We start from the raw sequence: 72,089 nt of genomic DNA on the forward strand, positions 1-72,089 counted from the left end.
GTTACCCCTAATAAGCACAGCTACTGCACCTCCTCGTTTTCACTCCCTACCTTTTACAAACATGTTATACCCTGCAATGTTTAGGTACCCATCCTGATGTTTTTCTAGCCATGCCTCAGTAATCGCTACTTTGTCTGGTTCCTTGCAATGTATGATTGCCTGCAGCTCCTCTGTTTTATTACAAACACTGTGTGCATTGATGTACAGACGGTTTAATTTGTTTTTAATAAGTTTCCCACTCACTTTATATTTAACCATTTTGTTAGATTTCTGTACTTTAAATCTATTTATTCCCTTGACATCAATATCCTCCCTTATTTGATTCTTTCCCATGCTCTCTTTTCCTGTTTTGTTTATATTTAGGCTGGTTATATTTCTTGTAGATCTCTCCCCCCATCTTACGAGATGAAAGCCTTTGCCACCTCCCTATTTTCCCTTTCTGCTAGGATACGTGTCCCAGCCCCGTTCAGGTGGAGCCTGTCCCATCGGTAGAGCTACTTCCTGTCCCAGAGCTGGTGCCAGTGTCCAGAAAAAAGAACCCCTCTTTCCCACACCAGCACTTTAGCCACGTGGTAATTCTCCTGATCTGTCTGCTTTACTGCCAATTTGCACATGGCTCGGGCAATAATACAGAGTTTATTCATCTCGAGGACCTGCTTTTTAATTTAGATCCTATCTCCTGATACTATTTCAGCAGTACCTCCTCCCTGTTCCCACTTATGTTGTGTGTTCCAACATGGACCACAACAACTGGATTTAACCCCTCCCTATCCAAGTTCCTTGCCAACCGTATGAGATATCGCTTACTCTGGCAACACACAATTCTGGATTCTCACTGTGATGAAATATTCCATTCATCACTGCCTGTGACTGTGGTTGGTTTCAGTTTCATTTCCCTTACCTCTGTTCCGTTTCCTCACCATTGTATTGTACTATGTGTAGGGCTCCGCCCATACCTGGCCCCTATGTAAGCTGGCCCAGCCTGCAGCACATCCAGTACGGCAGAGCTCTGGATGGAAGATACCTCTCTCCTGTGTGTTACCTTCTAAGTCAATAAAAGCCTTGTTTTGTTTCGCTAACATCGAGTCTCGGATTTAAAGAGGCACATCAATTTTATTGACTTAATTTTCAACACAATGGATCAACTCTTCAAACCTGAACGTTTGGATTTGGACCAGCATGCTTCGGACGCATCGGCACGCTTCGGACACTGGTTTATGTGTATGGAATTCTTCCTGGACAATTCCGCAGCCGTCAAAGGTGCTACGGACGCTGCGAGTATGAAACTCGGAATTCTGCGGAATTGGGTAAGCCACCGGGTTTACCCCCTCATCCAAGACGCCGACACGTACCCGGCCGCCTGCGACATCTTAAAGGCGCATTACCAGCAGCCTACGAATGAGGTGTATGCTAGGCATCTGCTCGCTACTCGCGCACAGCGACCTGGGGAAATCGGTGGAGGAGTTCCTAGGCACCCTGAAAACGCTTGGCAAAGACTGCAAGTGCCAAGATGGAAAAGCTGCAGTGTACACTGACGAGCTTGTTCGAAATGCCTTTATCACAGGCCTCAGCTCCACTTACATCCGGCAGAGACTGCTGGAAAAAACGGGATTGGACCTGAAACAGGCTGCGGACACAACGCGATCCCTGGATGTGGCCCAGAGAAACTCGAACGCCTAATCTTCAGCCCGCGCCATCCACACCGCCACGTGCGCACCAAGGGCGCCGCCATCTTGGAAGGAATCTTCCCCGCCCGGCAGCCCGACACCGTCGGGGCCCCGCTCTCCCCCCAGAAGCCCTACGACAGCCGCGACGCGTCGGGGACCCAACTGCTACTTCTGCGGGCAGCCGAAGCACACCAGAAACCTGTGCCCGCCGAAAGGCACCACCTGCTTTAAGTGCGGTAAGAAGGGGCACTTCGGGAAGGTGTGCAGAGGGAACCCCGTCGGAAAACCCGCCACCGCCGCGTGTGCGCCGTGGGAGCGGCCATCTTGGATGCCATCTTGCCCGACCTCGTGGGGTCCGCCATCTTATGAGCAGACAGCGTGTACGCCATCTTGTCTCGATCAGGGCCCTACAGTGGCATCGGTCACAGTGGACCAGACCAGGCTGCACCCGCTATCCAAATCAATGGTGGACATCGAGGTAAACGGGTGCGGGTTTAAATGTTTAATTGACAGTGGAAGCACGGAGAGTTTTATCCACCCTGAACTGGCACAACAACTCTCCCTAAAGGTGGTTCCTTCTCGGGGTACCATCTCTATGGCTGTTACAACCCAGACATCGACCATCATGGGTTACTGCACGGTACAATTGTCCGTTAACGGAATTGTATACGATAATTTTAAAGTATTAATCATGAAGAATCTATGTGCGAGCGTGATCTTGGGCCTAGATTTCCAGTGCAACCACCAAAGCATCACGCTCAAGTACGGTGGGTCCCAGCCACCCCTCACAGTGTGCGGTCTGGCTACCCTGAAGGTAAAGCCGCCTTCGCGATTCACGAACCTTACCCCTAACTTCCGGCCAATAGCGACCAAAAGCAGGAGGTACAGCTGGGAGGACAGGCGGTTTATCACGACCGAGGTAGACAGGCTCCTGAAAGAGCGCATTATTGAACGCAGCAACAGCCCGTGGCACGCCCAAGTGGTAGTGGTAAGGGGTAGTGAGAAGAAACGGATGGTGATCGACTATAGACAAACGATCAACAGGTACACCCAACTAGACGCCTACCCGCTACCCCGCATATCAGAAATGGTGAACCAAATCGTCCAATACCGGGTGTTCTCCACCATCGACCTCAAGTCAGCGTACCACCAGCTCCCTATCAGACCAGAGGACCACCCGTACACCGCCTTCGAGGCGAACGGACGCCTCTACCAATTCCTCAGAGTCCCCTTTGGGGTGACGAATGGGGTCTCGGTCTTCCAGAGGGAGATGGACCGCATGGTCGATGACCACCACTTGCAGGCAACCTTCCCCTATCTCGACAACGTCACCATCTGCGGTCACAACCAGCAGGATCACGACTAGAACCTCGAGAGGTTCCTGAAAACCGCACAAAAACTCAACCTCACCTACAACGAGGACAAGTGCGTTTTCAACACCACGCGCCTCTGCATACTAGGCAGCGTGGTGGAGAATGGGGAAATCGGACCAGACCCCGAGCGATTGCGCCCCCTACGGGAGCTGCCCCTGCCCAACACTCCCAAAGCCCTGAAAGGTGCCTGGGGTTATTTTCTTATTATTCCCAATGGGTCCCCAACTACTCCAACAAAGCCCGCCCCTCTTGAAAGCATCCTCTTTTCCGCTCTCTGCTGAGGCCCACGCCGCCTTCAAAAGCATTAAGCAGGATATTGAGCGGGCCACGCTACAGGCAGTGGATGAGAACACTCCATTTCAAGTGGAAAGTGATGCGTCTGACTTTGCCTTGGCGGCCACCCTCAACCAGGCGGGGCGGCCCGTAGCTTTCTTCTCGAGGACCCTCCAAGGGCCCGAGATCAGACACTCCTCCATGGAAAATGAGGCCCAAGCCATCGTGGAGGCAGTGCACCACTGGCGCCACTACCTAGCCGGCAAACGCTTCACACTACTTACCGACCAGCGGTCGGTAGCGTTTATGTTTAATAATAAACAGAGGGGGAAGATCAAAAATGATAAGATTCTTAGGTGGCGGATCGAGCTCTCCACCTTCGAGTATGACATCATTTACCGGCCAGGGGCCCTTAACGAATCCCCTGACGCCCTCTCACGAGGGATGTGTGCCAGCGCCACCGGGGATCGGCTACAGACCCTCCACAACGACCTCTGCCACCCAGGGGTCACGCGGCTGTTCCACTTCATAAAGTCCCGCAACTTACCCTACTCGATTGAGGAAGTTCGGTCTCTGACCAGGAACTGCCGCACTTGCGCTGAGTGCAAGCCTCAGTTCTACCGCCCAGATAGAGCCCACTTAATCAAAGCTACATGGCCCTTTGATCGGCTCAGCTTAGATTTCAAGGGCTCCCTCCCGTCCGTCGACCACAATGTTTACTTCCTGAACATTGTGGACGAATACTCCCGGTTCCCATTCGCCTTCCCCTGCCCAGACATGACCAGCGCCACGGTCATTAAATGCCTCAACAGCCTGTTCTGCCTGTTCGGTATGCCGAGCTACATCCATACGGATAGGGGGGCGTCCTTCATGAGTGAAGAGCTACGCCAGTACATGCTGTCCAGGGGGATCGCCACGAGCCGTACCACCAGCTACAACCCCCGGGGTAACGGTCAAGTGGAGCGAGAGAACGGGACAGTATGGAAAGCAGTCACTCTAGCTCTAAGGACCAAGGGCCTCCCTATCTCCCGCTGGCAGGAAGTCCTCCCAGATGTGCTCCATTCGATACGGTCGCTATTGTGTACTGCCACTAATGCCATGCCTCATGAACGAATGTTTGTCTTTCCCCAGAAATCCACCTCAGGCGTATCCATGCCGTCATGGCTCTCCACCCCAGGTCGTGCGAAGGCATGTGAGGGGCCACAAGACGGACCCTCTCGTGGAGCCAGTGCACCTACTCCACGCCAACCCCCAATATGTGTATGTCCGGCACGCCGATGGAAGGGAGGACACCGTGTCCATAAAAGACGTTGCCCCAGCTGGTAATGACAACAACCACGACAATAGCAGCAACAACGATCACAGCAACTTTTACCCACCCACTACTCTTTCATCACCCCCGGAAGAACATCGACCAACGGCACCCCCACCAACTACCCCTTCAACAACCCTGGCGGCACCCCCGGCAGAGACCCAGGAGGCCACCGGGGACACCCAGCCAACACCCGCGGCACCACAACAGCCACGTCGGTCGCAGAGGACTATCAAACCCCCGAACAGACTAAATCTATAGAAGGGGTGAATGTGATGAAATATTCCATTCATCACTGCCTGTGACTGTGGTTGGTTGCAGTTTCATTTCCCTTACCTCTGTTCCGTTTCCTCACCATTGTATTGTACTATGTGTAGGGCTCCGCCCATACCTGGCCCATTGTATTGTACTATGTGCAGTGCTCCGCCCATACCTGGCCCCTATGTAAGCTGGCCCAGCCTGCAGCACATCCAGTACGGCAGAGCTCTGGATGGAAGATACCTCTCTCCTGTGTGTTACCTTCTAAGTCAATAAAAGCCTTGTTTTGTTTCGCTAACATCGAGTCTCGGATTTATTGAGGCACATCACTCACTCTTGGATTCAGAGGACGCTACCTACCCTCCTAATTATAGAATCCCCGATCACTGCCACATTTCTATTCTGCTAGGCGCCCCCCCTCGCTTAGACAGCATTCTAAACCACAGTGCCTTGACGTGCATTGTGGCTGTCCTGCCTGCAGTATTTCTCCTTGTCCTCGCAGGTAGTGAGTGCATCATATCTGTTGGACAGGAGCTCAACCTGTACTAAATCCCCGTTATCTGTCTCCCGAACAGGCACATTCTTCCTTTACTGAACCTGTGGTTTCCTCTGAGGGGTGACTTTATTTTGGATAAACCTATCCAGTAATTCCTCCCCCTCCCTTGTGTTTTGAAGTGTCTCCAACTTGCTCTCCAACTCAATGGCTCTGAGCCAGATTGTGTTGCTGATAAGGGAGGGATTTATCTTGACGATCTTTTATCTCCAGCAGTGCCAATTAAAATTCCAGCTTACGTAATCATTGCCTAATACTGACACATTACTTAAATGGAAGAGATTAAACCCGTAATTTCTTTCTATATCACTCTTTACCCACATTCACCTTCCACCTACTGAATCCATTTATCTTCGTACCCGCCCCGCAAATAATCTCTCCCTCAATCCCTTATCACAGCACTTTCTAATTCCCAGCTACCTCACCTTTGGCCTACTATTCTCCACGCCATCTCTGCACCTACTGGCTTATTAAATCACACTCGCTACACCCACGTAATGCCCTTGTCCTGACTAATATCATTACACTCTCTCCCTAGCCGTTCCCCCGGTATACCATTCATTTCAGCACCCATAAGTCCACGGGACGCAGACTTGAGCATCTTTGATGGACAACTGGTCTAATCATCCATCATCAGATTTGACTGGATTGTATAAAGCCTTATTGGGTCATGCTGTCCATCATTAAAATCGTCCACTAATCTAAGATCATCATGGATGGCAAACATAACACCAGTCTTCCCTTCTCCACCACTTACCATCTTCTCAAACCACCCTCCCCTGCCTCCTCCCTCCTCACCTCCAACAATAATTGTGAGGAGCTGATGGACATCTTTGTTAAAATAATCAACATCATCAGTGAGACTGCTTCTGCTGTTAAGTCCTTTTCTTCCCCTATCCAACTGGATCCTACTTCCTCTCCGTTTTCTCCCTACCCTAATCCTAAAATTGCATATTTCTCTAACTTCTCTCTTATCTCCCATCATGCCCTCTCCGAGCTCATCTTGTCAATGAGACCCACCTCCTGCTCCCTCGATCCCACTCCTAACAAATTGCTGACACGCCATATTTCCTTTCTGGCTCCCACGTTAGCGGATATTGTTAACTGTTCTCTCGCCTCTGTTATTGCCGCCCTTTCCCTGAAATCTGCTGTCATCACGCGTCACATCAACAACAAACCCTTGACCCCTCTGTCCTTGCAAACTATCGCCTCATCTCAAACCTCACTTTCGTCTACCAAATTTGTTTGAATCCCTCCAATCTTGCTTCCACCACTGCCACATTACTGAAGCTGCTCTTACCAATGTCACAAGTGACATCCAAATTGTCTCTAACAATGGGAATCTCTCCCTTCTCGTTTGCAGCCATTGACACAGTTGACAACAACATTCTGCTCCAAGGTCTCTCCACCACCGTCCAGCTGGATCGGACTGCACTCACATTGGGTTCATTACAATCTTTCTAGCCATAACCATAGATTCACCTGCAATGGCATCAGTGCCCGAACCAGCACGGTCACTTCTGGTGTCCCAAAGGATCTATCCTTGGCAACCTCCTATTTCTCATCTAGACGCTGCCCCACGGTGACATCATCCAATAACACAAACGTGAGTTTCCACATTTACTCTGATGATACCCAGCTCTACCCCGTCACCACCTCGCTTGAACCCTCCACCACCTCTATACTATCAGACTACTAGTCTGACATCCAGCACTGGAAGATTAGAAATTTCGTCCAATTAAATGTTTGCAACAGCGAAGCCATTGACTTCGGTTCACACCATAATCTCTGTTCCCTTTACACTGATTCGATCTCGCTCACTGGCAACGGTCTAAAGCTGAACAAGTCTGTTGGCAACCTTGGTATCATATTTGATTTCGAATTGAGCTTCCTACTTCCTCAAAAGCAAAATACTGCAGCTGCTGGACCTCTGAAATAAAAACACAAAATCCCAGAAGCACTCAGCAAGTCCCTGGCGAGAGAAACAGAGTTAACGTTTCCGGTCGATGAACCTTCATAAGAACTGGAAAAAGCTGAAGATGGAATACATTTTTAAGCCAGTGTATGGGCAGGGAAAGGGGAGAGGGGAGTAAAGCACAAAAGGCAAAGTCTGTGATAGGAAGGCAGGAGAGATAAGGAGACAAAAGGGATGATGGTGCAAAGCAAAAGGAGATGGATATGGGACAGGTTAAGAAACAAAAGATAGCTCTAGATGAATTGTAAAAGGTGATGGAAGAAAGAAATACAGCTGCCATGTGAGAGAGAGAAAATGTTATGTAAAAAATGATAGGGGCAGCGGTTATGATCTGAAATTGTTGAACTCAATATTGAGTCCAGAGGGCTGTAAAGTGCCTAATCGAAAGATGAGGTGCTGTAACTCGAGCTTACGTTGAACTTCATTGGAACAATGTAAGAGGCCGAGGAGGGTGAGGTCTGAGTTGGGGTGAAGGGGAGAATTAAAGTGACAAGTGACCGGAAGCTCGGGGTCACCCTACGGACTGAACGTACGTGTTCCACAAAGTGATCACCCAGTCTGCGTTTGGTCTCCACAATGTAGAGGAAAGCGAATCGTGAGCAGCGAATACAGTATACTAAAATTGCAAGAAGTACAAGTAAATCGCTGTTTCACCTGGAAGGAGTGTTTGGAGACCTGGACAGTGGGAAGGGAGGAGGTAAACGAGCATGTGTTGCATCTCTTGCGCTTGCACAGGAAGTTGCCAAGTGAAGGTGATGGCATGTTGGGAGTGATGGAGAAGATATCATGGGAGATAGGCCATGGTTTCGTGGACCAAGATTCCTACTTCCTATCCGTTCTATCACTAAGAGTGCACATTTGCACCTTCGTAATATCGCCCATTTATGCCCTTGCCTCAACTTAACTGCTGCCAAATCTCTCGTCAACGCCCCTCTCACCTCTAGACTTGCCTATTCCAACACACTCCTGGCTGGCCTCCCTGGTTATGCGCTCCATAAATTTGATTTTATCCAATACCCTGCCACCCGTGTCCAAACTCGGACCAAGTACCTATCGGCAATCTCCTTTGTGCTTGCTGAACTGCATTGGCTCCCAGTTAAGGAATGCCTCGATTTTAAAATTCTCATCCTTGTTTTCAAATCCCTCCATGGCCTCAGCTCTCCTTATCTCTGCAATCTCCACCAGCCCTTTAATCCACCTCGAGCTCTGCACTCCACCGAAGCTGGTCCGTTGAACATCCCAATTTTATTTGGATCCAGCATTGGCGGTCTTACCTTCAGCTCCAGAAAACCTTCGCTACATCTCTCCATTTCTATTTTCCTCCACTACACTCTTCTAAAAACCTACATATTTGAAAAGCTATTGTTCACCTGCCCTAACATCTATATACACGGCTCGGTGTCAAATGTTGTTTTATTGATAACACTTCTCCGAAGCGTCTTTGGACTTTTTACTACGTAAAAGACACGACATAAATGTAAGTTGTTGTTCTTTTGGATTGATGGAACAGTTGAGATGGAGTTATCTCTGCATATAACGCGGGCTGCACCTGACCTTATCTCATCTACGTTAACTGTCATTTACTGGTTATTACTCTCTCATCTTTAGAAATACATTCTGTATTCTTCTCTTGTTTGTGGGGACATTGTACCAGGAGCTATATCCATTATTTCACATGATGTACCCCTCCAATTATTGCTCCGATGGTCACACCACTTGATCCCCCTGATTATCCCTTCACTTATTTCCTCTGATATCCTTCCTATTGCAGGGAATAGAATGTTTCCAGAACACAGGTGAGGTTTTAATATCCATGCCTCATCCAAACGCCAATACCTGAAGCTGGGCCTCACTGCCAAAACAGGGGGAAAATAAACTGCCTTTTATAAAAAAAGGGAGATGTCAGGGTGTATAACGCAAGGGATTTTTATTGGGAGGGGGTGACCATTGAATAATCAGATTTGACATTTGGAAAATTGGAGGGAGTATTCATGAGGGTTAATTTTGGAAGTCTGTGCTCCCTGCCTGGACTCTCAGAACATGGGAGCTGTGTTGGAGATGGGGCTCATTGTACAACCTGTGTTCATGCCCAGTGAGACTGCACACTGGGTGCAGAGCCTGGTCAATGTGCACCTGTGGCACCTCTGCTGAGGGGGGGGTGGTGGGCTCCAGCCTCTTTGTGATATCGGTCCTGGCTGCTGTGCGATTGGCTCCCGGCTCCTGTGTGATCTCACCTGGTGACACGTCCCCGCCCCTGGTTACGGCCAATAATGGGATGTCAGTGGAGTGACAGATGACACTGTGAGCGAGTTGAGCCCAAATAAACAGGTCAAAGGCAGAAAAGTACAATGTAATATTGAAGTAAGTAATTTAAACATATTCATTTATTATAAATATTTTCAAATTATATATTATAACAGTGACAAATAGAGCTCAATTTATTCCAGATCCACATTCTGGGATGACAATGAATCATTTTCCTATTGACAGTTTCAGGGAGTGAGCAATATCTCAGGAAACTGGAAAGAGAGAAGTCGAATCATCACCACACTCACTGGGACTGGAGAAATGTCGCTGGCTCACAGAGCAGATCATGCGGAACCGAGGCCCTCCATGTCAGAGACGTGACAAAACACGACACTTCAACAATGATTGCAAAGGTGAGGAACTTTACTGAGAATCCAATTAGTAGAGGGTTTTGCCGAGTTGAGAATCTAACCAGGCGGCGGGAGCTGATCTACATCTGCCGTCAGGCTCAGCCTTTGATGTTGAAAGTTGGGCGGGGCTTAACTCGTAGATAAACCTTGCCAATACCTCAACTGGGAGTGTTTGACATTTAAAGGTAGAGAGACTTGCATTCTTTATTCAGCCCATGCTGTACCTGAGGTGGTTTTGCTTTATTGGATAGTGTCAAGGTAGTTGACACTATCCAATAAAGCATTGAACACACGCTGTACCTACAGAGCCTGTATTTGATGGGACAGTGTAGAGGGAGCTTAAATCTGTATCTAACCCGTGCTGTACACACCCTGAAAGTGTTCGATGAGACAGTGTAGTGTGAGATTTACTCTGAATCTAACCCGTGCTGTGCCTGCACCGAGAGTGTTTGATGGGACAATGTAGAGGTACTTTTACTCTGTATATAATGTGTGATCTACCTGCCCTGCGATGTTTCTGATGGTAGAGTGACAAGTGAAATTTACTCTGTATCTAACCCGTGCTGTTCTTGCCCAGTGAATGTTTGATGGGACAGTTTAGAGCGAGCTTTTCTTCAGATTTAACCCGTGCTGCAGCTGACTTGGGTGTTTTGATGTAAAGATGTAAAAGCAGATCCACTCCCTTAAAAATCCTGTTCTGTAACTCTAATTATTCCCTGGCCAAATTGAACATGATAAAAAATACACAGGGGAATAAAATATAGTTGATTATTAAATTAGATATGATAAGCAAAACATAGGGGAAGAAGGTTAGTTAATTTTTCAATTGGGCATGATAAGAACACAGCAGTATTTCGTGGAACTGGGAGGTGGCAGTAAATGATACAATTTTGGAGGGCAGATATATATCGTGAGTTGGTCGGCGGCACCAGTAACCGTTACAAATGGGGAGGGCAGCAGTACATTGTGGAATTGGGAGGCGGGAGCAGTAAATAGAACAATTATAGTGACAGCAGTACATTGTGGATTGTGAGGCAAGACTAATTATTACAGTTGTAGAGGGCAGCAGTACATTTTGGAATTGGGATGCAGCAGTAAATTGTACAATGTGGTGAGGGCAGCTATACATTGTGTAAATGGGATGTGGCATCAGTAAATGGTACATTTGGAAAGGGCAGCAGAATATTGGGGAATTGGGATGCAGCAGTAAATTGTAAAATTAGAGAGGGCAGCAGTATATTGTGGAATTGGGAGATGGCAACATTAAATAGTAAAATTGAGGAGGGAGGCTGTATATTGTAGAATTGTGAGACAGCAGTAAGTGTTACATTTGGTGAGGGCCACAGTGGAGGAGCTCTTCGGCCACTGGGAGAAGGCGATTGAGGAGGATTCTTGCGATGACTTTCCCTCTGTCAGACAGCAGGTACGCTCCTCTGTAATTACCGCAATCGGACTTGTCACTTTTCTTGAAGATGGTCACAATTATGGCATCTCTGAGATCCCCTGGCATGCTCTCCTCCTCCCAGATAGAGAAATTAGTTCATGAATTCACGCCAGAATTTCTTCTCCGCCATGGTTTAGTGCATCGGCGGGGATTCCATCTGCTCCTGAGGCCTTGTTGTTCTTCAGTTGTTGGATGCCCTTTTCAACTTCATGCTGGGCTGGGGATGTGCTGAGATGGTGGTGGGTAGCATGCTGCGGAAGGAGTTGAGGACACTCGTGTCGAAGTCAGAGTCACGGTTAAGGAGAACTTCAAAGTGTTCCTTCCAGCTGGAGCTGACTGCCGCTCTGTCCTTGATGAGCAGCTCTCCTTTCTTGGCCCGCTTTGGTTTAAGCCTTGTGTGCTTGGGCCGTAGATGGTCTTGACTGCTCTAAAGAATCCACACACGTCGTGGTTGTCGACTAGCTGCTGGATCTCCTGCACTTTCTCCACCAACCATCTGTTCTTTAGGCCGCAAGTTTTTTGTTGGTCCTCGGCCTTCAGTCGCCTGTAGAACTGCTTTCTTGCTCTCGAGTTCTGTTGCTGTTTACAGTCCAGGAATGCCTTGTGCTTGTGGCTTCTTAGCTCCTGGATCTCCTGGTCATTCTCGTCGAACCAGTCTTGGTGTTTTCTGGTCGAGTGCCCGAGCATCTCTTCACAGGTGCTGATTATGGAGGCCTTGAGTGCAGACCAGACGCTGTGGGCACTCTGTGTCTCTGCATCACTGGGAGTCGTCAGATTATTTGTGAGGCGCAGGCTGAATAGGGCTTTCTTAGCCGAGTCTTTGAGTGCTCCAGCGTTAATTTTCCTGCGGCACTGTTTCTGTTGCCGCAGCTGTTTTAGGGCTACATTAATGGAGATGACAGAGCAGAGTGGTCTGTCCAACACTCCTCTGCTCCTGCCATGGCGCGGGTGAGGATGATGACATAGTCCAGCAGTTGCCAGTGTTTGGAGCGACGGTGCTGCCATTAAACCTTGTACTTGTCTATCCGACGGAACAATATGTTGGTTATGACAAGGCCATGTTCTAAGCATTTCGACAGGAGGAGGTTACTGTTGGAGTTGGCTTTTCCTACCCCCTCTCTGACGATCACACCTCCCCAGAGTTCTGTGTCCTTTCCATCTCTGGCGTTAATGTCGCAAAGGAGGATCAGCTTGTCGCCCGTTCGGACTCGGGTCAGGGATTGTTTGAGGCTGGTGTAGAAGTCCTATTTGGTCTCGTGTGTGGCTTCCAGTGTTGGGGCATATGCACTGATGACCGTACAGCACTGGTTCCGGGCTAGGGTAGGCCGAAGAGTCATGAGGCACTCGTTTATACCGCTACGGCAGAATCGGAGACGCCCAACTAGTTCATTTTTAATGGCGAAACCTACCTCATGGAGGCAGTGTTCATCTTCAGGTTTGCCAGATGAACGTGTAGCCACCACCTTGCTCCTTGAGCTGGCCTTCCCCTGTCTGCTGGGTCTCACTTAGGGCGGCGATGTAAGTGTCAAAACGTCTGAGCTCCTGGGCAATGATAGCAGTACGGCATTCCATTCTGTCACTGTTGGGGTTGTCCATGAGGGTCCTGACGTTCCATGCCCCGAACCTCATTTTAAAGGGTGGAAGGTGCCTGTGCGTGAAATCTTTTAATGTGGGGTGAACTCGCTGCTGGCCCATGCCGCACATTCCCTGGGCCCCGACCCCACGGTGGTGGTCCACGCTGCGCCACTCCTGGGCCTTGTCATCGCTGCTGGGCTCGTACTCGCTCCTGTGTCCCGGCCTTGTACATGAATGATGTTGCCTCTCACAGGAGCAAATTAGCACTGATATTCTCGTGATCCCTGGCACCAAGCTCCACTCGCGATCCACCAGTCAGTAGATCACTAGTCCAGTGCTCCTAGTCCAAGCATCGTGTTGATGGCAGAGAGCTTTGGGAATTTGGGAGCTAAATTTAAGTGAAGAGCCAGTTCTCACTGAGAACAAAGAACAAGCATAGTCACGGAATGGGTAGTGGGCTCAGGTAACTTTAACATTGCAGCTTGAACTTGCAGTTAAGGATGAAATGCACCCAATATTAGTGCCGGGGCAAGTAAACAGCAGTAGAGAGGAGACTGGGGAGGAAAGAGCAAAGAATGACAACGGATGGCCAAAGATGGCAAATGAGCTCTCTAGGGGGATGACAGTCCAGGAGCCATCTTGTTCACATACTATGTGTTTATTATGAGGCACTTGATCAAATGCCATTTGAAAGGTTAGGGAAATTGGTTAAATATAGGCAGTAGCAATCATAGAGTCACAGAATTGGTGACCCAAGTTGTATTGACAATGTGTTTAGCGTGCTTGACGCCCCACTTTTATCACAGGCCTTGTATGGTTTTAATCAATGTATTATAAAATAATTTATATTAATCCTGTTTTATTATTTCTATCTATAGGTTTTCAGGATATGGGTGACACTGACGAGGCCGGTATCACTTGCCCATCCCTCATAACCCATGAGAAAACGGTGGGCCTTCATCTTGAGCCTTTGCAGTCCATGTAGTGAAGGTGCTCCCACAATACTGGTCCTGAAGGAATTTCAGGCTTTTGACTCAGTGACGATTAAGGAACGGCAATATATTTGAAGGGTACAGTAGCATAGTGGTTATGTTGCAGGACTAATATACCAGATGACTGGACAAATGATCCAGAGCTCAAATCCCACCAGCTGGGGAATTTAAAATCAATTAATTAACCAAATCAGGAATAAAATCTAGTGTCAGTAATGGTGACCATGAAAGTACTGGATTGTCGTAAAACACATCTGCTTCAATAATGGCCTTTAGGTATGGAAATCTACTGTCCTCAGTCATTCTGGCCGAAATGTGACTCCAGACACGTTGCAATGTGGTGGACTCTTAACTGCCCTCTGAAATGGCCTACAAGCCACTCAGTTGTATAAGACGGCTCCCTACCACCGTCTCAAGGGCTATTAGCGTTGGGCAATAAATGCTAGCCTTGCTGGTGACGCCCTCATCTCAAGAATTATTTTTTTAAAGAAGGCCAAGACTGGATGGTGTGTGACTTGAAGTGCGAAATTGGAGGTGATGGTATTTTGTCCTACAATCCGAATCGAATTGTAACCCCTCCCTGTGCCTCGTCCCCTTGATGCAGATTGTAGGAATCCAGCTGCTGCCCAGCGAGTTAAAATTACTTACTGTTAAATACTAAACATAAATAACCTAACGTTTGGCATTTTCGGGATGCAATCCTTTACTGGACACTTGGCAATCAATCTTGGCTGAACATGAGGATGAGAAGTTTAAAATCGAGGCGTTGCCTGACCGTGAGCCAATGGATATCAGCGAGCACAGTGGTGATGCTTGAACAGGAGTTGCGAGTTCTGACACGGACAGCAGCGTTTTGGATGAGACAGAAATGCTTGTAATTAATTTTACATAAAATTCTTACATCTCCCCAACCCTCGAGCAATCTGTCTCAGAAGATAATAAATGACTTTGTATGGAACCAGACCAGTCACACAAGAATTTTAAAGCGACAAAACACTGCGAACAAAATGGTCCAGAAATTCCTCGCGGGTGGTGGCAGAAACGGGCGGTATCAGATCGGAAATTCCGATCGGATATTCTCGACCATCATATCTGTTCTTACAGATTATAATCCATTAATCTTCCTTGAAAGTTTCTAATCTTGTCCTGAATATGATCCCTTCGAAACTCTTTATTTTGCAGATATATAGTTTTAATTTTTGCACGTGTCATTAACATTGAGAAATGTTTAATAATGTTATTAGAATTAATAGGGTCTTGCCACATGTCATCACTCTGCCTACAGACAGTAATCCATAAAAGTCTTGACTTGTGCCTTTAAGGAGTTGGCGAAGCTTTGGTGAGTCAGGAGGTGGGTTACACGCCGCAGAATACCCAGCCTCTGACCTGCTGTAGTAGCCACGGCATTTATGTTGCTGGTCCAGCTGAGTTATTGATCAATGGCGACCCCTAGGGTTTTGATGGTGGAGGCTTCAGTGATGGAAATGCCATTAACAGTCAAGTGGAAGAGGTTGGACTTCCTCTTGCTGGAGGAGGTCATCGTCTACCAGTTGTTGGGGAGAATTTACTATATTGACACCAGGGAATGGTGGATTTTAGTTGTGTGGGGAGACGAGAGAAGCTGGGATTGTTCTCCTTGCAGCAGCGAGGTTTAGTGGGAGATTAATTAGTGTTTTAAATTATGAGGGTTTTGACACAATAAGCATGGAGACACTGTTTCCACTACTTGCCTTGTCATTGACAAAAGGGCACAGATATAAGAAACAGGGGGTGGAGGAGAAGAACTTTGGTCACTCTGTGAAGTTTTATGATCTGTAATGAACTCTGAAAGTCTCTTGGAAGCAGATTCAGTAGACTCAGGTCCTAGCACTCTCAGCTGTGAGTCAGCAGGTTGTGGGTTCAAGTGCCACTCCAGTGACTTGAATACAAAAATCTAGGCGACCACTGCAGTGCAGTGCTGAGGGATCACTGAACTTTCAGACGGGCAGTACTGAGGGATCGCTGCAGAGTTGGAGGGGCCATATTGAAGGAGTGCTGCACTGTCAGTGCGCAGTCCTGAGGGAGTGCTGCACTGTCAGTGCGCACTCCTGAGGGAGTGCTGCACTGTCAGAGGGGCAGTACTGAGGGAGTGCTGCATTGTCAAAGGGGCAGTACTGGAGGAGCGCTGCACTGTCAGAGGGGCAGCACTGAGGGAGTGCATCACTTTCACAGGGGCAGTGCTGAGGTAGGACTGCAATGTCAAAGGGGCAGTACTGAGGGAGTGCTGCACTGTCGGATGAGCGGCCTTTCAGATGATATGTTAAACCGAGGCCCCATCTGCTCTCTAAGGTGATGGTAAAAGGTCCCATGGAATTATATCGAAGAAGAGCAGCAGAATTAACGCCGGGGTTCTGGTCAATATTTATCTCAATCAACATCACTAAAGCAGATTATCTGGTCATTATCACATTGCTGCTTGTGGGAGCTTGCTGTGCGCAAATTGGCTTTAACTTTGCCTACACTGCAAAAGTGACTGCACTTCAAAAGTACTTAATTGGCTGTAAAGCTCTTTGGGACGTCCAAAGATTGTGAAAAGCACTATATCAATGCAATTCTTTCTTTCTTAACTGTAACTTCCAAAAGGTAATTGCATATATACTTGGAAAGTAGAAATGTTCAGGGCTATGTGGAAATGGATCAATTGTTAATTAGCATTCATGACAGGATATTCCAGCTTTGAAATAATTTGATCTGTTGGTTGTGGGATCGCTTGGCTCTGTCTAATTTCATCCCGCTGATCTCCATGGTAGAGGCACATTATATGAGGCAGGGTGGCCTTAGGATGAAGGCGAGACTTATTCTCCACACATATTGTGCAGTGGTCAGTCTTACCAATATCGTCATGGACAGATGCATAAGCGATAGGTAGGTTGTTGAGGAAGAGGTCAAGCAGGCTATTCCCACATGTTGGTTCTCCCACCACCTGCCGCCAAACCAGTCTGGCAGCTGTGTTCTTCAGGGCTCAGTTGATGATGGTACTTCCATACCACTGTTGGTGATGGATATTGAAGTTTCCCCTGCCGACCCAGAGGATTAGATGTGCCCTTTCTGCACTCGGTGTTCCCATGAACTGGTGTTCAGCATGAAGATGTGCCTATTGATCAGCTGAGAGAGGGCGGCAGGTGGCAATCAGCAGGAAGTTACATTGCCCATGTCTGACGTGAGACTTAAATATATACTTAGGCAATGTTGAGGACTCGCAGGCTCTCGCTCACTCGACTGTATAACACTGTGCCCCCACCTCTGGTGGGTCTGTACAGATCCTGGGATGGTGATGAAGGATTCGGGAATGTTGTTTGATAGTTATGGTACAGTGAGTATGACTGTGAGAATTCAATGATTCCAGAGCGTGCCATGGGATATTGAGGTGTTTACAGGGTATTTATCTCATTGGTTAATATTTTAAGGATTGTCCTTTCATTCCGCGGCATCAACTGTTTGCTGCTTTTAATTTTTCTCCCCTCAGTCACAAACGATGACATGTTTGTCTGGATAAGGTCACGCTTTAGAGACATCTTGTTCTTGTTCTAGTTTCAGGCAATAGAGAATTTAATTGGGAATTGAATTCCTGGATTGAGTCGGGAGCTGTATAATCTAGGCAGCCCTGGGAATTAAATTCCTGGAGATAGCGGGAGCAGTGTACACTTGGTGGCCCTGAGAATGAAATTCCTGTATTAGGGCGGGAGCACTGTAAACTAGGTGACTCTGGGAATTAAATTCATGGACTGAGGTGGGAGCAGTGTAATCTAGGTAGCTTGGAAACGAAATTCCTGGAATGAGGTGGGAGCAGTCTAATCTAGGTGGACCTGGGATTGAAATTCCTGGACTGATGTGGGAGCAGTTTAAACTAGAGGACCCCAGGAATGAAATTCCTGAATTGAGGCACAGCAGTGTCACTTAGGCGAGTCCTATCATTGCATTGCTGGGTTCATCACACAGATCTTGCCTTTTAGGTCCATTCATTTTTGTTATTTTTTTATCCTGGTGGCCTGCTATGGAATCAATCAGAGAACAGGAGTGGGGGAATCCAGTTTTTCAGTGTTCCAAACAGAGTGCTACGATTCTGAATTTGGAGAGCGTAGGAATTAGGAGCAGAGGGGGAAGGAGGATAGAGCGGGAGGAGCGGCCCAAGATAAAGGCAGGCCAGAGTACCCAGGGCCGGGAGCGCAAGGTGTGAGGCAAGTGACTTCGAAACAAGGGAAGACGCTGAAAGAAAAGAAATGGTGAGTAGATGGTGATTTTTGAAGTCTTGAGTTTAATTCTTTTAAGTTTGTTAATAGTCTATTAAATAGCGACATGGCAGGGCAACTCAGTCCCGTGGAATGCACATCTTGTGCCATGTGGGAACTCCAGGACACTTCCCACGGGTTTCAGAGATTGACCAGCAGCTGGCATCACTGAGCGCTCTGTGGATAGCACTTTTCAGGAGGTGGTCACCCCGCAGCACAAGAGTGTGCAGGCAGAGCGGGAATGGGTGACCGGCAGACAGAGAAGCAGGACCAGGCAGGCAGTGCAGGAGTCAGCTGAGTGCATCTCACTCTCTAACCAGTATTCGATGGTTCCTCTGGGGAATACAGCCAGAGTCAAGTCCATGGCATCACAGGGGGCTCAGCTGTAGGTGGGGGGAGGAGTAAGATTGGGAAAGCAACAGTAATGGGAGATTCGATAGTTATGGGGACAGACAGGTTCTTCCCTGGCCACAGACTTGATTCCAGGAAGATATGTTGCCTCCCTGCTGCCAGGGTTAAGGATGTCACTGAGTGGCTGCAGGACATTCTGAGGGTGGAAGGTAAACAGACCGAGGTCGTGGTCCATATCGGTATCATCGACATAGGTAGAAAGAGGGCTGTGATCCTGCAGGCCGATTATAGGGAGCTAGAAAAGAGATTAAAATCAGGGCCTCGAAGGTAATCTTCGGAATACTCTCGGTGCTACGAGCTAGTGAGTATAGAAGTTGGAGGATGGAGCAGCTGAATGGGTGGCTGGAGAGATGGTGCAGAAGGGAGCGCTTTAGATTCCTGGGACAATGTGACCGGATCTAGGGGAGGTAGGAATTGTACAGACCCGACGGATTGTACCTCCACAGAGCCGAGACCAATATACTCACGAGGTCGGGGGGGATTGATAATGCTGTTGGGCAGTGTCTAAACTAATTTGGCAGGGGAGTCGGCACCAGAATGTAGCATTACAATGGAGAAATAAGTTGCACAAAGTATTGCGAGAGACAGATAGCAGTAGGGAATTAAATCGCATGGTTTTAGTTGGGGTCAGACTAAGAGATAATCCAAGAAGGCCTCAGATTGCAACAGGCATTACTGGAAACAGTTAGGCTGCTGATGATTCTGCCATCCCCATTTGCAACACTTAGCCCCTCCTGCCTCCCACCCTATTACAGACCGTCCTTTTAGTTCATTCATCCTTTTCCCCTGTCCGACATCTGCGTTAAACCTGTTACATCTCCAACTTTTTCCAGTTCTGACGAAGGTTCACAGATATGAAACTTTAACTCTGATCTCTCTCCACAGATGCTGCCAGACCTGCTGAGTGTTTACCGCATTTTCTGGTTTATTAAGATTTCCAGCATCCGCACTACTTTGCTACTGCATGGGCTAAGATAAATTAAAAAAGACTAAGATTGATATAGCACCATTCACGACCACCAGATGCATCAAAACGCTTTACAGTCAATGAAGTACTTCTGAGGTGTAGTTACTGTTATAATGTGGGAAACGCGGCAGCCAATTTGCACACAGCATGCTCCCACAAAGAGCAAAGTGATAATGACCAGATTAACTCTTTGTTTTAAGTTGATTGGCCAGGACACCGGTGAAAACTACCCCCTACTCTTCTTCGAACTGGTGCCATGGGATCTTTGAGGTCCACCTGAGAGCACAGATGGAGCCTCGGTTTAAAATCTCATCCAAAAGACGGCACCTCCAACAATCCCTCAGTACCGCACTGGAGTGTCAGTCTAGATTTGAAGTGCTCAATGTCCCACGGGTGGGACTTGAACCCACAACCATCTAACTGAGAGGCTAGTGTGTTACCAACTGAGCCACAGCTGACACTGTCAGGTAAGTTTACCGTGCATGTGTGTAAACACACGTAGCGTGGTAAATAATGTTGCTGATCTGCAGGCACAAATAGCCACATAGGAAAACGATGTTGTGGCGATAACAGCGACCCGGCACTAAATAGAGCAGGAGTGGGTACTAAATATTCCTGGATATAAGATATCTGCGAACGATAGTGAAGGAAAGAAAGGAGGTGGGCTGATAATATTGATTAAGGAGAATATTACAGTGCTGTAGAGAAAGGATGCACTGGACGGGGTCAAGGAGAGATTCTATTTGGTTAGAGTTAATATACAATAGAGGTACCATCACACAGCTGGGTGTGTTCTATAGGCCACCAACTAGTGGGAAGGATATAGAGGAGCAAATTCGCAGGGATATGACAGAGAGGTGGAAGAAATATAGAGTAATAATAATTGTGGACTTCAATTATCCTAATACGGACTGGGATAGAAATAGTATAAAGGGCAGAGACGGGGAAGGATTTCTGTAGTGAATTCAGGAGAACTTTCTTGATTTGATGCATTTCTCGCCCAAAGAGGAAGGAGACATTGTTGATCTGGTTCTGAGGAATGAGGCAAGTGAAGTGGAGCAAGTGTCAGTTGGGAACGTTTAGAGAAGGGTGATCATAGTATCATAAGATTTAGATTAGCTATGGAAAATGACAGGGAGCAATCTAGAGTAAAAATACTTATTTGGAGCAGGGCCAATTTCAGTGGCTTGAGAACGAAGCTGGCTTGGGTGAATTGGAATCAAAGATTGCCAGGCAAATCTGTAATCGAACAATAGGCTGCCTTAAAAGAAAACATGGTTCAGTTACAATCGAGGTACAGTCCCACGGGGCGAAAAGGTAGGGCAACCAAAGCCAGAGCTCCCTGGATGACGAAAGAGTTGGATAGGAAGACGAAGCAGAAAAATGGGGCGTATGACAGATGTCACGTTCAGAGTACAAGTGAGAACCAGGCTAAATATAGTAAGTTCAGGGAGGCAGTGAAAAAGGAAATAAGAGGGGCAAAGAGAGATTATCAGAATAGATTGGCAGCAAGCATAAAATGGAATCCAAATATCTTCTATAGGCATATAAATAGATACAGGCAGTAAGAGGAGGGGTGGTGCCGATTATGGGCCAATAAAGCGACCTACGAATGGAGGCAGAGGGCATGGCTGAGATACTAAATTTATACTTTACATCTGTCTTTACCAAGGAAGAAGCTGCTGCCAAAGACATAGTGAAAGAGGAGGTAGTTGAGATCCTGGATGGGCTAAAATTGAAAAAGTCGCTGTACTAGAAAGGCTGGCTGTATTTAAAATAGAAAAGTCAACAGTAGTGGATTGGAGTCATCCGCGGATGTTGAGGAAGGTAAAGGTGGAAACCGCGGAGGTACTGGCTATAATCTTCCAATTTTCCTTAGATATGGTGTGGTGTTAGACGTTGGAAAATTGCATTTGTTACACCCTTGTTCAAAACGGGTGTAAGGATAAATCCAGCAACTGTAAATCAGTCAGTTTAATATTGGTGGTTGGGAATATTTTAGAAACGATATCCGGGACAAAATTAACAGTCAATTGGACAAGTGTGGATAAATTAAGGAAAGCCAGCACGGACCTGTAAAAGGCAAATCCTGTTTTAACTAACTTGATCGAGTTTTTTGAAGAAGTAACTGAAAATTTTGAGGAGGACAATGCAGTTGATGTGGTGTAAAGGGACTTTGAAAAGGCGTTCGACAAAATGCAACACAATAGGCATGCCAGCAAATTTGAAGCCCATGGAATAAAAGGTACAATGGCAGCATGGATACAAAATTGGCTAAGTGACAGGAAACAGAGTGTAGTGATGAGTGGAAACTGGAGGAAGGTGCACAATGGTGTTCCTCAGGGATCGGTACTAGGTCGACTGTTTTCTTGATATATGCTAATGACTTGGACTTGGGTGTAAAGGATACAATTTCGAAATTTGCAGATGACACAAAAGTTGGAAGTATCTTGAACAGTGAGTCATTTGGAGATAGACTTGAAGACGACATAGACATGCTGGTGGAAAGGACGGACACGTGGTAGATGAAACTTAATGCAGAAAAGTGTGATATGATAGAATTTGGTACGAAGAATGAGGAGAGACAACATAAAATTAAGTGTACAATTCTCAAAGGGGTGCATGAAAAGAGAGACATGGGGTATGTGTATACAAATCGTTGAAGGAGGCAGGGCAGATGGATAAAGCAGTTAAAGAACCATACGGGATCCGGGGTTTCATAAAGAGAGGCATAGAGTACAGTAACAAGGAATTTATGCTGAACCTCTATAAAACACTGGTTCGGCCTCATCTGGAGTATTGTGTCCAATTCTGGGTACCGCACTTTAGACAGGATTTGAATGCCTCAGAGCGGGTGCAGAAAGGATTTACAAGAATGATTCCAGGGATTATCAAATCAAATCAAATCAATTATTATTGTCATTGTTAGTGCACAAGTGCAGTACAACGAAATGTAGGCTTGCGGCTCACGAGCGTGTACATTTGGATTAAGACATTTAAACATTCAACATACATTTGGCTTGTAGTATATTAACATAACATAACCATAATAAAGTGCAATAGCAGATGTGCAGGCTTTATAGTTTGTTTGTGGAGTTCAGTAGGATGACAGCCCTGGGAAAGAAGCTGTTCCTAAATCTGGTCGTACGGGTGCGAATGCATCTGTAGCGTCTCCCAGATGGCAGGAGGGCGAACAGACTGTGGCTGGGGTGGGTAGGGTCTTTGATGATGGACCGTGACCTCCGTAGACAGCGTTTCTGGTATATGTGCTCTATGGTCGGTAGCCGGGTGCCGGTAATGCGTTGGGCAGTTTTGACTACCCGCTGCAGGGCTTTCTGGTCATAGTAGCTACAGCTGCCATACCATACTGTGATACAGGTTGTCAGGATGCTCTCTATAGTGCAACGGTAAAAGTTAGAGAGAATCAGGGGTGACAGGTTACATCCCTTCAGCCTCCTTAGGAAATATAGGCGCTGCTGGGCCTTCTTCACCAGAGAGGAGGTATTGAGAGACCAGGAGAGGTCTTCCGTGATGTGGACTCCGAGGAACTTAAAGCTGTCCACCCTTTCCACCACAGCCACATTGATGTGGATGGGGGTGTGACTTCCGCCTTTGGACTTCCTGAAGTCCACAATGATTTCTTTGGTTTTCTTGATGTTAAGGGACTTCAGTGACCTGGATAGACTGGAGAAGCTAAGGTGGTTATTCTTAGAGCAAAGGAGGTTGAGAGGAGATGTGATAGAGGTATTCAAAATCATGAGGGGTCTGGACAGAGTAGTTAGAGAGAAACTCTTCCCATTGTTGGAAAGTTCATCAATCAGAGGACACAGGTTTAAGGTGATTGGCAGAATAACCAAAGAGAACATAAGAAAACACTTTTTTACACAGCGAATGGTTAGGATCTGGAATGCACTGCCTTAAAGGGTGGTGGAGGTAGATTCAATCGTGGCTTTCAAAAGGCAATTTGATAAGTAACTGCAAGGGAAAATGCAGGGTATAGGAAAAGGGCGTGGGAGTGGGACTTGCTGAAGTGGTCTTGCAGAGAGCCGTCACGGGCTCGACGGGCCGAATGACCTCCTTCTGCATGTTAACCATTCTATGACTCTATCTTTTAAGAAAGAAAGACTTGCATTTATCTAGCACCTTTCACGACCACTGGACATCTCAAAAAACTTTACCGCGAATTAAGTACTTTCGGAAGTGTAGTCCGTCTTGTAATGTGGGAAACGCGGCTGCCAATTTGCGCACAGCAAGCTCCCACAAACAGTAATATGATAATGACCATATAATCTGTTTCTGTTATGTTGATTGCGGGATAATCATTGGCCATGACACCGGGGATAACTAAACTGCACTTCTTCGAAATGGGGTATATTACGTCACCGGAGAGCGCAGAGAGCCTCGGTATAACTTTTCATCCGAAAGACAGCACCTTTGACATTGCAGCACTCCCTCAGCACTGCACTGGAGTGACAGCCTAGATTTATGTGCTACAAGTCCCTGGCGTGGAACTTGAAGCCACAGCCTTCTGAGTCAGAGGTGAGTGTGCTACCCACTGAGCCACAGCTAACATATAGGTCCCGATTTTTGGCTTGTGTGGGAAATGGTCGGGTTTCCCCGATTGTGGGGTTTCTGGCACGTGTAAAAAAGTGTCAGCCAGCGCCACGCAATTTTCCCTCAAGTGGCCAATTAATTCGCAGCAAGTGGGAAGCATTGCTAATTGTCCAATTAGAGCCAGAAATCCCCACAGTATGATGTCACCATTCGTGGTGCTTTCTAGGTCCATAGCAAGCACTGCATCCTCTGAAGGCTTCCAAATGAACCATGCAGGTTGGCAGAGGAGCCTGCAGCAGCCGTGGCCTGTGCCAGACCCGGAGCTGCCTTCAAATTCGACGAGGCTTCACTGCAGGCATTATTGGATGGGGTTAGGGCCCACAGGGAGGTCCTCTTCCCTAGGTCAGGGAGGAAGAGGCCTCCCACTGAGACCAATGCTACATGGATGCAGGTGTCAGCAGATGCCAACTCGCTGGGAGTCACCAGAAGAACCTTGGCATTACATCTCTAACTCCTTCCTTTACTCCACCACAGTACCATCCAGAGCCCCCGTCCTCACTGTGGAGGAGGAAGAGGCTGTGCAGCCAGACTCCTCAGAGGAAGCTCCAACCTCTGAGGGCACAGCGTCAGCAGCAGTAAGCGCACCCAGCACCAGCGCAAACACTCACACCTCGCGGGGACCTTCGGGACATAGAGTAGTCTTGTCACCTGGTGTTTCACAGTTCACAAGTGAGCCTCAGCAGATTCTGGAGACAGGAACAGCAGTGGAGGGTCCTCGTCGGAGGGCGCAGGACCCTGCCAGCTCAGCTCAGCTGCGCTGCATGTTGGTCCTCTGCCTCTGGGTCCATCTGCAAGAGAAGAGGTGATGGATCTCCATGCACAGATGCAGGAGTCTCTGGCACGTTTTGTCTCCAGGGTCGCTGCGAGTGTGGAGCGAATGGAGGAGTCCATAGCGACCATGAGCAGAGCCTTTGTGGAGTCATTGGCGCATGAATACATCGCCATGGAAAGGTTGGCAAACTCCATGGAGGAGATAACTCGCCAGGGTACGGAAAACATGGTGAGTGCTCAGAAGAGAATGAAATCTCGTGAGGAGCGTTGGCCATCTATTGAACACAGAAACCAAACCTTCATGGAAGTCCTTCTGAGTAGGACTGCCAGTGCAGATACGGGTCCCCATGGCCCCCTAAAGCGCAGCAAGGTGCTCTCAAGCCACTTCCAAGCGCTGGCCCCTTCTGGCCTGTGCAGCTTCAGGTGAGTGAGCAGCAGCCTGGTGCTCCTGTTGCTGATCCTGCTGTTCCTGGTTCTGCTGCTGCCGCCTCTGCTGCTGGAGATCCTCTAATGGCAAGAAGGGAAGGAAAAAAAGGCGTCCCATGCTTCTCGTAGATGCCTCCGCTGAGGATGCGCTGAGTGAGGGTGGCCGGAGGGGCTTCCCAGGAGATCGCATTGGAGGAGTGTGTGAGGCTGCAACCTTCCTCAGCCTTGAAGAAGTAGCCCCAAACCTGCAACAACAAGGTCCTTCAACATACAAGTGATGTCCCTTTAAATCGCAGCTTCTCCGATTGACCTGCAGCTGACAGCAAGCAAGCCGGCAAGCTTCACGCCAGGTCTCAGCAACGGGGTTACCCGCAGTTGCGTTTGATGTGGGGAAAGCCCCAAAGTTGCAACGGCCCCGGAGAATCTACCTCAAAAAGCTGATAATAGCTTATTAGTGCTCCGACGACCAGTCCAGCCAGCGGTGGCCAGGACTGAAGCGACTCGCTGAGAAACGGCGGTCCGAAAGTCGGACAGTGTGGGGAATCAGGCGGGGGGGTTCTGAAACCGTTTTTTCGCCGATTTTCGGCCCCCGGCCGCAAGAAAAGCCGTCCGGCGGCGGCCAGAAAATTGACCCCATAATTCCTCCTTTTTCCTGTCACTTTCTCGTCTTTTGTTTTCAGCTTTAGATCAATACAGGAAGAGAAACTCGCTTCTCTCTATTTTATCCTCGGTATTTTTGGACTCTACTGGAATCGAGGGATATGCGGATCGGGGAGGGATGGGGGGAATGTGGATTTGAGGTCGAAGATCAGCCACGATCTTATTCAATGGTGGAGCAGGCTCGAAAGGCCGAAATGTCTACTCCTGCTGCTAATTATTATGTTCTTATGTTTATGGGCGCTGAAATATTGAACATTCACTCACTTTTGAAATAAAACTGTGTACAATAAGGTGAGCTAGAATGTATTGCAGTAACACGTTGTGGAGACAATGGGTCAATGAGTCTGTTTGTTCAACGACTGTAATTTATGCCAGTTACAGTGAGGCCTAATGATGTCACTCAGTGATTTCTCTCTGCTGTAAAGAAGGAACTCCCTTCACTGTGTCACCTCACACAGTCAGCGCACTGCTTCCAGCACAAAGACCACCAGCGATTCACAGAAGGGAAGTCATGGATTGGGTAGAAGTGTTTGGGATATTAGGAATATGTTATGATATAATAAATATGTACTATCCTCTCCTCATTGCTGTTGGCGTTCCTACTAAGAATCTATGTCCAGTTATTAATTCGAAGTAATGGAGAGGCCCAGCGAAAGATCTGAGCACTTCAGTGACGAGGAATTGGTGGCGCTGGTTGGCACAGTGGGACTGCAATGGGCAGTGCTGTTCCCTGAGAGTGGCAGAAGGCCATTGCCCTGGGAGTTTAGAAGGGTGTGGAGGGAGATGTCTCAGCACAACTCGAGAGGTCTGGTGCCGAGGACTCACCCAATGTCTGACGAAATTCAATGACCTCACTCGCGTGGTCAGGGTAAGTGGCTGCGTTTTAATACATCTACATCTCTCCATCTCAACTTCACTCTGTGCACAGAGGGTTTACAAACCCAATGGCCCAACACTCATCCAAGACCTATGGCCATCTCATAAAACACATATGCACATCCCACTCCTTGCAGATATTAATGGCTATTCAACAATGGGAGGCTGTTCTACCAAACACATGGCTGCATACAATAAGGAGAATTCAACTCTGGTTGGCACATCTGCCAAACACATGGCTGAACACAATAACGTCTATTCTACTATGGTAGGCACATCTGCTAAACACGTGGCTGCACACAATAACGTCTCTTCAACTATGGTAGGCACATCTGGTAAAATATGGCTGCACACAATATCATCTATTCGGCTATGGAGGCACATATGCTAAACACATGGCTGCACACAATAACGTGTTTCAACTATGCTAGGCACACCTGCTAAACACATTGCGGCACAAAGTAACGTGTATTCGACTATGGTAGGCACATCTACTAAACACATGGCTGCACACAATAACGTCTATTCGACTATAATAGCCTGTAAGATCTTAATGATCTCTTAGAGTTTTTAGACAAGACACCAATAGGCAGCAGCTATTATGTTTGCACAATAGATCAAGATTTATTAAGCTTACAGCGTAAAATAATTAACATTAAGCGATAGTTTTAATTAGTAACTTTCAACCCTTGATCTCAGGAACCTCTCGGACACAGATGACTTTGTCTTACGTCTGTCACTTGATTCTCGCAGCAAGACTGTTTAAAGTTGTTCTTTGAGTATTGATGTTTTAACCCTTTTCTGATCAAAAGTTGGTTTGGCCAGTGGCCATATATGTTCTTGAACAAAATAACCTTTTATAATTGGTTCTAATGGTCAAAATACCATTGTCACACAGAGTAAGGTAGCATCTCGCCTTTCCAGTATTTTTCCATCAAATCTTTCCTGCTGTCTTGTTATCTTGTTTATAGTTTTTCACCACATTGTAGTTTAATTTATCTCTTTCATTTGCTGCCTCCCTGGTACAAGGCCTTTATTCCAAGGGCCCATATCAGCGCTGTATCACTAGTCTTGAGTTATCCAGAGTATCTCAGTTTAATCTTTTTAAAAAAAAAATGTATTCATTGATGGGATATGGGCGTCGCTGGCTAGGCCTGCATTTAGTGCCCTTCCCTAATTGCCCTTGAGAAGATGGTGGTAAGCCGCCTTCTTGAAATGCTGCAGTCCATATGGTGCAGGTACACCCACAATGCTGTTAGGAAGGGAGTTCCAGGATTTTGGCCCAGCGACAGTGAAGGAACGGCGATACAGGTCCAAGTCAGGATGGTTTGTGGCTTGGAGGGGAACTTGTAGGTGGTGATGTTCCCATGTGTCTGCTGCCCTTGTCCTAAGTGGTAGAGGTCGCGGGTTTGGCAGGTGCTGTTGAAGGAGCTTTGGCGAGTTGCTGCAGTGCATCTTGTAGATGGTACACACTGCAGCCACAGTGCGCCGGTGGTGGAGGGAGTGAATGTTGATGGTGGTGGATGGAGTGCCAATCAAGCGGGCTGCTTTATCCTGAATGGTGTCGAGCTTCTTGAGTGTTGTTGTAGCTGCACTCATCCAGTATTCCATCACACTCCTGACTTGTGCCTTGTAGATGGTGGAAAGGCTTTGGGGAGTCAGGAGGTGAGACACTCGCCGCAGAATTCCCAGCCCCTGGCCTGCTCTTGTAGCCACAGTATTTATATGGCTGGTCCAGTTCATTTTCTGATCAATCTACCAGATAAATACCTTAACTTTCATGATCTCTCCCATTTCATGTCCGTATATTAATTATCCTTTAAGTATTGTTGCAATTAGCTTTGTTAAGCGAACTCTAATTTCTACTCAGCATTGTAATATGTTATTTAACAATTTAACCTTCACTTGCAGCCTGTGGCTCTTTTTTATCAAAGCTTATTCAAAACTGCTTTTGACTGTCCTCACGGCTGCATTTTGAACAAGTCTTAGCTTTCTAGTTACCCAGGAGTAATTATGGGTAATATTATTTGGTCAAAAGCTACACTTGAATTTCTATGTATATGATTCTTGTCTACTAAATATCTCTAAATATCAGCCTTTTGTACAAGGCACATCTGCTAAACACATGGCTGATCAAAATAACGTCTATTCAACTAAGGTAGGCATATCTGCCATGCACATGGCTGCACACAATAACAGCTATGCAACTGTGGTAGGCAAACCTGCCAAACACATGGCTGCACAAAGTAACGGCTATTCATCTAAGTTGGGCACATCTGTAAAGACATGACTGCACAAAATAACATCTATTCAACTATGGTAGGCACATCTGCTAAACACATGGCTGCACAAAATAACGTCAATAAAACTGTGGCAGGCACATCTGCCAAACACATGGCTGGACTTAATAACGGCTATTCAACTATGGTAGTCATATTTGCAAAACAAAAGACTGCACACAATAACGGCTATAGTAATATGGTAGTTAAAATGCCAAACACATGCCTGCCCACTCGAACACAAGCTGCCTTTTAATGCAGGCCATTCTCTCATAACAGACTGGAGCAGCAAGGCACGGGAAGAGGACCGGCACGCCTACACCCGCTGACTGATTTGGAGGACAGCATGCACAGAATCGTTGCCAACCAGTTCACAGGTGTCGTGGCCGCTGGAGAGGTCGACACCTTTCCAGACCGCAACGGTATGTTAATCAGCATTCTCTCCTCTCTCTTACTACTTGCCCCTCACAACAGCAGCCTTTTACACTTTTAATCCAACTAAATGTCTCCAGTCCTTGCTCCCTTCCTGCCACTCTGCCCTCATGCTAAAGGCACTTTTATACCATCCTGCTTACAAATAGTGAAGCACCAGCTGACCAGCCTGTCCCTCAGCCTGCCAGTGGCAGCTACACGCCAGACGAGGAGGAAGAGGAAGCCGGAGTCTCACCACCTGCAACTCAAGAGGGTGATGCATCAGACACTGGGGCGACGCCTTCCCTGGAGTGGAGCAGGGTGTAAGCGTCTGATGAAGGCGAAGCTCCTGGAACAAGCAGGCTGCAGCAATGTCATGGGAGTAGGGAAGCTCGGGAGCCATCTCCCCAGAGGGTGAGTAGGCGTGCGAGTTCTGCTGCACATGACTCAGATGAGGACACACGCCTTGAACAAGCACACTGTGCTCATGGGTGCAATAGCATGGGTGCCCGACAGCATGGATGGACTGCCTAGGAGCAGCGAGGAGCCTGCTGCTGGCATAGCTGTCATCTGTGTGCAAACCCTTGAACCCATCTGATGTAAGAAAACTACTAGGCACTTGGTCTGATTATTAAACAATGCTTTAATTAACTGTTTTTGAACATGGCGATCTAGTTGCGTCCTTCAGTAGATCCTGTAAAAGAATGTCCTGAGCAAGCTGGGCCCATGCCTGAGTATTTATACTCACTGTGGACTGCAGCCACAGCAGGCCGCCCAGTAATATTTCATAACACTTTCCACATGACTGACAAGATTCATGTCAGCATCCTTGCCCGGTTGCAAAGGAAGGTTGCATTGCAGGGAGACCGTGGAGACGCAGAGCCCATACCACATGTAATGGGTGAGGTGGCACGAGTCATTTCAGCACAGGCTGATGCAACGCAATGCCTTAGTGCTGCAATTGAGTCATTGGCTAGTGCCACACAGTCTCATGCTGCTCGCAATCAGTCTCAGCTTGCTGACACGCAAGCATTGACTGCTGCCATCCTCTCTCTGCCACGCACAGTCCCCCGCAAATCTCACAGTACCACAGCAGTCCAGCAATCTGTGATGGGGCAGATTGCTCTGGATGCTGAAGTTCTTTCCCGGGGGAGTGGCAGTGTGTCGGTCGAGCAGGGCAGTGCAGTCCTTTCTCAGGATGACAGCATTCCATCTCCCACCACTGCTACTTCCCCATTGCACTTGGCACAGCCTGCAACAGAGCCAGCCCTGACTGCTGCCGCCCATGCTCAGTTGGTGCAGTCTGCAGCCAGGCCCTCCTGGCCCAGAGCTAGTCGAGGGCGTCCTTCAAGTCAATCTCTGTATCCAGCATTCAGCAGCTTTCCACCAGCCTTGCGGCAGCCAATGGCACCATATTAGGAGAAGCATTAGCGTGGAAAGGGGGGAAGAGCGCAAGGGAGGAGGTCACCCTCAAGGCCCAACAGAAGAATCCGTAAATAAATCAGGGGAATGTTTGTGGGGAAAGGTCGATGTCTTTCCTGATTTGACTCTTTGCCACTTTGCATGGCAATAGGGTGAACGGGATGATTTCAATGATATGCTTCTTTATTCCATCGAAGCATAGAATCATAGAAAGATACAGCACGGAAGGATGCCATGTCGGCCCATTGTGTCCGGGCCGGCCAACAAAGAGCTATCCAGCCTAATCCCACTTCCCAGCACTTGGTCCGTAGCCCTGCAGGTTAGAGCATTCCAAGTGCACAACCAAGTACTTTTTAAATATTGTTAGGATTCCTGCCTCTACCACCCTTTCATTCAGGGATTTCCAGACCCCGATAACACTCTGGGTGAAGAATGTTCCCCTCAAGTCACCTCTACCCCTTCCACCATCACTTTAAATCTTTGCCACCTGGTATTTGACCCATCTGCACAGGGAAATTGGTCGTACCTATCCACTTTATCGATGCCCCTCATAGTTTCTTTGCTCCTCAATAAGGCCTCCCATCAGCCTCTCCTGATCCAAGGGAAACAGACCCAGCCTATCCAGTCTTTCCTCATAGCTAAAATTATCTACTCCTGGCAACATCCTTGTAAATCTCCTCTGTACCCTTTCTAGTGCAATCACATATTTCCTATAATGTGGTGACCAGAACTGCATGCAGTACTCTAGCTGAGGCCTAAATAGTGTTTTATACAGTTGAAGCATAACCCCGCTGCTCTTGTATTCTATGTCATGGCTAATAAAGGCAAGCATTCCGTATGCCTTCTTAACCACCTTATCTACCTGGCCTGCTACATTCAGGGATCTGTGGACATGCACTCCAATGTCCCGTTGTTCCTCTAAACTACACAGTGTCCTATCATTTAATGTATATTCCCTTTCCTTGTTAGCTCTCCTGAAATGTATTGCCTCACACTTCTCCGAATTGATTTCCATTTGCCACTGTCCTGCCCACCTTACCAATTTATTGATATCTTCCTGCAGTCTAGAGCTTCCTTCTTCAATATCAACCACACAGCCGATTTTAGTATCATCTGCAAACTTCTTAACAAACCCCCTATATACAAGTCTAGATCATTGATATATACCAAAAACCAAGGGACCCAGTACTGAGCCCTGCGGAACCCCACTGGAAACAGTCTTCCAGTCAAAAAAACACCCATCAACCATTACCCTCTGCTTCCTGTCTCCGAGCCAGTAATGAATCCAACTTGACACTTTGCCCTGGATCCCATGGACTTTTAACTTCGTGACCAGGCTGCCATGGGAACCTTATCAAAAGCCTTGCTAATGTCCAAATACACCACATCAAATGTACTATCCACAGCTACCCTCCCTGTTAATTACTCAAAAAATTCAATCAAGTTTGTCAGACACGACCTTTCCTTAACAAATCTGGGCTGACTATCCTTGATTATTCCATGTCTTTCGAAATGAAGATTTATCCTGAACTTCAGAATTCTTTCCAATTATTCTCCCACCACTGAGGTGAGGCTGACTGGCCTGTAATCATTCGGTCTATCCTTTTGTCCCTTTTTAATCCAGGATACCTAATTAGCAGTCCTCCAGTCCGCCAGCACCACAACTGTAGTCAGAGAGGATGGAATAATCATGTGCAGGGCCTCTGCTATTTCCTCTTTTGCTTGTCGTAAAAGCCTGGGATACATTTCATCCGGACCTGGGAAGTTATCCACTTTTAACGCTGCTAAAATACTTAATACTTCCTCTCTCACAACGTTTGTTCCATCTAATATTTCACACTCCCCCCCATAGGAGTGTCTGCTTCGCCCCTCTCCTTTGTGAAACAGCTGCAAAGTATTCATTAAGAACCCTACCGACGTCTCCTGCCTCCACACACAGATTACGCTCACAATCTTTAATGGGCCCTTCCCTTTCTTTAGTTATCCTCTTACTCTTAATATATTTGTAAAACATCATTGGGTTTGCCTTGATTTTATATGCCAAGAATTTTTCATGCACTGTCTTTGCTTTCCTAATATCCTTTTTGTTTGCACCCCTTCACTTTCTCTACAACCCTAAAGATTCTGGAGTATTTAGCCCTCGATATCTGTCAAACAACTCCATTTATTTCTTTTCCTGCCCTGTATGTCTTTAGAAATCCAGGGGTATCAGCATTCCAGAAGACATCTTCTCAGTAAGGGGTTAGAATCGACGTCTTATGAGCCATTCTCGGGCGGCCCTTGCAGTGGCAACATTGTGCGCCTCACTCCTACATTGGTGCTGCTACATCTCCTCTTCATTCTCCTCCTCCTCTTCATCCTCCTTCTCCTTTTCCTCAGGTGTTGCATCAAACCCGAGTGGCAATGTCTGGTTCCTTATCATTGCAAAGTTATGATGCATGCAGCACACAACAATGAAGGGGCAGTCACGCTCGGGAGAGTACAACAGGGCTCCTCCTGAAGGGTCCAGACACCGGACCCTTTCTTTGAAGTCACCCATCATCTGATCAATGAGGTTCCTGTTGGCGCTATGGCTCTCATTGTATTGCAGCTCGGCAGGGGTGTTGGGTCTTTGGAGCGGTGTCATCTGCCAGGTGCAGAGTGGACAACACTCGGCCCCGAGGAGCCACTCACTAGTTTGACACGGTGGTTGGAAGAGGTCTGCGGCACAATTCTGGTGCAGGATAAAAGTATTGTGGCTGCTGCCAGAATAGAGGGCATTGACAGCGATTATGAGCAGTCTGTGGTAACACAGCAACTGGACATTCAGAGACTGGAACACCTTGTGGTTTTGGAATACCTCTGCATTCTAATGAGGTGCCACAATGCCGCATGTGAGCAGTCAATGGCGCCCTGAATCATGGTGAAGCCCACTATCCTCACAAAGCGTGTTCATGCTGTATGACCCGGGTCATGGGGAGAGATGTACTGACTTCTTCTCTTATACAAAGCTTTTGTCACTACCCGGATGCAACAATGAAGAGCGCACTGGGAGATATTCGCTGTGTCCGCAGTAGAAGACTGAAAAGAGCCGCTGACTTAGAAATCTAGACTCACTTTCACCTTCACTGCCACCGACAGAGATGTCCTGGTCCTGAGCTGTGGCTGCAGATCTGGTTGCAGGAGGTGTCAGAGCTCAGTGAACAGCTCCTTGCTGACGCACAGCCTTTGGAAACACTGCTCCTCAGGCAAATGGATATAGGAGGATAATTGCTCGCTGAATACCCTGGGAGGGTAAGGTCTCATGTGCCGTGGCCTAATGGCCCTACTCCTTCTGGCCACGTTTGCCACTCTCACTCTGCGGCTCTGCTTCCTCCGAAGGTGAAGCTGGACGACGACGACGCCCCGAGTTAGTGCAGCCCCTATCGTAGCTTCTAAACATCGTTAGAATGAAGGTTAAATAAAAATGAACCTCCAAAGTGGTGCTCAATGACCGCAAAATCCTTAGGTCAGCGTCGAATATCTCCAGACGTCTCTCTCCCACTCAACCTGCATGTACAAAAAATGTTGCAGACAAGAAAAGGCAGGAAATGGCCTCCTTAAAATTGCGCTCCCCCAGCCACTTCCCGACTTGAAAATGTTCATCTCTACCTGTCGTTCCTAGGGGCAGGTGGAAAGGTAGGATTCGCGGCTCAATATCCTGTCCAGGGCAAAAGTGGGATGGTGCACGCTCGACTGACATCACGATCTATGCGCAAAATGCCTGGTCAATTTCTACCACACCATTAGTGCTCCCCGAAGATTCTAAGGAGCAGCGCTAACCAACCGACATTTTGCCCGCATGTTTAACTGTGTTTCTCTAATTGTCGTTCCCAATCCCATCCGTGCTGCTGCCACCTATTGATTCTGAAGGTGTTATCGTGTTACCAACATTCAAATGTTCTATAATCAACTCAAGCAAAGTTATCAGAGTTTGTAGGAACTGGGCTTCCTAGCCGAATTATAGAGATCGACTCAGAAAATCAAAAACAATAAAATTTAATGAACAAACGAAGCTGTACCGGAAACTGTAGGATACAATGCAAATAGGTCTGGTCTGCTTGAAAGCCTCTCTGGAAACTGCTAGAAAGTTCCGAGCTCAACTGCTCGCAGGTTCTGAACTCAACTGCCAGAAGGTTCCGAGCTCTACTTCTAGAAGTTTCTGAGCTCTGACGTCATGCTGTCATCACATTCTTCCCGCTGTTGAGAGATCACGTGACGGATGGCACGACGTCATCACGCAGAGTGCAGGAAAGAAGCCCTAGTACAGTTAACAGATACATTAAATGTGCAGCCCCCAGCTGTACTACGTTGCTGTAAAAGGAACTACATACAATTGTTAGTAATCATCTGGTGGTTCCGCCACATGCGCCCCCTCAGAATTGCTTTTAACAGAGAAGGTAAGGCAAGAAGGGGGTCTGACGAGTCTTTCCGACCAAATGCGATACCCCGGCAGCTGGAACGGAGTGCTAGAAGATTAACTGGCCGTTGGCTGTGGTTGGGATGACGCTGCAGGCAGAGGAGAAGAAGAGGCCGGCTGTGGCCGACCCGGTGAGGTGGGCACTGGCAACTCGGCGGAAGACTGTGGCAGCACTGGACCGGCAGTCGACGCTGGATGACCAAGATGAGGCAGCTAAGCGGTGACGACTGGTTTGCTCAGATCCAGATGCGCCGGTTTCAACCAGTCCATGGAGATGTGGTCAGGCTTACCGCCGGCGTCGACTGTGAAGGACTTGTCACATGAGGAGTTGACGCGGAATGGACCTGTGTAAGGCGGTTTGAGCGGGTTTTTGCGATTACCCTGCCGAATGAACACGTATTCTGCGCTCTTAAGATCCACCGGGACATGGGAACGCTGCAGGTCATGATGCGACGTAGGCACTGGGATGAAATTCCTAGCCGCTTCCTGGTGGCTGACGAGCTGCTGAGCTGGGGACCAGGGTTCCATGTGAGGAGGCAGAAAATCGCCAGGCATTCTGAGTGGTTGGCCGTAAACCAGCTCTGCTGAAGAAGAATGCAGGTCGTCCTTAGGTGCTGTGCGAAGACCGAGCAGCACCCAAGGGGAGCCTGTCCACCCAACTAGGCCCACGGAGACTAGCACACAGTGTGGCTTCAAGGGCCCTGTGGAATCTTTCACACAGACCATTCGCCTGTGGATGGTAGGCGGTGGTACGATGAAGCTTGGTTCCCAAACCTTTGCTACGGCATTCCAAAGCTCAGAGGTAAATTGAGGCTCCCGGTCTGAGGTGATGTCAGCCGGTACCCCGAACCGATCTACCCACGACGAGATGAAGGCTCTGGAGACGTCTGCCGCTGTGGTGGCAACCAAAGGAATTGCCTCTGGCCACCTGGTGGTGCGGTCTACCAAAGTGAGGAGGTGAGTGTACCCGCTAGAGGAAGGGAGAGGACCAACCAGGTCCACGTGCACATGATCGAATTGGCGTTCCGGAACCTGAAAAGTGGCGACTGGGGCCTTATCATGGCGTTGTATCTTGGACTTCTGGCAACTCACGCAGGTATTGGTCCAGTCACGGACGTCGAGATGCATGCCCTTCCAGATGAATTTCTTTGCCATGAGTCATTGTGATGCTCTCATGCCAGGGCGTGACAACCCGTGGATAGTGTCGAAAATTCTCCTGTGCCATTCGACTGGAATGATTGGACGTGGGACACCCATCGAGATGTCACACGGGACTGTGGTCCCTGCGGCCTGGAAACTGACATCAGCCACTTGTAAGCTGGAAGGTGCGGTCCGGTATGCCTGCACTTCAGGGTCTGCCTTCAGGTCTTTTGCCAAATCAACATAGTCGACTCCCAGGTGTACTGCGTGGAGCTGGGCGTGGGAGAGACAATCCGCCGCCAGGTTGTCTTTGCCCGAGACATGTTGAATGTCGGTTGTAAATTCAGATATGTACGTAAGATGAAGTTGTTGCTGTGCCGACCATGGTTCTGCTGTCTTGGCCATCGCAAAAGTAAATGGCTTGTGGTCTACAAAAGCTGTGACTGGGCGTCCTTCCAGTAGGAAGCGAAAATGGCGGATGGCCAGAAACAATGCCAAGAACTCCCTATCAAAAGTACTATAATTGCGTTCGTTCTTCCGCAATTTGGCGGCTGAAGAAAGCCAGTGGTTGCCATGTGCCTTCGAACATGGCTCCTGTATTGCCCTGATGGCATAATCAGATGCATCGGTGGTAAGAGCAATGGTTGCGCCCGGAAGGGGATGTGCCAACATGGTCGCAGCAGCCAAAGCGTTCTTAGTGTCGAGGAAGGCCTGGTCCATCTGGGGTGTCTAATCGATCGGGTCTTTGCCCGATTTACCTCTGAGGGCCTCGTACAAATGTTGCATCAACAATGCCGCCTTGGGGATGAACCGATGATAAAAATTGACCATTCCCAGAAATTCCTGGAGGGCCTTGACGGTCTGAGGAAGAGGGAATGAGGCGACTGCTTCCACCTTCTTGGCCAGCGGGACGGCACCTTCTGAGGTGATTCTGTGTCCCAGGAAATCAATGCTGTGACACCAAAACTGGCACTTGGCTGAGTTGATAATAAGGCCATGTTGGCTGAGATGAGCAAAAAAGGTACGCATGTGCGTAATGTGTTCTTTCATGCTGTTACTGTCAGTAAGGATGTGGTCTCGGTAGACGAAGATGAATGGCAGGTCATGCAACAAGGAATCCATGAGACGTTCGAAGGCTTGTGCTGCTTTCTTCAACCCAAACGGCATACGAAGGAACTCAAAGAGCCCGAAAGTTGTGATGATGGCAGTTTTGGGGACGTCCTGAGGATGCACGGGCACTTGATGATAGCCTCGGACGAGGTCTACTTTGGAAAAGATGGAATTCCCTATTGTAAAGTCTGTAGGTTGTGCAGTAAATAACTTCAGAGACTTTAGAAGTACAAACAAAACAGGTCTTTACTATTCAGAGGTCTGGGCGATTTCTGCCCCAGTTAACGTATCACAACCCTTATATACTGGTGTGGTCACTATCGGTATTACAGTATACATGAGCCAATAGATAGTGCCACCCTAAAGTTGTGCTCTTAAAGGCGAACGGTTACATTCTATAGTTCCCTTAAAGGTAAACGGTTACATACACAACACTCCTCCCTTCCTAGCTTATTACTTACAGAATCCCGTTAAACATACAATCTTCAACTTTATATAAACAGTTTGCAGATATACTCTCGATGGAGTCATCGTCATATAACAATTTACAGATATACTCTCAATGGAGTCAACGTCATATAACAGTTTACAACATACTCTCAGTGGAATCAGTTTACAGGTTCAGTCTCTGTGGGAACAGTTCATAAATTCAGTCTCTGGCATTAATTCGTTCCAGACAGCATCCTCCATAGCCTTTGTTTTTAACAGCTTGTACTTTCGTCCTGTTGAACCAGCAGTGCGGACTTATACAACCCACTGGCTGTCTTGATAATGTCCCTGGATTTTTTTTTACAAATTTAGCACCTTTCGTAGTGTTCGGACGGAGGTAGTAGAAGTAATAATATTTTAAACAGTTATTATTTTCTGCTTCTTCTTTTTCTTTTCTGCCTTTTTGAAACTCTCCGAGCTCTTTTCCCGGCTGCCATCTGTAGCGCCACCAACTCTCTATGTTCCTTAGACCTTAAGTGCTTCCTCAGGATTTCAGCACTTTGGGAGTTCCCATCACAATTTGGGCAGACCACATCCTCATAACATTCGGTGTCACTCAACAGGTCAAAACCCTTCTTCAAGCAATCATATTCATCCTGCTCTTCCTCGGATGTCTGCCCTTCCTTCCCTCCTGGCCTCATTTGTGCGTTCAATCCTTTCCCTTCCTTCAGGGATTTCGTTATCAGGCTATTTAATCCTTCTACTGAAGTAGCTGTTTCCCCATTCTCCTGTTCCCCTGGACGTAATTCAGCGTACTCCTCCATTTCATCCATCATTTTCTCCAATGCTTTCATCTTCTCTTCCTCTTGTACTTTGGCTTCCAGTGCTTGGAGAAGTTGTGCCTCGATGCTCTCTAGCTCATGTTCAGGGCCCATTCCCAGTTGAAACTGTTCTTCAAGTCGGTCAACCTCGGTAATTGCCGCCTCATATTTGTCTTGGGCTTCCTTCCATATTTTTATGAGTTCTGCCATGTCTTTCACCTCTACATCCTCATCTATGTATGGAACTTCTACCGATGAGTCTGTCTTGCCCCTGAGCTCCTCAAGAATTTCCTTTAGCCTTTGGACTTCTTGCTCATGTTCAACCTTTAGTTGCTCATATACTTCCAACGAAACTAGCTTTTCGGAGGTTGCTGAGTTAACCCCCTCCAGAATTGTAGTCTGGGCCTGTTCATACTGTTTTTTCAACTTCTCGCACTCTGCTTGTAAGGAGTCATAGAGAAGAACTGGAATAAAATCCTGGCTTCCTGAAGATTCCTCTTCATTTGTTTCTTTCGCAATTTCCTGTTGGAGTTCAGCCAAGGCTGCTATGCTATCTGCCTCTCGAAGTCTCACTGCCATCAACTCTTCTTTATTCTTGCAGTCCATCTCAGCCATTTCCCGTTTACTTTCATTTAACTGAGTGAGTAGTCCCTTATTTTGGGCTGAGAGATATTGCACCTTCTCATGTAGACCCTGGCACTCCTTCTCTGCTTGACATAGCTGATTACCGCTGATTTGGTTCTGCGTTTCAAGTTCCAACATCCTTTGCTTAGCTTCTTTCAGTTTCGCCCCTATAAGCTCCTCTTGCAACATGGCCACATTATTCTCATCAGGTAAAGAAGCGTTTCTCTTTTCCATGTCCAAGATTTGTTTCTGCATCTCCTTAAGAGCACCCTGTGATTCAACTTCTCTTAACTTTGCCTGCACTAGCTCCGTCTCTAATTGCAGAACAAAATCCTCAGTGCAGCGTGATTTGCCCTTCTGCTGTATCTCTAGATCATGCAAATATTCTAACCCCTGAACATCATCAGGGAGATGTGATCGGTAATTGGTCACGATGGCTCTATGGTCGCTCTCTGCTTGAGCCAGTAGGTTCTGTTGTCTTTCCAGACTCTCCCATTCGGTGTCATAGAACTTTTTCATTGTTTTCATCTCTTGTACGAGGCGGTAACTTAATTGTTCTAATTGTTGTTGTACTTTGAAATAGCGTTGAGTTCGAGCCCGGTGTTCCTCCGTAATGCATATGTCTGTAGCTTGAACAGACTCAGAATTCTCTGTCTTTATGCACGCCATCGATTTTCCAACCTTAGTCTGTGAGTTAATGTTAACCTTGTTTTTCATACATAAGCTGGACTTATCGTCTTCCGGCTCAGAGTCTGAGCTGCTTGTCTGCACCGAGTCCTCACTCGTCATTGATTGTCGGTAGTGCCATTCCATGTCTATTTTCTTGATCCACTCCCGTCCTAGAAGTGGTGGTCCTCCCTCAGGTAGTACGTACAAATTCATTCTTGGGTGTACTTTACCCCTATCTCTCACCTTGACTCTTATTTTCCCCATGGGGTATACGCGATGCCCCGTGTATGTCTGTAATACGAACTTGGTATTTCTTAAGGGTATGTGAGAGAATAGTCGGTGGTAGGCCTTTTGGTTGATGACTGATACAGCTGATCCCGTGTCCAGCTCCATTCGTACTTGGACTCCAGCTATTTTTAGTGTGACCCAGATCGTCTGTAGATCAGTTACTTTACCCACATTGTGGATTCTCAGACTATCCAACTCCTGGCTGTTTGGGTCTGAGTCTGAATTTTGTTCGTCTGAAATCTTTTCAGCCACCTGATGCACCTTGTTGTACTTTTCATGTGGTGGTGGCTTCCTTTGTTTGTTGGTCTTCTTTCTGGACCTGCATACCTTCGCGATGTGACCCAGTTTGCCACATTTCTTGCACTCTTGATTCTTAAACCAGCACTGATTCTGGTCGTGCGTTGTCTTTCCACAACGGTAGCATTTGGAAATGCTTGCAGTCATTTGGTCCACCCCGAGTGCCGCCGCCTTTAGCTGCATTTCTGCCGTTCCTTTCACTGCGGCTTCGTGCGATGAAGCTATGAGGACAGCCCTGTCCAGTGTGAGGTCGTTTTCCTCCAGAAGTCGCTTCTGCGTTCCTTCTTTGGCCAAGCCGCATACGAACTTGTCCCGCAGCGCCTCTGTCAAATTCCCTCCAAACTGGCAGTATTTCGCTAGCTTACGCAGTTCGACTAAGTATTCCGCATTGCTTTCATCTTGCCTCTGGGTTCTGGCGTAAAATTTAAATCGTTCAGCCAGCATCAACGGTGTGGGGTTCAAGTGATCCTTCAACACTGTTATGATCTCTTCGAAGGTCTGGTCCACTGGTTTAACTGGTGCTATTAGATGTTTCAAAAGCCCGTATGTTTTTGCTCCCATCGAATTTAACAAAGTTATTGCCTTGTTGTCATCCTCAATTTCGTTGGCTACGCAATATATTACTATGCGTTCCACATACGTGGCCCAGTCTTCTATTTCTGCATTAAAGTCATTAATATTTCCTCGCTTAGGCATCTTCTTCTCTTTTTGAGAACAGTACAAGTATTACTTTACTTATTATTAATTTTCTTCTCTCTTCTTGAGAACACACCAGCCTTTCTGAAAAATCTTATTACTTTTCTGAAATTCTTAATAATTTCCAAGATGGCGGTTTCCCGCTTCTTCCTTCTTCTTCAGCGGTTTTCCCCGAAAAATGGCGGCTTTCCCGCGCTTCTCGCTCTCCCCGCCCACTTCAATGGCGGTTTTCCCGCGCTTGAAGGTCTTCACCCGGTCCCCCGACGCCGTCTGTCAGCCCGAGTGCGCCCCTTATCTATAATGCGATCGCTGGATCGCGAAGCGGCTGCCGGCCCTTATCTGTAGATCCGATCGCTCTCGCGGCTCTCGGCCCTTATCTGGAGATGCGATCGCTGGCTTGCAACGCCTCCCGCTTGGCTCTGGCTCCCCCGCTCGTGCGGCTCTCGGCTCTGACACTCCCGCGCCTACTCGCAGGCTCAGCGCTTCGTGGCAGCGGTTGCTGCACGGCTTCTCACATTGCCCACGGTCCGGCTGTCACCCGACGCCATTGGACCCGAATGCTTTGCCCTTCTCCTCCAAATACTTCTACCCCGTTTTTTTTTAAATTTATTTGTTTTAACTACTCACAGTCTCTTCGGCCGCCTTGTTTTAGGCTGATTGGCTTGCTCAAGATGTGGTAGCAGGGTCATCTGTGCCTGTTGCTGCCGTAGCTTTGCTGTTAATCTTCCAGCTTCCAGTAAGTACTATACTTTTAGAAGACGGAGCCTCGTGTTTTCTTTTTGAAGCTCTCTGCTACTGGTTAGTCTTGCCGCAGGGTACGATCGGACTCGTCGCCACTGTAAAGTCTGTAGGTTGTGCAGTAAATAACTTCAGAGACTTTAGAAGTACAAACAAAACAGGTCTTTACTATTCAGAGGTCTGGGCGATTTCTGCCCTAGTTAACGTATCACAACCCTTATATACTGGTGTGGTCACTATCGGTATTACAGTATACATGAGCCAATAGATAGTGCCACCCTAAAGTAGTGCTCTTAAAGGCGAACGGTTACATTCTATAGTTCCCTTAAAGGTAAACAGTTACATACACAACACCTATCAGATGGGCCGAAAAATCCTGAATGTGAGGAATTGGGTACTGATCCGATGTGGTAGCCGCATTCAGGCGCCTGTAGTCATCGCATTGTTAAGGAGAATTTCAGTATTAAGGACTTTGCAAAGACTGTCGGGATACTTGACATTAAAACTGGTTGACAAAGGGGCCCCCTGAGCTCGCACATAGGCTGGGATGAGATAATGCCAGCTGCAGTTTTGTTATTGAACGATTGTGGTCACCTTACAATGAAAAATAGGTTGGACTTCTGCTTATCTTGTCTGCGGCCAGAGGCCCAAAAGAGTTTTAACATATGGCCATCGCTTGTTTAAGAATATGTAACTGTTTGCTTAAGAATAGATAACCATTTTAGATGTCACGGGGTGTCGCTAGGATTATGTAATCAACCGCCTAAGTTGTTTTGACCCCTGTATAAAAGTAGGCGGCTTGAGTGTACAAAACGAGAAGTTTGGCGATTGCACATGGGATGCACAGCTGCTTCTCCCAGAGCTCTGCAATAAAGCATTCCTTTACTTTGCCATTCACTCGTAGTCAGAGTTTTATTGACTCTAAAAGCTTCTGTTGGGATTGCGTTGACCTAGAATATCACCTGGCCCGCTTAGCCCCAAATTAGCTACAACAGCATGGTCGCCATCCACCACCCGGCTTTGGAACAATGTGTAATGGCGAGGACCAAGGACTATTCGAATTTCGAATAATACCCAGGCATTCCATTGTGTGGAAGTCTGCCTTGGCAGCCGCGAGTTTACCGGGTTCCAGCCTTCGAGCTCTCGCATAAACGGGGGATCCTGTTGTGATAATCTGGTGCACAACACCGTGCCACACGACTGAAGAAGAAAAGCCCAGGGAACTCACTGAGAAGACGAGAGAACTCATTTGGAGATGGGACTGCACAAGCAACTGGCCAAGACATTGTGGTGCTTCAGTGGCAGGGGGCTGAGTGAAAAGTGGAGGCACTGATTAGCCGGCAGTGTCGGGCGTCGACGAGAAACCCGCTTGCGCAGAAGAAATCTGCCCCCAGGGTGGCCTGTGAGACATTTGCCGTGATGAACTCCAAAACAAAACGTTGGCCGCCAAAACTCAACTGGACACTATGCTTTACGAACGTGCGAATAGCCACACCATTGGCTGCCTCGAGGGGGGGACCTTTACCGCCTGATTGAATATCTAGCTTCGACGCTGGTAGGACACTGCACTGGGAGCCAATGTCACAGAGAAAACGTCGCCCTGACAGGGAGTCTGTAAAGTATAGGAGTTTCCCTGTGGAACCGGCGGACATCGCAACCCTGGCGCATCCTTTAGGCCTTATTGATCTTCTCAGAAACCGCTGGTTTGAGGTAGGTTTTTTTTTGGTGAGAAACTGCAGGGCGGACGGCAATTACTGGCCTTCGCGCCAAACGAGCGTGGTATGCACACCAGCCTGCAGGAGGAGGAGTCGAATTCGCTCTTGTGGGGGATGGGCGCCTCGTGGCTGCACAAGATTGTTGTGAGACGGTGAATATTTTATCCACTTCCGGGGCCAGTTCAGCACAATCCATGATCACGGAATTGGCCAAGGCCGTCTGTACTGGCTCTGGTAGTTGATAGAGAAACAGCTCGCGGAACAGAAAACATTGTGATTCCAGGACCAAAAGCGTGAGCATTTGGCTCATGAGCTCTGAGGGTTTTGCGTCCCCGAGGCCGGGCATGGAGATAAGTCTGCGAGCATGCTCCGACTTGGGCAGACCGATAACCTGCAGTAAACGTGCTTTTAAAGCTTCATACTTGCCATCGTTCAGTGGACTCTCGAGGAGGCTGATGGCTCGCGAGGCCGTGGCACTGTCAAGGGCGGAGACCACGTAATAATAACCGGTCGAATACGCTGCTACTCCCCAGATTGCAAATGGCCTTCCGCCTGGAAAAACCATGCGGCCGGTTGTTGCTACCAAAATTGCGGCAGGTTGAGGGTGACGGCGTTCGTGTCCATGATGTAACTTCAACGAAAATTGTTCGAAGAAATCGGGGCCACCAATGTAGGAACTGGAGTTCCTAGCCGAAGAATTGAGATTGACTCAGGAAATCAAAAATAATAAAATTTAATGAACAAACGAAGCTGTACAGGAAACTGTAGGATACAATGCAAATAGGTCTGGTCTGCTTGAAAGCCACTCTGGAAACTGCTAGAAGTTTCCGAGCCCACCTGCTAGGAGGTTCTGAGCTCAACTGTTAGCAGGTTCCGAGCTCAACTGCCAGAAGGTTCCGAGCTCTGACGTCAGGACGTCATCACGTTCTTCCCGCCTTTGCGGGGATCACGTGATGGACGGCTTGACGTCATCACGCAGAGTACAGGAAGGAAGCCCTAGTACAGTTAACAGAAACATTAAATGTGCAGCCTCCAGCTGTACTACATGCTGTAAAAGGAATTATATACAATTGTCCGTAATCCTCTGATGGTTCCGCCACAGGTGACACTTTATTTCACGAATTTCAGTCTACTATTTACACTGAAAATTAGTATCAGATCAGAAGAATGCTGTCTTGGATTAGGATACTTTTCACCTAATGGCGAAAGGTCATCGACTTGAAACGTTAACTCTGTTTCTCTCTCTCCACAGATGCTGCCTGACCCACTGAGTACTTCCAGCACTTTCTGTTTTCAGTTCAGATTTCCAGTATCCGCAGTATTTTGCTTTTGTTTTCATCTTCTGCTCCGGATGGTTACTTAAAGTCACAGGAACATATGCTGGCAGATCACATCCTCATCGTTAAATGTCTGAAATATTCGCTAATCATTCAGTTCCATCAATGTCTCCTTCCCCACCCTCTCCAGTTCTGCTTCTGACGCTTAGAATAGGATTACAAGAATAAATTAAATTCTCACAAAACGTTCAATCAGCCAGATTTCAATACATTTATTTACTATCATTGTTTAGAATGTAAAATTGGATCCCTTGCCCGCCTGGCACAGTTCAGTGGATCTCTCAGTGAGACCCAGTGTGATCCTCTATTGCCGCCTGCTGTACTTCAGGATATACAATTCTAGTTCAATGTAAGTGAAGTATTGAGGGTAAGAAAATCCTTTGAAATCTTCTCGAATAATATTTTCTGCACAAGTTAGAAACAGCAGGTGAAAAAGTACAAGGATAAATCACTTCGATTTGTGTTCAGATACTTTACAACAGCATTCGGTGGCACTTTGCCTGTGGGATAAATCGTCTGATGTCGATGCTGATAAATGCATTTTGTGGGACATTCCCTGGTCAATCATCACAATTTACTTTAATTGAGAGTCCATTATTTGCAATGTTACTTGGCAAATTTTCCTTCAATGAGCTACATCTGGTGTATTTCAAAAAAAGGCAGAAAACTCAATCCTCCAAACGTATCTGATAGCCCATTTATCTTCATATAAGTGCAGTGCACTTGTATTTATTATCTTAGCATTGTCATATTGCATCCGTATATTTGACAGATAATTGCCTTTAATTATTGCTTGGCAAGGTTGCAGTTTCTGTATTTTGCTGTTACATGCATTTTCAGTTGTATATAGAATGGATGGATATTCTAACCAGGAACAGGAATCCAAGCGGGATTTTCTGCTCCCCTAACACAGCGACACAGAAGCGAATTGCATCGGTCCAAATGCTGACTGCTCCTGGGACACAAATGCTTCCTGAAAGGTCCTGGTCCTTTGTGTCCCTGGTACCTCGGGCGGTGCTTTTGTCTGCTGGGCTAAATGTAGATGGATCATTTAAAACCTCCTTGATCAAACATCTGTTACTTTCATCTTTTATTTATTCCCATTTCCTTTATTGATTCCACAATGTATTTCCGATTATTCTTACAATAAAACCTATATTCAGCTGCACAGGTAATAGCATTGAATGTCGATCGTGAGATGTAGATTTCATCCTGAATTCCATCAACAGTTGCTTTTGCTCCCAACCTGAGGTATTATTTCGCTGTTTATTCCCCTTCCTCACAGTGAACTTAACGACGATTGTGATTCTGTTTCGGGGAAAGTGCGGTCTTTCCAAATGTATCACCCACTAACTGGTCGCCATGGCAGCGGCGGATCAACTGGTCGTTATCATCGATCTGATATTGAGGCAGATTCCATTGTTTATATTAAACAGGTTATTTTCGAGTGCTTCATCCGCGTGTGTAATTTCCACGCTGTCCTGCTTTATGCATCCACAGACTGTTCTGCCTGGTACACCGTCACTTTCACCTTTAATCGATTTGTGGCCATTTGTTGCCAAAAGCTGAAAACTAAATATTGCACCGAGAAACTGACGGTTATGGTTCTGGAAACAGTGACTGTGCTGAGCGGTTTAAAGAACATCACCTTGTATGTCATGTTCCCGGATCAGTATGGGCTTTGGAACGAGACCTGAATTTGTGATGTCACAGTCGATGTTATGTACTCATGGGTCGAGCTCCTTCATTATATTCTCACTGGGGAGACCCATTTGTTGCTATTCTGCTGGTCAATGCTGTCACCGTCAAACACATTTTATTGGCCAGCAGAGCCCGCAGGAGACTCCGGGGTCATACCATTGGGGAGAGTCCCTGTTGTGTATGTAATATGTGTGCTACTTTGAACCTATGGACAGGACTGCACTACTTGTAGGGCGTAGTGATACGCAGTACCACTCCTGGCCATAGGGGTATAAATAGTACTGTGGGTACTGATCTCCCCTCAGTTCCCGCCTGTGGGCATGAAGTAAAGACCTACGTATAGTCCCTACCTCCAACCAGTAAAGACCTGTTTGAGTTATACGTTTAAGTCTTTGTGTTAATTGTTCAATACAATACACATACTTAACACTGGCGACGAGTCAGGTTCTTACCCTGCGGCAGTTGAAGAGAGGTTTCAAATATCACCACCCCACTGGAAGCGACAGGCTTTAGGACTCTGAAGCCTCCATCAGCGACTGAGCACTGGAGTGCAGCAGCCATCCTGACAGTTTCCAGCGACTGACAGAAGTCTTTCTGCAGTTTCCTTGTTCAACCTAGGTGGTGGGGTAAGCCGTGCAGCGTTGGCTGCAAAGACAGGGCTGGGGAAGTTGGAGAAGATAAGTGCGATCGCAATCCCTGATAAGAGCCGCGGTGAAACGCGCGAGCGAGTAAGCCAGAGCCCGGGAGGGAGCGAGCAAGAGCCGCTTCAGTCGGGAGCCACTTCGCGATCCAGCGATCGCATCCGCTGATAAGGGCCGCACTCGGGCGATCGCGGCGAAGATAAGGGCCGCACTCGGGGGCTGAAGGGAGACGGCGTCGGGGGACGGGTGAAGACCGCCAAGCGCGGGAAAACCGCCATTTTGTGGGCGGAGGACGACGGCAAGAGCGGGAAGCCGCCATCTTTGATAACAAGTAAACAAAATAAAATCTGAGAAATTGCAAATCTACAATGCCTAAACACGGGAATATTAGCACCTTTGATAGTGACCTCGAAGATTGGACCATATATGTTGAAAGAGTAAAAAATTATTGTAAGGCCAATAAAATTCGTGACCAAGATAAAGCTCTAACATTATTAAATTTAATGGGTGCGAAGACATACGGGCAATTGAAACACCTGTTATCACCAGATGAACCGGCGGATAAGGCGTTCGATGAGATTGTTACTGTCCTGAAAGATCATCTAAACCCCACGCCGCTGATGCTAGCGGAGCGATTTAAATTTTACGACAGAAGGCAGCTACAGCATGAAAGCAATGCTGAATATTTGCTGGAATTGCGTAAATTGGCGAAATATTGCCAGTTTGGAACGGGACTGACAGATGCACTACGAGACAAATTTGTGTGTGGTTTATTTAAACAGGATACATAAAAGCGACTGCTCGAGGAGAATGAGCTGACGCTTGAGAAGGCGGTCACTATGGCAGCAGCACACGAAGCCGCAGCGGGAGGCACGGCAGTAATGCAGCTACGGTCACCAGAGCTCAGTGCACACAAATTGGGTGTGAGTTCTGGCAAATGTTATCGTTGTGGAAAGACAATGCATGATCAGAACCAGTGTTGGTTTAAAAACCAAGAATGTAGAACTTGTGGTAGGCTTGGACATATAGCTAGAGTATGCAGGTCAGGGAAGAAGACCAGCAACAAGAAGTCACCGCAAGGAAAATACGCAAAGGTACACAAGGTGACCGAACAGGAGTCCGATTCAGATGCTAGCAGTAATGAACTGGCTAGCTTAAGCTGTAATGAACTGGCTAGCTTAAGAGTACTCAACGCTGGTAAGGGTGCAGACCTCCAGACAATTTGGGTCACTCTTCAGATAGAAGGAGTCCAAGTAAAACTGGAATTGGACACTGGATCGGCATTGACGGTCATAAATAAGAAAGATTACGGAAAGTTATTCCAACGTATTCCCCTACAGGATACGGGGATTATATTGAAAACATACACGGGGCAAAGAGTGTATCCCATCGGGAAAATAGAGGTTGCAGTGGTCCACAAGGGCGAAGACAGTCAAATAATGTACTTATATGTGATATCTGAAGGAGGTTCTCCACTACTATGACGGGAGTGGATTAGGAAAATGAATATGGACTGGCATTTCCTACAAACAATAACGAGTGAGAACTCGGTGAAGAAAGTCGGCCCAGACTCTGGAACGGATGATGGTAAGCCCAACTCAGGTGCAAAAGACAAAGATTCAGCACAGAATTCCACTGAGCAACAACAACATAGTTTAACTGTGGATTCTGAGTCTGGCAAGTCTACTGATGTGCCCATTTCTGAGGGACACCGGGCTCGAACTCAACTCCATTTCAAACTACAACAACAATTAGAACAAATGCTTCGCCGTTTTGAGCAAGAGTTGAATGCAACGAAAGAGTCCTTTGATATAGAGTTGGAGAATCTGGAAAGACAACAGAAGCAGCTGATGGAGAAAATGGAGCAGGAGCACACAAAACGTCTGATGTCAGAGGAGTTAACGGTCAGCCAACTCCTGCATATGTTGAAGGACAGGACTCTGAAATGGGAAAAACTTGAACACGAACTTCAATATTCAGACGAAAGGGGTTCGGAGCTCTCAAAGGTTATTGGAAGAGCTGAGGTGGCAACACAGACTGAGATGACTGCAACAGAGCAGCCCTTGGATGCCAAAAGTACGCTGACTCACGTCAACATAGAACAACAGACCGCTGAAACAGCTGCTCCGGTAGAGGGATTGAATAGTCCGATCAATCAATCTCCAAAAGAAGTTGAAGTAGTAAAATCTCAAATGAGGTCATTAGTAAACGACTTGCTGAAAGCCCAGATAAAGCTGGATGAAGAGGTACGCATGAAGAAGTCTCTTCAGGAAAGATGTCTGGACTTGGAACAAAAGCTGGCTAACGCCCAGCTGGGTATGGAGGAAATAGAAGACCCTCTCACTGGCCTAGATCAGGACGACACCGAATATTACTATGTCCTGTCCTGCCCAACTTGTAACTTCGACTCCCACCATACAGAAATCATGGAGGAGCACCGAAAGTCTACAGAACATCGGGAGAAGGTGGCTCAACTACGGAAAAAGGAGGAAGAGAAGGAGGAACTGCGCATGCAGCTGGCAGCTGACAGTGGAGCCCAGAGAGTCTCCAAGAAGCAGAAAAGGAAAAGTCGAAACAGAAGATGACCCATCTGAACCATTATTACCTCTACCAGATCACACACGTGGTCCCTCCGAACGGAGCCAATTCAGTTCGGAAGTTCAAACTGTTAAATCCATGGAAGGACTATTGAATGAGTCACTCCAGCAACGTGAACCGACTACACCACAGAGATTGAATCTGTGAACTGTTTTCCGCAGAGACTGAATCTGTGATCTGTTTTGACTTGAAGTTATCTATGTATCTATGTTATTCTGTTATGTAAACCTGAAGTTATATATGTATATATGTTATTACGTTATGTTAAATGGGGAGATGACTGTAAAGCTAGGAAGGGAGGAATGTTGTGTATGTAATATGTGTGCTACTTTGAACCTATGAACAGGACTGCACTACTTGTAGGGCGTAGTGATACGCAGTACCACTCCTGGCCATAGGGGTATAAATAGTACTGTGGGTACTGATCTCCCCTCAGTTCCCGCCTGTGGGCATGAGTAAAGACCTACGTATAGTCCCTACCTCCAACCAGTAAAGACCTGTTTGAGTTATACGTTTAAGTCTTTGTGTTAATTGTTCAATACAATACACATACTTAACAGTCCCAGAGACCCAGAGATGGAGAGCCGCAGGAAATCAATCATTTTACTACTCGTTATCTCCGGTAACTTCTTCCTTTTATGGGCAGAGTTTATGGTGTATTGTATATGGAGCCGGATGTCCTGGTTTGGGTATCAGTCTGTACTTATACCTGATTATGTAAGGGAACTGTGATGCATTCTGCAGCTGCTGAGTTGCTGCACAAACACTGGGATTTACGCCATGACCGAGAATAAGTTAAGAAAGCAGTTAAAGAATGTGGGGAAATATCCCTTTTCTCTGATGGGAGAATTCATTAAAGGGTGAAAAGAAGTGGAGACTTTGCAGCGTGAGAGTTGAGAGTTCCCTGGGCCTGATATTGTGGCCCTCACACAAAGATTGCGGTTCTGGGACCACACACAGCGATGGCGGCTCGGAGGGCACTGCACATTGCTGCCATCACTGGGGCCAGCACAACGATGCCGGCTCTGGGGCTCCCCACAAAAATGGTGGAGCTTGGTCACCGAAAAAATATGGCGGCCCTGGGCGCCCCGCAAAAAGATGGTGCCACCCGAGCACTGCACAATGTTGGCAGTTCTGGGGCTCTGCACAACAATGGAGGCTCCGGCACCCCACACAAAGATGGCGGCTATCGGGATGAGCTCAATGATGGCGGCACTGGGGGCCCTCCACAAAGATGGCGGCTCTGTGGGCGCTGCACAAAGCTGGCGGCTCTGGGGCCCTGCAAAACGATGGGGGTCCGGGGGGCGGGGGCACACACAGTTGGCGGCTCATGGGGCCCCGCATGTTAATTCCATTTCTGGGGCAGCACAAAGATGGTGGCTCTGGGGCTCCCCACAAAGATGGTGGCTCTGGGGCCCCACACACAAATGGTGGCCCTGGGTCTCTGCACAATAATAGCGGCTCTGGGGGTCCCGCACAAAAATGGTGGCACCCGAGCACTGCACAAAGTTGGTGGTTCTGGAGCTCTGCTCAACCATGGCGGCTGCAGCTCCCTGCACAAAGATGGAAGATACTGGGACCCGCTCAATGATGGTGACACTGGGGGCCATCCTCAAAGATGGCGGCACTGGTGCATGCAGAAACCTGGCAGCTCTGGGTGTAATGATATCAGCAAATAGAGATGGTATTTGCCTGTTCAATTATGATGCCTTAATAGCATGATTGCATGTATTGATTGCTTGTGCCTGACCAGCAGAGGGCATGTGACCGAGAGAAGCAAGGCACTTAGTTTAGTTTCGGTTTCGTTCTAGATGCATCACAGCATCGTGCCTCCTGTAAAAGCTGTATAAAAGAGTTGAGCAGATTTTGATTAAAACTCATTCTCTTTCATAAATGTCTCATCATTGAACCCACAAAGAAGTCAATACATGGTGTCAGAAGTGATTGAAAGAGATGAAGAGGAAAAATCGAAAGTGAAATCAACTCTCCACAAATTAGCAAGCCAAAAGAGAACATCGTTGCTTACCATTGGAGAATAGCTAACGAAGTGAAAAAATGGAAGGTTTACACCCACCGGCGACGCTTCAGTTGACAGGTAATGTGGCTGAAAATTGGAGGAGATTCAAACAACGTGTAGAGTTGAATTTAGCGGCAATCGGAGCAGACGAGAAAAGTAATAAAAGGAAATCGTCACTGTTCTTACATGTCGTGGGTGATGAAGCGCTGGAGGTGTATAATAACTTCACATTCATTGCTAATGGAGACAAAATGAAGCTAGATAAAATAATGGAACAGTTTGAGGCCTACTGCATACCTAAACATAACGTGACGTTTGAGAGGCACAGATTTTTCACATGTGTACAGAAAATGGGTGAGACTATTGATCAGTATGTGACTGAACTGAGAAACAGAAGCAAATCATGTGAATTTGGCGGACTGACAGACTCGCTGATAAAAGACAGACTGGTGTGTGGTATTCCGGATAATGGTCTAAGGGAAAGACTGCTAAGAGAGCAAGATCTAGACCTGAGAAAAGACATAGCACTGTGTAAGGCTACAGAGACTGTGAAGTTGCAGGCAAAGGAGCTGTTCAGTGACAAAAGCTGCAACGTGGATGCAGTGAGTAAGAACGGACACAAACCGTTTAACAAAAAGAGCGCCAATGTGAAAAAAGAGGCGTGGCCAGCAAACGAAAATGAAAGGGACAATCAAAAGTCATGTAGTCGATGCGGTACACAGCATCCACCAAGAAAGTGTCCAGCATATGGTAAAACATGCAATAGTTGCAACAAGAACAACCATTATGCCTGTTGCTGTAAGAACCAAATGCAACAAAGCAAGGTCCATGCAGTAGATGAAAGTGACATAGAGGAGTTCAATGTAGATGTTGTGTCTGAAAACAAAAAAGAAAGAGACTGGATGTTGACACTAAAAGTGAATGACATACACATTCCATTTAAATTGGATACTGGAGCACAAGTTAATGTGATATCAGAGACTGATTTTAAGAAAATTAGACCCAGACCAAAGATACATGGAATAAAAGTTAAAGTGACAGGATACTCAGGTACTGATATACCAGTGAAAGGAAGATGCATTGTCAAAGTAACACACAAGGACAGAGAGCACACGTTAGCATCAATCGTGGTGCCAAAGGATGTGCAAGCCATACTAGGTTTAAAAGCCGGTGAGAGGCTGAACCTGGTAAAGAGAGTCCTCATTGTGGAAAGCAAAGGAGAGACAGTCTATGATGAACTGAATGTTGCGTACACACCGGGTAAGCTGATGTATACAGCAGACACGTTGTCCAGAGCTGTTGACCCAGGAGAGCCCACAAACACAGTGAAAAGAATGAAGTACAAGGCAAAAGACAGTGGAACTGACTTCTACCAGAGCATGCTTGTATACCGCACAACGCCGCTCGAGTGTGGTATGTCACCAGCCCAACTCCTGTTGGGACGTCGGCTAAGGTCAAACCTACCCATCCCAGAGAACCTACTGAAAACAAAAGAGGGGGAGAAAGTGAGGAAGTTCAAAGAACAGAAAGAAAAGCAAAAGTACTACTATGACAGAGGAACACAAAACCTACCTGAACTCCACACTGGTGACCAAGTAAGGTTGAAAGACAAAACAAACAAATGGACTCAGAAGGGAACTGTCCTGAGTGAAGTTCAACCAAGATCATACACCATTCAGACAGATGAGGGTGCTGTTCTGAGAAGAAATCGTCGAGATCTTCTCATGGGACCAGCCACAGCAGGTCAAGAGACTGATACTGTTGAACAACCTGATCACACAGCTGAGAACCAATCATCTGAGGCAACAACTCAGATTCAAGGACAATCAATCAGAAAATCCTCAAGACACGTGAAGCCTCCTGAGAGACTCATTGAGCAAATTTAAGGACTATTTTTATAGAAGGAAGTAATGTTATCTTATTCTTTCTTCAAGTTCTAGTGTATTGACATATTTCATGTGAACACACAAAGCAAGGTTAAAAAACCTTGATCATGATAATGATAATGTAAGTTCATTAAGTGTTACAGTTCAAATGCAGATTAATACAAAGAAAACATGTTGTTAGTTAAAAGTAAAATACTTTTGTTTTAAGAAAAGGAGATGTAATGATATTAGCAAATAGAGATGGTATTTGCCTGTTCGATTATGATGCCTTAATAGCATGATTGCATGTATTGATTGCTTGTGCCTGACCAGCAGAGAGCATGTGACCGAGATAAGCAAGGTAGTTAGTTTAGTTTCGGTTTCGTTCTAGATGCATCACAGCATCGTGCCTCCTGTAAAAGCTGTATAAAAGAGTTGAACAGACTTTAGATTAAAACTCATTCTTTTTCATAAATGTCTCATCATTGAACCCACAAAGAAATCAATACACTGGGAACCCACACAAAGCTGATGACTGTCATTTGTTGCTCCTCACAAAGATGCCGGCAGTCACCCGGGGCCCCACACAAAGATGGCGGCTCTGGGGCCACACACAAAGATGGCCGCTGTCAGTCGGGGCCTTACCGTGGCGACGGGAGGAGAATTTTCCCGAGGGCGTCTACAGTTGGAGTCCCGATGACAGTGAGAGTGAGCGGCGACTCGGAGCAGCCTGTCCCGGTAAGGCCCGCCCCACAGGAGCCCGAGCAGTCCAGCCTGGGGAGGAGGAGGCCCAGCACCAGGACTGTATAAATCATTACATCCCTTTAGAATTCTTTAAAATCATTATAACACTTTGAAGATCGTAATAACCCCTTATAAATCATTATGATCATTAATAAAACATGGCACTTTTTAAATAATTAGGACGCTTAATAAATCATTTTTGTAATTCATTGTTGGGATATGGGCATCACTGACAAGGCAAGCATTTATTGTCCATATCTAGTTGCCCTTTAGATGGTGCTGGTGAGCCAATTGAGACAAGCAAGTGTCTTGCTGGGCCATTCAGAGACCAATTAAGAGTCAATCACATTGCAGTGGGTCTGGAATCACTTTTCAGCCAGACAAGGTAAGGACGGCAGATTTACTTCCCTAAAGGCCATTAGTGAAACAGATGAGGTTTTACGACAATCTGATATGTTCATGGCCACCATTACTGACACTAGATTTTTATTCCAGATTTGTTTAATTAATTTAATATAAATTCCCCAGCTGGTGAGATTTGAGCTCTGGATCATTCATCCAGGCATCTGGCTTACTAGACCAGCAACATAACCACGATGGTAACGTACACTTCAAATATATCACCGTTCCTTGATTGTTACTGGGTCAAGAGCCTGAAATTACTTCCGTAACAGTATTGTGGGAGCACCTTCACCACACGGACTGCAACGGCACAAAATGAAGGCCCACCATTTTCTGATGGCTAACTACGGATGTGCAAGTAATGCCAGCCTTGACAGCGTTACACATATCCTGAGGGCAAATACATAGTAGTAATAAAATAGAATTCAAATAAATGATTTTATAGTTCATTGATTGAAACCACAGGAGGACTGTGATCAGAGTGGGGCGTCAAGTACGCCAAACAAATTGTCAACACCACTTGGAACACCAATTCTATGGTTGTATGATTGATACTACTCACAATTTACCAATTTCCCCATCCTTACAGAACTTGCTTGACAAAGTAACACATAATTAGAATATTGAAGCCCATGTGTTTAAAGCGGCAGTGCCAACAGTGTGTGGTGTGAGCTATATCAGTATTAGGAGCGGAGACCAGTGAGGGGTTTGGTTGATATCCGAATGCTACAGTGAGTGCTGTGGGATATCACAGTGTTACAGTGAGCGATGTGGGGTTTATCAGCGTGTTGCAGGGAGGTGTGTGGGGTATATCAGAGAGTTACAGTGAGTCATGTGGGGAATATCAGATTGTTAGAGTGAAAGATGTGGGATATATCAGAGTGCTCCAGCGAGTGTTGTGGGGTATATCAATGTTTGAAAGATGGATGTGCGGTATATCACAGAGTTACAGTGAGTCTTGAGGTGAATGTCAGATTGTTACAGTGAAAGGTGTGTTACAGCGAGGGTTGTGGGTATATCAATGCTTCAAAGATGGATGTGGGGTATATCAGAGTCTTATAGTGAGCGGTGTATGGTATATCACAGTGTTACAGCGAGGGGTGGGGGTATATCAGAGTGTTTAAGTAAGCTGAGTGGGTATATCGGACTGTTACAGTGAGAGGCTTGGGATATGTAAGAGAGGATTTAAGGTAATGGTGTGGTGTACAAAGAAACATAGTAGATAGCAGGAGTAGGCCATTCGGCCCCTCGAGCCTGTTCCACCATTTAATTATATCATGGCTGATCATTCAAATTCGGTATGCTGTCCCTGCTTTCTCCCGATACCCCTTGATCCCTTTAGCCTGAAGACATATATCTAACTCGTTCTTGAAAATATTTACTGAATTGGCCTCAACTGCCTGGTGTGGTAAAGAATTCCGCAGGTTCTCCACTCTCTGGGTAATGACATTCCTCCTCATCACAGAACAAAATGGCTAACCTCTTACCCTTAGACTGTGACCCCTGGTTCTGGACTCCCCCACCATCGGGAACTATCTTCCTGCATCTAGTCTGGAAAGTCCTGTTAGAATTTTATAAGTTTCAATGAGAACCCATCTCATTCTTCGAAACTTTAGCGAATATAAGCCTAATCGACCCAATCTCTACTCATCCGTCATTCCTGCCATCACAGGTATCAGTCTGCTGAATATTCGCTGCACATTCTCCTTGTCAAGAAAATCCTTCCTCAGATAAGGCGACCAAAACAGCACACAATTCTCAAGGTGTTATCTCACCAAGGCCCTGTACAACTGCAACAAGACATCCTTGTTCTTGCACTCAAACCCACTCGCTATGAAGGCCAACATACCATTTGTCTTCTTAGCCACCTGCTGCACCTGCATGCTTACCTTCAGCGACTGGTGCACAAACACAGCCAGGTGTCATTGCACTTCCCCCTCTCCCAATCTATTGCCATTCAGATAATAATCTGCCTTCCTGTTTTTGACACCAACGTGGATAACCTCAAATTTATCCATGTTATATTGCATCTGCCATGCTTCTGCCCAATCACCCAACCTGTCCAAATCATCCTGTAGTTTCTTGGCATCCTCCTCACTGCACACATGCCCACCCAGCATTGTGTCGTCTGCAAATTTGAAGATATTACATCTAGTTCCCTTCTCTGCATCACTAATATATATTGTGAATAGCTGGGGTCCAAGGACCGATCCCTGCGGTACCCCACTAGTCACTGCCTGCCACTCGGAAAGACACTTATTTATTCCAACTGTTTACTTTCTATCTGCCAACCAGTTCTCGATCCAAGTCAATACCTTGCTCCCCATCCCATGTGCCTTAAATTTGCACGGTAATCTCTTATGTGGAAAATTATCCAAAGCCTTCTGAAAGTCCAAATACACCACATCCACTGGTTCTCCCTTATCTATTTTACAAGTTGCATCCTTTTGTAAATCCATGTTGACTTTGTCCGATCCTGTCACTGTTTTCCAAGTGCTCTGCTATTGCAACTTTTATAATGGACTCTAGCATTTTCCCTACTACCGATGTCAGGCTTACCGGTCTGTAATTCCCCGTTTTCTCTCTAAAACCTTTTTTGAATAGTGGGGTAACATTAGCTACCCTCCAATCCATGGGTACTGTTCCAGATTCCATTGAATATTGGAAGATGATCGACAATGCATCTACTATTTCTAGGGCCACTTCCTTAATTACCTTAGGATGTAGATTTATCGGCCTTCAATCCCATCAATTTCCCTAACGGCATTTCCCTACAAATAATGATTTCTTTCAGTTCCTCCCTTTCAGCAGACCCTATGTTTCCCGACTTTTCTGGGAGGTTATTTGTGTCCTCCTTTGTGATTACAGAACCAAAATATGTATTTAAATGTTTGCCATTTCTTTGTTCCCCATTATAAATTCCCCTGATTCTGAATGCAAGGGACCTATGCTTGACTTCACCAACCTTTTTCTCTTCAAATATCTATAAAAGCTTTTACAGTCAGTTTTTATGTTCCCTGATAGCTTACTCTCATATTCTATTTTCCCTTTCTGAATTACTCCCTTTGTCCTCCTTTGTTGAATCCTAAACTGCTCCCAATCCTCTGGATTTCAGCTTTTACTTGCCAATTTATGTGTCCTCTCCTTGGATCTTATGCTATCCCTAATTTCCCTCGTTAGCCACGGTTGAGTCACCTTTTTTGTTTTATTTTTATGCCAAACTGGGATGAACAAATTCTGTAGTTCATCCATGCGGTCTTTGTATGTTTGCCATTGCCTATCCACCTTTAACCCTTTGAGTGACGTTCCCCAATCAATCATACCCAATTCGCGCCTCAGACCATCGTAGTTTCCTTTATTTAAATTCAGGACCCTAGTCTCTGAGTCAACTGCTGCATTCTTCATCTTAATGAAGAATTCTATCATATTTTGATCGCTCCGCCCCAAGGGGCCTCATACAACAAGATTGCTAATTAATCATTTCTCGTTATATAATACTCAGTCTAAGATGGCCTGATCTCTTGTTGGTTCCTCGACATACTGGTCCAGGAAACCATCCCGTAAACATTCCAGGAGTTTGTCCTCCACATTATTGTTACTAATCTGGTTAGACCAATCTATATGTAGATTAAAGTCACCCATGATGACTGTCGTGCCCTTTTTGCACGCATCTCTAATTTCCCTTGTAATGCCATCCCCAACCTCCGCTTTACTCCTCGGAGGTCTATATACCACTCCTGCTAACTTTTTCTGCCCCTTGGTATTTCTCAGTTCTACTCATACAGATTCCACATCATCAGAGCTAATATCCTTCCTTAAAATTGTGTTAATCCCTTCTTTAACCAGTAATGTTTCCTTTCCTTTTTGCCTATCTTTCCTGATTATTGAATACCCCTGGATGTTGAGTTCCCAGCCTTCGCCACCCTGGAGCCATGTTTCTGTAATCCGAATTAAATCATATTCATTTAGCTGTATTTGCGCAGCTAATTCATCCACCTTTTTACGAATGCTCCTCGCATTAAGACACAAAGCCTTCAGCCTTGTTATTTTAACACTCTTAGACCTATTAGCATTATTACTTACAGTGGCCATTTTTGATTTAAAACGTTGATTTCTCTGATTGCCACTTTTGTTTTTCTCCTTCCAATCTTTTGCTTTTACCTTGTTTCCCTTTCCTCTGTCCCCCTGCTCAGGTTCCCAAACCCCTGCCATTTTAGTTGAAACCTCTCCCAGAGCTCTAGCAAACACTACCCCAAGGACATCGGTCCCGGCCCTGCCCAGGTGCAAACCGTCCGGTTTGAACTGGTCCCACCTCCCCCAGAACCGGTTCCAATGTCCCAGGAATTTGAATCCCTCCCGCTAGCACCATTTCTCTAGCCACATATTCATCTGAAATTTTCTTCTATTTCTACTCTGACTAGCACGTGGCACTGGTAGCAATCCTGAGATTACAACCTCTGAAGTCCTATTTTTAATTTACCTCCTAACTCCCTATATTCAGCTTTTAGGAACTCATCCTGTTTTTTACCTTTATCGTTGGTGCCTTTATGCAGCACGGCAACTGGCTTTTAACCCTCCCCGTCCAGAATGTTGTGCAGCCGCCCCAAGACATCCTTGACCCTTGCACCAGGGAGGCAACATACCATCCAGTATATCAGAGGGTTAAGTTGAATGCTATGGGGTATATCCGCGTGTTACAGTGAGGGGTGTGAGGTATATCAGAGTGTTAATGTGATGGGTGTGGGGTATATCAGATTGTTACAGTCAGGGGTGTGGGGTATATCAGAGTGTTACAGTGAGGGTATGGGATATATCAGAGTGTTTCAGTGAGGGGTTTTCGGCATCTCAGAGTGTTACAATGAAGGGTGTGGTGCATAACTGTGTGTTACAGTGAGAGGATTGTGGCATTTAAGAGAGTGGGGTCTATCTGAGTGTTTCAGTGAGGCTATGGGGTATATCAGAGTGTAGTGAAGTATGTCAGTGTGTTAGGGTGAGGGTTGTGGGGTACCTCAAAGTTATATAATCAGGGGAGTGCTTTTACATCAGAGTGTTACTGCGAGGGGTATGGAGTATATCAGAGAGTGTTACAGTGACGGGTGTGTTTTTATCTGTGTTACATCAGTGGTGTGGAGTATATTAGAGTGTTACAGAGAGGGTGTGGGCTATATCAGAGTGTTACAGTGAGGGGTGTTCGGCATCTCAGAGTGTTACAACAAGGGGTGTGGTGTATATCAGTGTGTTACATTGAGAGGTTTTGGTACTTAAGAGAGTGGGGTCTATCTGAGTGTTTCAGTGAGGGATTCTGGGTATATCAAAGTTTAGTGAGTTATCTCAGAGTGTTATAGTGAGGGTCGTGTGGTATGTCAGTGTGTTACATTGAGCAGTGTGGGTTTTATCAGAGTGTTACATTGAGGTGTGTGTTGTATTTCAGTGTTTTAAAGTGAGGAGACTGGGGTATATCGGTCTGTTACAGTGAGATATTTGGGATATGTTACAGAGGATTACAGTGAGAGGTTATATCAGAGTGTTAAAGTGAATGGTGTGGGGTTTATCAGACTGTTACAGTGAGGTGAGTGGTCCATTATTCTGTATCTAACCCATGTGTATTTGCCTGTTTCAATAAAAGGTCTATGACCTGAAACGTTAACTCTGTTTCTCAGTCCACAGATGCTGGCTGACCTGCTGAGTAGTTCCAGAATTTTCTGTTTTTACTTCAGATTTCCAGCATCTGTGCTCATGCCTGGAATTGTTTGATGGGAGAGTATTTAGGGAGCATTAAGAACATAAGAATATAAGAAATAGGTGCAGGAGTAGGCCATTTGTCCCTTTGAAACTGCTCCGCCATTCAATATGATCATGGCTGGTCTACTACCTCATCTCCACTTACCGGTACTATCCACATATCCCTTGGTTCCCTCAATATTCAAAAAATCTATCGATCTCTGTCTTGAATATACTCAATGACTAATCCTCCGCAGCCCTCTGAGCTAGAGAATTCTAAAGGTGCACCAGCCTCTGAGTGAAAAAATTTCTCCTCATCTCATACGTAAATGGCCAACTCCTTATCCTGAGACTGTGACCCATGGTTATAGACTCCGCAGCGTGGGGAATCACCCTCCCTGCATGTACAATGTCAAGCCCTGTAGGAATTTTGTATGTTTCATTGAGATCACCTCTCATTCTTCTAAGCTGTGGAGAATATAGGCATAGTCTACTCAATCTACCGTCATAGGACAATACCCCCTTCCCCGGAACCAGTCTGCTGAACCTTCTTTGCACTCCTTCTTTGATAAGTATCTCCCTAATCAGGTAAGGAGAGCATAACTGTACACAATACTCCAGGTGCAGTCTCCCCAGGGCCATCTATAATTGCAGTAAAAGGTCTTTAGTTTTATACTCAAACTATCTTGAAATGAATGCCAACATACCATTTACTTTGCTAATTGCTTGCTGTACCTGCAGGTTAACGTTCAGTGATTCTTGAAGAAGGACACCTAGGTCCCTCTGAACACCAACATTTGCCAATCTCTCACCATTTTAAAAATACACTATTCTATTTTTCCTACCAAAGTGGATAACATCACATTTCTCCACCTTATATTCCTTCCACATATTATGTCCTCGTAGGTTACTATTGGTGAAGTCAAGCGTAAATCCCTTGCAGTCAGAATCGGGGGAATTTATAATGGGGAGCAAAGAAATGGCAGACCAACTAAATACATATTTTGGTTCTGTCTTCACAAAGGAGGACACAAATAATCTCCCAGAAATACCGTGGAACATAGGGTCTGATGAAAGGGTGGAACTGACAGAAATCAGTATTTGTAGGGAAATGGTGTTTGGAAAATTGATGGGACTGAAGGCCGATAAATTCCCAGAGCCTGATAATCTACATCCCAGGGTAATTAAGGAAGTGGCCCTAGAAATAATAGATGCACTGCTGGTCATCTTCCAGAACTCAATAGACTCTGGAACAGTACCCATGGATTGGAGGATAGCTAATGTGACCCCACTATTCAAAAAAGGTGGCAGAGAAAAAGCAGGGAATTATAGACCGGTAAGCCTGACATCCGTAGTGGGGAAAATGCTAGAATCCATTATAAAAGATGTAATAGCAGAGCACTTTGAAAGCAGTGACAGGATCGGACAAAGTCAACATGGATTTACAAAAGGTAAATCATGCTTGACTAATCTACTGGTTTTTTTGAGCATGTAACTGGTAAAATAGATAAGGGAGAGCCAGTGGATGTCGTGTGTTTGGACTTTCAGAAGGTTTTGATAAGGACCCGCATAAGAGATTAGCTTGCAAAATTAAGGCACATGGGATTGGGGGCAAGGTATTGACTTGGATAGAGAACTGGTTGGCGGACAGAAAGCAAAGATTTGGAATGAATGGGTCATTTTCCGAGTGGCAGGCAGTGACTAGTGGGGTAGTGCAAGATTGGTCCTAGGACTCCAGCTGTTCACAATATATATTAATGATTTGGAAGAGGGAATTGGATGAAATATCTCCAAATTTGCAAACGACACAAAGCTGGGTGGGAGGGTATGCTGTGAGGAGGATGTCATGAAACTTCAGTACGATTTGGACAGGTTAGGTGATTGGGCAGAAACATGGCAAATGCACTATAATGTGGATAAATGTGAGGTTATCCACTTTGGTGGCAAAAACAGTTAGGCAGATTATTATTTGAATGGCAATAGATTGGGAGAAGGGGAAGTGCAAAGAGACCTGGGTGTTCTTGTGCACCAGTCGCTGAAGGTAAGCATGTAGGTGCAGCAGGCGGTTAAGAAGGCAAATGGTATGTTGGCCTTCGTAGCAAGAGGGTTCGAGTACAGGAACAAGGATGTCTTGCTACAGTTGTACAGGGCCTTGGTGAGACCGCACCTTGAGTATTTTGTGCAGTTTTAGGCGCCTTATCTGAGGAAGGACGTTCCTGCCATGGAAGGAGTGCAGCGAATATTCACCAGGCTGATACCTGGGATGGCAGGAATGATGTATGAGGAGAGATTGTGTCGATTGGGCTTATACTCAGTGGAGTTTAGAAGATTGAGAGGGGATCTCATCGAAACCTATAAAATTCTGTCAGGCCTGGACAGACTAGATGCTGGAAGGATGTTCCCGATGGTCGGGGACTCCAGAACCAGAGGTCATAGTCTAAGGATAAGGGGTAGGACGTTTAGGACTGAAATGAGGAGGAATTTCTTCACCCAGAGAGTGGTGCACCTTTAGAATTCTCGGCCACAGAGGGCGGTGGAGGCCAGTTCATTAAATATATTCAAGAAAGTGTTGGATATATTTCTTTAGGCTAAAGGGATCAAGGGATATGGGGAGAAGGCAGTGACAGGGTACTGAATTTGGATGATCAGCTATGATCTCATTGAAAGGCGGAGCAGGCTCGAAGGGCCGAATGGCCTACTCCTACTCCTATCTTCTATGTTTCTATGTTTCTATGTTACTCGAGTATTAATCAGAATGCAACCAGACAATCAACAAATATAAGCTGCTGTAATCCTTTAGTTTGCAAGAACTGAACAAAATGGGTATCCATATTTTCAAATTCAGTGACTCTCTTTAATACACGTGGTCTTCGTGAACGAGCACACCACCAATGTAACAGGTCTGAAATGCAGCACCTCTTCACAAGTGCAAAAAGACACATACACAGTTTGCTTCACTGAATTAAATAAAAAACAGGAAAAGCTGTGATTTCACAGAAATAATCATTTGTCTTTCTTTCTGGACAGGAGAACCATTCAGGCTGAATTGTACTTGTTTACTGATATGTTGACGTAATAATTATAAATTATGAATTTCACATCTAATGTTTTTCTCAATCATTTTCCACAATATTAATCCCTGTTGTTATCACGAAAAGTGTTGAATTATTTCCCGCAATTAGGAGCGGGAAACAAACTTCATTGTACTCACAATTTTTAATCTGCTATTTCAAACATTCAAACCAAATCGAATTGTACGTTATCAGTTTAATCAAAGTCATTTCTGTGTCTTTCTCAATAAAAAATAGTGTTTTTTCGAAAGTAGATTTGTGCAATTTTTATTTATCATTACATATCACTTGTTTCTATTAAAACATCCCTAAATGTTTAAGAGGAAATCTATATTTACATTAGTCCTGTGAAATTTTAGGATTATAGAATGACAGACAACAAAAATCGGTTTGTGTTTTTCCCCTTTTTTGGTTCTCTTACCAAATTTCTTCATGGTATATTTTTAAAAAGTCATTAAAAATTATTATGTATCTCTTACAAATCATCCCCTGCCGTCCCCCTCCTCAACGCCATTGTTGGATGTTTCTGTAAAGCTACCCACTTCACTCGATCGCTCAAAATCAAGTATTCAGAAATTTCAATTTTAAAACATTTAAGCATTTCAGAGCCTCTTTAAAAGCGTTTGGACTTCAAGAACTGGTTGAAACTTGTTTAGGTGAGAGGAAAATTGATTTCTGCTTCTGTATCTTCCAAAATCATATTCGAAACTTAGGGGGAAAAACGTTTTTAACACTCATTTTTTGTGAATAGTTCATTAAAATCTTTAAATTCACATAATCACAGAAACACCACAGTGCAGATAGAGGCCATTTCGGCCCATCGAGCCTGCACCGACACATATCCCACCCGATCCCCGTAACCCCACGTATTTAATCCCCCTAACACTAAGGGTCAATTTATCATGGCCAATCAACCTAACCCGCACATCTTTGGACTGTGGGAGGAAACCGGAGCACCCGGAGGAAACCCACACAAACACGGGGAGAATGTGCAAACTCCACACAGACAGTCGCCCGAGGCCGGATTCGAACCCGGGTCCCTGGCGCTGTGAGGCAACAGTGCTAACCACTATTCTTTCCAAGTCTCATTGCAGCTTTGACAGAAGAAATTGCTCCACTTTCTCCTAACCCCTTCAATGTTGTCGTTAAACATGCAACAACAAAAATAAAATAAAATCTAATTCCAAAAGGAGCTCAAATCAGAAGCTGAATAAAGTGGTTAAACTTCCGAAGAAGGCGGTGAGGTTTTCCCTCCCCAGCCTTGGCGATGAGTTGGGATCAGTTTTTGGCGATGTTTTTTCCTGTTTTTCTGCTGCTAATCCCACCATATATCAAACTCTGAGGTACAATCGGCAGCACATACATTTGCCCTCTCTGTCAACATGATTTTAAAAATTTAAACAATTTCCCTGCGCACCCACGCAGCTTTCACGGAACTTTGCTCAGCAGGTCAGGCAGCATCTTTAGAGAGGGCAACAGAGTTAATGTTTCAGTTCGATGACCTTTCAGATGTTACAGATGTAACAGATTTTTAGCAAGTACAGAGGCAGGGAAAGGTGGAGATGGGAAGAAAGAACAAAAGGGTAGGTCTATGCTTGTGCCTCCCCTGGATGTGTTTGGTGTGATTGGGTAGTGGGAGCTATACTCGTGCTTTGCGAGAATTTAATGGCACAGTGCAGAGGGAGATTAACCCAATACCTCACAGGTGCTGCACCTGCCGTGGACATGTTTGATGAGGCAGTGTAGAAGCAGCTTTATTCTGTATCTAACCCATGCTGTACCTGCTCTTGGAGTATTTGACGTGGCAATTTGGAAGGAACTTTAATCAATTAAATTACATAGTATTTACAGCACAGACACAGGCCATTCGGCCCAACAGGTCCATGTCGGTGGTTCTGCTCCACACGAGCCTTTTCCCAAACTATCCCATCGCACATCCTTCTTTTCCTTTCTCCCTCATGTACTTATCCAACTTCACCTAAAATACATTTATGTTATTGTCTCAACTACTCCACGTGGTAGCGAATTCAACATTCTTACCACTCTGTGGGTCAAGATGTGTCTCTGGAATTCCGTGTTGAATTTCTTAGTGACTATCTCATATTGATGGCCATTAAGTAATCAAACCCCTGTGCCTGACTTAGGAGTGTTTGATTTGACAGTGTAGCGGGAAATTTACTCTGTTTCTAACCAGTGCTGTACCTGAAGGGGCAATGTAGAAGGAGCTTTACTCTTTTTCTAACTGGTGCTATACCTGCCTTGGGAGTGTTTGATGGGGAGAGTGTATTGCAAATTTCACTCTGCAATTGTAGTCAAGTAACTAGGGATAATCATATATTGGAAATAATGTTTACTAGTGAGCCTGACCTCGTATTTCACAGCATTCTACGGTTCCAATTGGAAAGTAGAACTGAAGGTACTGAGAACCTACAACTCGTAACAGATTTCAGAAGAGCAAACCTCACCAAAATGGCAGAAGATTTGGAATGGGTAAATTGGCTAATAAGACCGATGAACAATATAAATGGAAAGTTTATAAGAACAAGATAAAAAATGTGGAGAACAAATATGTACCCAAACTCAAAAGAAGGAAATCTGGTAAGAAAAAGCCAAGGTTTCTGACTGGCTAATGTAAACATAAGAACATAAGAAATAGGAGCAGGAGTAGGCCAATTGGCCCCTCGAGCCTGCTCCGCCATTCAATAAGATCATGGCTGATCTGATCCAAACCGCCAATCCACTATCACAGAACCATCTCCTGAATCTAACAGAATTAGACACACGAATCAGGAGCAGGATCAGGCTACACGGCCCCTGGGCCCGCTCCGCTACCAACAGGGCCATGACCGGTCCGAACCTAGACTCATGTCCAAATTCCTGCCCGCTCCCCGTAACCCTTAATTCCCTTTTCTTCTAGGAAACTGTCTATTTCTGTTTTAAATTTATGTAATGATGTAGCTTCGACAGCTTTTTGGGGCAGCATATTCCATGGACCTACCACCCTCTGAGTAAAGTAGTTCCTCCTCATCTCAGTTTTGAAAGAGCAGCCCCTTATTCTAAGACTATGCCCCCTAGTTCTAGTTTCACCCATCATCTGGAACATCCTCCCTGCATCCACCCGATCCAACCCCTTCACAATCTTAAATGTTTCAATAAGATCGCCTCTCATTCTTCTGAACTCCAATGAGTAGAGTCCCAATCTACTCAACCTCTCCTCATATGTCCATCCCCTCATCCCCGGGATTAACCGAGTGAACCTTCTTTGTACTGACTCGAGAGCAAGTATGTCCTTTCTTAAGTATGGACACCAAAACTGTATGCAGTATTCCAGGTGCGGTCTCACCAATACCTTGTACAACTGAAGTAACACCTCCCTATTTTTATATTCTATCCCCCTAGCAATGAAAGCGAACATTCCATTGGCCTTCTTAATCACTTGCTGCACCTGCATACTAATCTTTTGAGTTTTGTGCACCAGGTCCCCCAGATCCCTTTGTACTTCAGTACTTTCCAGTTTCTTGCCATTAAGATAATAACTTGCTCTACGATTTTTCCTGCCAAAGTGCATAACCTCACACTTTCCAGTATTGTATTCCATCTGCCAAATCCCTGCCCACTTACTTAGCCTGTCTATGTCCCCTTGCAGGTTTTTTATGTCCTCCTCACTCACTACTTTCCCTCCCATCTTAGTATCATCTGCAAACTTTGATATGTTACACTCGGTCCCCTCCTCCAAATCGTTAATATAGATTGTAAAGAATTGGGGACCCAGCACTGACCCCTGCGGAACACCACTGGTTACTGATTGCCAGTCTGAGAATGAACCGATTATCCCAACTCTCTGCCTTCTGTTAGATAGCCAATCCTCTATCCATGCCAGATTATTACCCCCAATCCCGTGATTTTTTATTTTAAGCAATAATATTTTCTGTGGCACCTTGTCAAATGCCTTTTGGAAGTTTAAATACACTACGTCCACTGGTTCACCTTTATCCACCTTATATGTTACTTCCTCAAAGAACTCCAGCAAATTTGTCAAACATGACTTCCCCTTCATAAAACCATGCTGACTTTGTCTTATTAAATTATGATTATCCAAATGTCCTGTTACTGTCTCCTTAATAATGGACTCCAAAATTTTACCTACCACAGATGTTAGGCTAACCGGTCTATAGTTTCCAGCCTTCTGTCTACTGGCCTTTTTGAATAAGGGTGTTACATTAGCAGTTTTCCAGTCTGCCGGGACCTTTGCTGAGTCCAGGGAGTTTTGGAAGATTATTACCAATGCATCCACAATCCCTACCGCCACTTCCCTCAAGACCCTAGGATGTAAGCCATCAGGTCCAGGCGATTTATCTGCCTTGAGTCCCATTATTTTACCGAGTACCACTTCCTTAGTGATTTTGATCGTGTTTATCTCCTCCCCGCCTATAGCCCCCTGCTTGTCCAGTGTTGGGATATTCTTGGTGTCCTCTGCTGTAAAGACTGATACAAAATATTCATTCAGTGTTTTTGCCATCTCCATATTTCCCACCATTAATTTCCCGATCTCATCCTCTAAGGGACCAACATATACTTTAGCCACCCTTTTTCTTTTTATATAACTATAAAGACTCTTACTATCTGTTTTTATTTTTTTTGCTAATTTACTTTCATAATCTGTCTTCCCTTTCTTAATCAATCTTTTTGTTATTTTTTGCTGTCTTTTAAAGTTTTCCCAATCCTCTATACTCCCACTAGATTTGGCTACCTTACATGCCCTTGTTTTTAGTCGAATACTGTCCTTAATTTCTTTACTTAGCCACGGATGGCTGTCTTTTCTTTTACACCCTTTTTTTCTCAGTGGAATATACTTTTTTTGGAAGTTGGAAAATAACTCCTTAAATGTACACCACTGATCATGTATCGTCTTACCCTTTAATCTATTTTCCCTATCCACTTTACTCAAATCCGCTCTCATACCTTCATAGTCTCCTTTATTCAAGCTTAGCACGCTTGTTTGAGATACAACCTCCTCACCCTCTCATTGAATATGGAATTCAACCATGTTATGGTCACTCATTCCAAGGGGATCCTTTACTGGGACATTTTTAATTAATCCTGTCTCGTTACACAGGACCAGATCTAAGGTTGCTTGCCCTCTGGTCGATTCAGTTACATACTGCTCAAGAAACCCATCCCTAATACACTCAATGAACTCGTCCTCAAGGCAGCCCTGCCCAATTTGATTTGTCCAATTAATATGATAGTTAAAATCCCCCATAATTATAGATGTTCCCTTATTACAAGCCTCAACTATTTCCTGATTGATACTCCATCCAACCGAGATGCGACAGTTCGGAGGCCTATAGACTACGCCCACTAGTGTTTTTTTCCCCTTATTATTCCTTATCTCCACCCAAACTGTTTCATTATCCTGATCTTTTGACCCAATATCAAGGAGTGTATCCAACGCTGGAAGCAATGTGAAAAGCTTTTTCTGTTGTGAAGTTTCAGAGAATTGCCAAAGTCTTCACCCTTGAAAATGATGCTCAACTACTAGAATTTAATAATGTTACTAACAAAACCAGTATTAACATAGATGAACAGATTGTTTTAGAAAGAATTAAGAACTTCAAAGTAGATAGTGCAGCCGGGCTGGATGATATCCACTTGAGAGTCCTCAGGGAGATGAGACATGTGCTGTTCCAGCCCTAGTCTGTACTTGTAATAGCTCACTGCGCTCTGGAATGGTTCCTCTATAGTGGAAGGAGGCTAATGTAGTCCACATCTTTAAAAAAGGTGACAAGTCAGACCCGGGTAAATATAGGCCCATTAGTTTAATATCAGAAATATGCAAGATGCATGAAGGAATCATTTCGGATGCATTACATGAATGCTTGGATAAAGAGGGGCATATTATGGACACCCAACATGGCTTCATTAAATGGCGGTCATGCCTTACAAATCTAATTGTATGTTTTGAAGAAGTTACAAAGTTGGTGGACGAGAGAAATCCAGTAGACATTGCCTGCTTAGATTTCCAAAAAGCTTTTAAGATAATGCACAAGAAGCTTCTCTACAATATCAAAGCCTCTGGTATTAATGGTAATATGTTGAGCTGGATTCAGAACTGGCTGGCAGGACATAGGCAGAAAGTAGTTATTGGTGGAATTGAATCTGTTTGGAGAACGTTGGGCAGAGTTGGGACCGTTGCTCTTTAATATTTTTATTAATGGTCTGGATGTAGGTGTTGGGGGCACAATCTATAAATTTGCAGATGATACCAAGATCTGTGCGAGCATTAGAATTCGATCTTAATGATCTCTGAGTTCTTGGACAAGACACCAATAGGCAGCAGACAGAATGTTTGAGAATTGCTCAAGATTTATTAAGCATACAGCGCATTATACTTATTATTAGGCCATAGCTTTAATGAGTAGCTCGCACCCCTTCGTCTCTGGACCCACTCGGACACAGATGACGTCATCTTAAGTTTGTTCCTTAGTCCTCGCAGTAAGTCTGTGAAAAGGTGTTCTTTGAGTATCGAGGTTTTAACCCCTTTCTTATCAAAAGTTCGTTTGGCCACTGTCCATATATGGTCTTTGTAGAAAAGGGGGTTTATGGTGTGCCCCTGGGGTTTATGTCTGGCCAGTCAGAAGTATCTGAGCTGCTCCAGGCCCCGTGCGGTTTTGAATCGCTTCCCTTTCTAGTTCTGACCGCCGGACTTATTTCAGTAGCGACAAAACGAGTCTCGTGGTTGGGTGCAAAGAAGACCAGTATTTATTGAAATAAATAATTGATTGCTGTACAGTGAAAATAGTTATGAACACAGCACACTTTTACTTAATACAGCACACCTTTGCTTAATACAGCACACCTTTCCTTAATACAGCACAACATTGCTTAATACAGCACACCTTTACTTAATACAGCACACCTTTGCTTAACGGGGCGGAGAAACAGACACATCGAGCGAAAATTGACTAAAATTACAATTTAACAATATTCCCCTTTAATTCACACCCCTTTTACCTATCTAGGTTGCCTTGTAATGAGCCAGAAAATCTATGCTTACCAGTGAACGCCTGCTCCATGCCCCTGCGGCCTGTCTTAGATTCTTCACTGCCCCAAAGTAGAGATACCCCAGTAATTCAAAAGTAACTGCTGGTATTCCACTTCTTTGGGCTGGCTGCTGATCTGTTCCTCTTGTAGGGAGGGCATCAGAGGCAAGGCGGCAGAGAGAGAGAGAATGGCTTCCTGAGGGGCTATCTTTATACCCCATTGGTAGCCATTATCTTCGCGCCCAAATCTGAATGTTTCTGGGCTATACAAAAGGGACCGATCTGTCCCCATTGACTGTAATGTGTTTGAATATGTTTTCCATTTGTTTAACTGGCTTGTGCTCAGTTTAAAATGTCCCACTCATTTCTCAAGTGCAGGGCAAATAAATCCTTAAGTGTTCAGTCAACCATACTCAAGTGCTTTGTAGACAATCCATTGTCCTGTGGTCGCCGCCCAACCGCAGCTGATTGACAGCTTCAAGTGCTTAAGCCCTTGAGTCAACTATGTAGATGGCTGGTGTAAACAAACAATCCTTTTGTTCCATGTTGAACTTCCTAAACCACAGTTGATTGACAGTTTAAGTACCTCAAGTACTTCAGCCAGTTATGGGAGATGTTCAGACAGGCTGTCATTTCTTCTGCCACGAGGCCTGACAGCCATTTTTGATGCCCTGGATTTTTAAGGTACATTCCAACCAGGTTTTCTTTAATCAAATAATCTTCGGCGGCTGCAGAAATTTTCCAAAATTTTGCGAACCTTACAGTCTGCCCTTGGATACTAAAACTTGCTTGTAGTATCC

The sequence above is a fragment of the Somniosus microcephalus genome, unplaced genomic scaffold, assembly GCF_052327205.1.
Source record: "Somniosus microcephalus isolate GS21.2 unplaced genomic scaffold, FLI_Smic_1.0 unresolved_chr3, whole genome shotgun sequence".
NCBI lineage: Eukaryota > Metazoa > Chordata > Chondrichthyes > Squaliformes > Somniosidae > Somniosus > Somniosus microcephalus.